This window comes from Podarcis erhardii, assembly GCF_964252035.2.
Source record: "Podarcis erhardii genome assembly, chromosome: 1".
In the NCBI taxonomy this organism is placed as follows: domain Eukaryota; kingdom Metazoa; phylum Chordata; class Lepidosauria; order Squamata; family Lacertidae; genus Podarcis; species Podarcis erhardii.
Genome location: NC_138497.1, coordinates 135639218 through 135710693, shown reverse-complemented (window position 1 = coordinate 135710693; position 71476 = coordinate 135639218). Strand labels below are relative to the sequence as shown.

At 43.6% G+C, this 71476-nt stretch overlaps 2 protein-coding genes across 3 annotated transcripts; both read right to left on the bottom strand.

The window, feature by feature from the left end:
* Nucleotides 1–6323: 6323 nt before the first annotated feature.
* On the bottom strand, nucleotides 6324–22275 carry ASB1 (ankyrin repeat and SOCS box containing 1). Its single transcript, XM_081849153.1, has 5 exons — nucleotides 22167–22275; nucleotides 19140–19281; nucleotides 17904–18206; nucleotides 11009–11394; nucleotides 6324–6800 (listed from the first exon to the last, which is right to left on the bottom strand). Exons 1-5 carry the CDS (start codon nucleotides 22225–22227, stop codon nucleotides 6670–6672), a joined length of 1023 nt encoding a protein of 340 aa, XP_081705279.1. The 5' UTR covers nucleotides 22228–22275; the 3' UTR covers nucleotides 6324–6669.
* Nucleotides 22276–36274: 13999 nt separating this feature from the next.
* Nucleotides 36275–57889, bottom strand: TRAF3IP1 (TRAF3 interacting protein 1). 2 transcript variants are annotated; one of them, XM_081878022.1, is made up of 17 exons: nucleotides 57539–57889; nucleotides 55116–55184; nucleotides 54817–54978; nucleotides 53598–53714; nucleotides 53006–53488; nucleotides 51988–52065; nucleotides 50459–50534; nucleotides 48962–49063; nucleotides 48123–48197; nucleotides 47477–47497; nucleotides 46995–47088; nucleotides 44574–44657; nucleotides 43489–43606; nucleotides 42813–42849; nucleotides 42260–42333; nucleotides 39095–39318; nucleotides 36275–36554 (listed from the first exon to the last, which is right to left on the bottom strand). In XM_081878022.1, exons 1-17 carry the CDS (start codon nucleotides 57872–57874, stop codon nucleotides 36395–36397), a joined length of 2310 nt encoding a protein of 769 aa, XP_081734148.1. In that variant the 5' UTR covers nucleotides 57875–57889; the 3' UTR covers nucleotides 36275–36394. The 2 variants fall into 2 exon arrangements, with proteins under 2 accessions (XP_081734148.1, XP_081734147.1); XM_081878021.1 differs by lacking the exons at nucleotides 36275–36554; nucleotides 39095–39318; nucleotides 42260–42333; nucleotides 47477–47497 and having other exon boundaries at nucleotides 42716–42849.
* Between the last annotated feature and the right edge of the window lie 13587 nt (nucleotides 57890–71476).

Here is a 71476-nt window from a genome sequence, read left to right as displayed (position 1 = left end):
TCCCCAGCCACTCTCGGCGCCTCCCAACAGAATATTAAAAACACAATACAGCATTAAACATTAAAAACTTCGCTAAACAGGGCTGCCTTCAGATGTTTTCTAAAAGTCAGATAGTTCTTTATTTCCTTGACATTTGATGGGAGGGCGCCACTACCGAGAAGGCCCTCTGCCTGCTTCCCGGTAACCTCACTTCTTGTAATGAGGGAACTGCCAGAAGGCCCTCAGAGCTGGAACTCAGTGTCCGGGCTGAACGATGGGGGTGGAGACGCTCCTTCAGGTATACTAGCCGTTTGGGGCTTTAGAGGTCAGCACCAACACTTTGAAGTGCGCTTGGAAACTTACTAGGAGGTGGTGGACTCTCCTTCCTTGGAGGTTTTTAAGCAGAGGTTGGGTGGCCATCTGTCATGGCTGCTTGAGTTCAGATTCCTGCATTGCTGGGGGTGGACTAGATGACCCTTGGGGTCCCTTCCATCTCTACAGTTCTATGATTCCATGTTGTAAGCCGCCTTAAGCATGGTTTGAACTGTGGGAAGGCGGCATACAAATAAAATGATGCATGTAAAAAGAGACTGATGTAGGTGGAGCATAGGTTGCGGCGACACACCCACTCTGGCAACTTTTGCTCAGGGTTCAGATTTACTTTTTCATGTACACAAATGTGAGTCAGTAACTCTATATTACAACGTAAAATAATTGTTTCTTTTTGGAATACTTGCAATTAGATATAGATTACTCATTCAATTTATTTGAGTTTTATTTTTATGTGGTGGTAATCTGGCAACAAATAACACAAAAAAAGATTGCCCCTTCTTTTCCCGTGAACTGGAAAAATGGCAACTTAGCTGACATTACCCAACTCATACAAGTAGGCTGTTGGTTTGAGAAGGGTTCCCTCCCCATCATTTATTTGAGCACATTGACCATCAGTGTTTTGTCAGAACTGATCCTCAGTGAGAAAATGATTTAGGAGTGCCTTGAAGTTGTACTGAAATGGTTAGCTAGTTGTGGGAATGTGGCCATTGTAGCTTCAAGGAAATCTTTATTTGATGTGCATGAAGTTGAGCATCAGTGCTAGGAGAGGCTTCCAGAAGGCTTCCAATTTACTCCATCTGATGAGGAAGAGCTGTCAGTAACGTCTCAGGGCAGCACTCACAAGACTTCCACTAATTGCCTTTGAAATGTAGCCTTACCTTTCACCTGGAATTCTAATTTATGGTCTGTATGGCATTAGCAAAGAAAATAAAAGATTTCCACCCTGGAAAAGGTGACAATTGACTGTCTGTTTCTGGGGGCTTTTCTCCACTAAAATAATTCCTCATTCTGTTGTAATGCAATAGTAACTTGCCAGACCTTCTAATGACTAGTGCTGTTTATTCCAAAAACAGTATGGCTTTTCCATTTATAATTCAAAAACCAGAGGGCACAACTTTCCTACGGTGCAATCACACCACTTGATGTTGAGCCAGGTTCACAGGATGAAAATAAAAGCAACTGGGTCCCAAAGGAAACCAGTGGGGGGAGGGGGGAGGCTCTGCAAGCTGGCCAGAACCCATGAAAAGTTAAGTGGTGATGGTCACGGAGCAATAAGTTCCACTGCTCCAAGAATCTCAAACTGAAATAAGTTTCTGGCCCTCATGGTTCCCAAGATCTCTGGTAAAATGCTGTGGCAAAAGATTTTTGATGGTTGGAAACAAAAAGAGGCACATGCAGAAAAGCCCAGGCCCAGCAAAAACGAGGCCTGGATTACATGCCTAGTTAAAATAAGACTAGAGCTCAGCATTCACACACCCCTTGATAATGAATAAAGGGCATGTTATAACCTTTCTATTCCTTCAACAACCCTTTAGAATAAGCCAATATTGTGGGGGGTTGGTTGGATTGCAAAGTTTATTATTATTATTTCATTTTATAATGTATGTAAACAGAGATAGCAATGTCATGAACAAGTTTCCTCCCCTCACCCATGACTTCCACCCAAGCAATACACAGGACAACATAGCTATTGGGTCAATTCAGGCCACAACTTTATTGATGACAGATGCAATGGTCTTTGGAAAGGCATTGGGTACGGCCACATGACCTCCAGCCTACCTGTTAGGGGTCAACCTGTTAGGGGCCAAGGGTTGCCGCCCTGAGGAGCACTATGGTCCCCGCTTGGGATTCTGGACAGAAGCAACTACTTCTGGATCCCCTTAGGACTGGAGAGGCAAAGGCTACAGTCTCCTCTCCACCAAAGACCAGGTCCAGCAATGATCAACAATGAGATCCCACAAGCAACCAAGGGAGGAGCTGGGCGCCAGCAGTGTTCCTGAGGTGGACTGAAGTGAGGGATGAGTGCCTAATCCAAGTTGCCCCAGGGATGGAGCCAGCGGAGAGGCTTGCCTGCCATTGGCCAGTCAGCCAGCAGCCTTTGATCCACTTCCCAGATCAGCACAAAGCCCACTTGTGCTGGGCCTGGGGGAAATCCCCATCCCTTGCCAGAGGCCCTGCCATGCAATGCTGCCTGACCAGTAAAGGTAAGCATAATGATAAAGACAAAAATGGAAACCAAAACTATAAAATAGGCATGCAGAATGAATAGTTGCACATGACTTAAAATGAAGTCCAAGTAGAGACTATCAGATCATCAAGTATAATTCCAGATTTGCCCGGCTTTTGACGAGGGTTGACTTGAAAATGAAGGTTTTGCTGTATATGTCATAAAGTAATGCCAAATCACATTAAAACTGTCTGGAGGTTCTAGTCCTTGCTGAAATCTCAAATTATACATTATTTTCTCCATTACAGCTATATTCCAGAGTGAGTGGTACCAAGCGTTCAGTGTAAGAGTTTGGGCTGTTTTGCATTGAGTTGCACTTCCAGTTTGTGCTGCCTATATCATATAGAAGACCAATTCTATTGGTATCATGAAAAATGTCCAGTAACATTAATTTTGGACAACAAACAATAGTTTCCTTAGCAGTATTTCACTCCCTTCAAGTGTCCCAGTTTTCTAGGGACAGTCCTGGAATTACAGAAGCCATCCTGGTTTCTGAATTGATCCTCGAATGTCCTGCTTTTCCCTTTTCCTCGCCTCCATGTCTCAGAGAACAATTAAAAGTGGGGGTGGGGGTGGTAGCTGCAAAAAACAGAGTCCTGTTTATACCGAAAAGAAGATTGTTGCACCAAGTGAAGGAAAAGGTGAAGCTAGCAAGCAAAGCCCTTCCTATAATTTTGAAGGAAAAGTTCACCAATCCACTTTAAATTCTTTATTTGCAATGCTTTCACAATCAGCCACTTTTAGGAAACACAGGGAGCCTTGATTTCTTTATTGTAAGTTGAGCCTTCCACTGTCTACTCACAAGTAAATCCCGCTATACTCAATGGCGCTGAAACCTGGGTGAAGACTGGGCAGCCTCACACTGCAACCCAAAGTGTGTTTACTCAGAACTAAGTCCCACTGAGTTCAATAGGATTTACTGTCTGGTGTGTTCCTGATCATTCTCATGGTTACTACTGTTACTACTACTACTACTACTACTAACAACAACAACAACCACCACCACCATTTCCCACCTTTTTCCCTGTCAGGGACTCAAGGCAGCTTACAGCTACAAGTTTATTTCATTGTTGTACACGATCCCTTTCCTCTCACATTTTTTCTTTGCAACAATTCTGCAAGGTAGGCTCAGTGGAGAGGTGGCAATTGGCTCCAAGTGACCCATGTAGATGTGTCTATGACGTCTATGTGTGTGGGAGATCAAACACGGGAGAAGCTTCCTGGTATAGAAAGAGATAGCCCTATTTTCATCAAAGAAATGTTGGTGGGTACGATACTTATCATCTTTGTCAAAATTAAATTCCAAAAATCTCGCGCCAACTAACATTCCCACCATAAAAGATAATACGTACCAAGTTTATTGTAACCCCTCCAACAATTAGGTGATATAGAATATTTTTTTTGACATTTGCAAAGGGGTGCGTTACCATCTGTGCAATAATTTCCTCATTTTTAAAAGGGGTTCCATAGATCCATAAGTTACATTGAGCAATATAGAGTACAATTTAGAATCTAATCCTTTTGCCCCTCTGCATTTAATAAATTTTCTAATTGTGTTAAGGGTTTCAGAGTTTGTGTTTTTACATGTTGTTTGATTAAAATAGATTCAGTTACTGTTAAGATCTGACAAAGGTATTTTTATTTGGTTAATATAGGTTGATTATTGCTATACAAATCTCATTATGTATATAATCCTATGGATTCCCAATGTTCAAATTGCTTCTCTCTCCCTTTGCTGGGTGGTGTGATATTGGGATTAATGAAATAACAGGTGTAAGTTTAGGTTGCTAGATTTTCTATACCCTAATAGTACAATTAGTAAATGGATTTGTTACAGTGTTCAATAGATTTGTTTTAAGATTCTTAAATGAATGAGCTCATAGAAAGTTTGGAAAGTTTGATTTCATTGCTGAATGGGAGTGAAAGGAGAGAGAAGAACCCTCCGCCACTGCAGTTTGGAGTTTTAATTATACCAGGTTTAATATTGTCAAGAATGATCCTGAATAATAAATTATTATTAGTAGTAGTAGTATTATAAATTATTATTACTAATGCCCCGCCCATCTGGCTGGGTTACCCTCTGGGGTGGCTTCCAACAAAATATTGATATTAGCTCTGATGAGGCACAGACACTGAAGATAAAGACAATAGCCTGAAAACAGTTGGAGATTGTGAAGAATGGGATGTGTGGGTAAAATGTCCTGGGATTCCCTTATAGTGGTTTTTAGAAAGCATTGATTCACAACAGCAGCGCACTGAATCAGCAAACTCTGGAGCCCCAGGCAGATGGCCATCCAGTATAAAGGACTGCATGGAGGGAGACCCAGGACTGCATTACCAGCCCACATTCAAGACCTCATTTGCATAGGAGCCTATACCCAATGCACAGCACATGTAGGATTCTCACATGCAACTTTGGCTTTGCAAAAAGGGAGGGTACAGGTCCTGCATAGAAAAGCTATTTATGCAGCCCCTTCTGCAAGCATGATCCCAGTCCGGCCCACACATATTTATTTGTATGTACAATTTCTGTTTACACACTGGGTTTGAGATATCTCTGTCTATATAAGGAAAACAATGATTTCCACCCTCCCTGTCCTTCAGTTTTCTCTTTGTGCAATGGCAGTGATCAATGCAGCTGATCAGACTCAAGTCCTGTTAACCAAGAAAAAGTCTGGTGGTAGATTGTAAACCTGTGGTCATGGACTATGGTTGTATCCAACAGTAAGAGGGCACCGGTGGAAGCGCCTTCTGTATGCACAACAAGACTCTCCCTTCCAGCCATCTTCAAATATCTCAAGGGCTCACATGAAAGACAGAGCAAGCTTGTTTTCTCCTGCTCTGGAGGGTAGGACTCGAACCCATGGCTTCAAGTTACAAGAAAGTAGAGTCCGACTAAACATCAGGAAGAACTTTCCAGCGGGAAGAGCTGTTCAACAGTGGAACAGACTCCCTCCGGTGGTGAAAGACTCTCCTTCCTTGGAGGTTTTTAAGCAAATGTTGGATGGCCATCTGTCATGGATGCTTTGGCTGAGATTCCTTCCAACTCTTCTATGATTCCTGCACCCTGTGCATTCCTCCACTCTGTGCATCCTCAAAATCTGCTCCAAAGCCTTGGGGTCCTCTTGTAGGAGGAACTCTGCTTGCACTACACTGGATACAACCAATATTTTAAATATTTTTACAGCACATAGAAAAATGCAGGTGCTTTGTGAATAATAAATACGAATAGCATTAGTAGTCAAAGGTACATATTTTGGACATCAGAAAACGCTGCATTCGCCTTACCTTGAAGATTTTTTGAAGCCAACATGATTTCTTAAACACATACACACAAGATAAAATGCTTCAGAACTGTGGTTACCTCATGCTACTGATGGACAAGATTTTTAGTATACTTTACACTGTGCTGAAAAGAAACTGGAATAAATTCCACAACAGCTAATCATCAAGACAGCAACAATAATTTACTGGTGATTATTTGAATAGCATGGAAAAATCAGATGAGTGCATTTTAAAACATATATGTAATTTGCATAGGGAAGGCACGACTGGGAATATGTAGGTTGTTGGAGTTGGCTGTATGGCGAGGGATGAGGCAAGTCTTGGAACCAAAACCATGTAGATTGCGACCCTGAACTACTTTCTGCTGCCTATGACTGCAGAACTCATCCTGAGCCCGCAGAAGAGCAGGACTGCTCACCTGGCCTCCCTCTGGCTGAGTTGCTGCCTCATCCCAGGATGGAGAAGGGCAGCCCCGAGGCACAGCCTTGCCACAATGCTGTGGAATAACAGCACATGCTTTAAATAAACACATCCGCACCACTAAAGACAAATACTGTCTGCACTAAAGCTATAGGACCATGTCCTATCTTTTCCATGATACGTGAAGCACTGTAACACATCAGATCAAATTCACCAGGAAGCAGCTTTGCTAAAACCCAAATTATAGAGAATAATTAACAGAAATAATATCATGAAAATAATTTTATAGCATTAAACAAACACAAACAGTTCTTCCTGTTTTCAATTGCTCACTCTTAAAAAAGCAAAATCCTCATTAAAGGGGGGGGGGGAGAGGAAACAATGAAGGAAGGGAATTGTCCTCTAAAACATCCAAGGATGTTTTACTACTGTTTATGGAGTAAAAAATTTATGATTTGGTCTGGCACTGGAAGAGTATGGATCAGGTGCAGACGACGTTTCCCGAGTGTCCTTCGCACTGCCACGCGGCACAAAGACATCAGACTCCTAGGGCAGCCTGTAATGCAACACACGAGAAAGAGACAAGGAGAGAAAAAGAAAAAACTGAATACCACAGCAGACCCACAACTCCTAGTCCCACAAACACCTATGCCTAGTTAATACCTTTAGGCTGCATGCAGAAGTGAGAGGTGCACCCAGCTCTAAGCAGAACTTAGGGCTCATCGCTTTCACCCAGGGAAAACCCACTCTGCAGTGCTGAACTGGAGAGAATGTCAATCGGGCTTCCCGCAAATTGGTGTTTGCTTCGATTCAGCACTAAAGAGTGGGTTTTCCTGGAAAGTGGAGTAGCAAACGCTCAGTCCCCTGCTTTCTAGGCACGAGGCAAGTGGAAGTGTGGAAAAGCCATAAGCAGGGAGAGAAAGAACTAAGCAGTGACTCTGCAGGAAGGAGCTGGTTGGATATCACTGCTGCTCACCAATCTGAACTAGCTGCCGATTTGTTACCAGGCCATATTTAAGGTGGTACTATTAGTATATAAAAAGCCCTCAGTAGCTTAGCTTCAAGTTTACTTGAAAGACTGCCTTACTTTGTATGTGCCTACACAACTGCTTTGATCTGAAGAACTGGCACTTTTACACATAGTTCATAAGGTTTGTTCTGGACTTGCAAGGAATTGATCATTCAGTGCAGCAGTACCTACAGCTGGAAGGCCCTACCCATTGATATTAGGCAGGCACCCTAAGGGAGCAGGTAGCACTGTGGTCTAAACCACCGAGCCTCTTGAGCTTGCTGATCAGAAGGTTGGCAGTTTGAATCCGCACAATGGGGTGAGCTCCTGTTGCTCTGTCCCAGCTCCTGCCAGCCTAGCAGTTCAAAAGCACACCAGTGCAAGTAGATAAATAGGTATCGCTGTGGCAGGAAGGTAAACAGTGTTTCCGTGCGCTCTGGTTTCCGTCACGGTGTCCCATTGCACCAGAAGCAGTTTAGTCCTGCTGGCCACATGACCTGGAAAGCTGTCTGTGGACAAACGCCGGCTCCCTTGGCCTGAAAAGCGAGATGAGCCCAGCATCCCAGAGTCGCCTTTGACTGGACTTAACTGTCCAGGTGTCCTTCACCTTTTTGCCTACCCTAATGCACTGTTTCAGACACCTGCTAAAAAACTTTTGTTTTAACAAGCATACCCAGGCATGTAATTTTTACCTGCAATTGTAATATGTAGTTTTATTGCAATTGTTTACATTTGCTTTTTATGTTAATTTTTAATGTTTACTCTGAGTAGCATTATTAAATGAATATTTTAGGTTTCTTGTTTGTAAACCACTTTGAGATGTTCAACAGAGTAAGCAGTATATACTTTTTATTAAATAGTATGTACTGACCTTTGTGATGTACGTTCTATTTGTTTTTTGGATGTAATTTTATTGTTTAATTTACCGCTGCTCAGTGCAGATATTTTTCTTAATTTTGGCAGTACAGAAATGTTGGTAAATTAGTGTCAAGTGTTGATAGCAACTTCTTAAAAAGGACTTCTTTCTCAGTAGGATTTATCTCTGAATAGGCATGCATAGTATTGTGCTGTTATTTTGCCAAGGGGGTGGGGTATTTCAAAAATATTGTAAGTACTCTAAAGTCTATGGCCTACAGTGAAGCTTCTGCTTAAAAAACCAAAGAATATACCAGCAGTGGATCAATCATCTCAGACAGTACATAGCTTCTAAGACATTCTGCAAAGAAAGAAGTCCTGGTTTTGATCATCCGTATTTGTCAGTCTGCTTCTGTGCATACTTACTCAGACACAAGTCCTGATGTGTAGAACAGAGATTGCCCCAAGAAAAATGTGAACTGAACAGCGCTGCAGCCTGCACCTACTTTACACCTCCCAGGGAGTCCTCAGATCTGATTCTTAGGCACAATCAGACATCCTTGGTAGGAATGGCCAACCTGAGGATGGGGTGGGGATGCAGGCTAGGGGGAAGTTCATGCATTTGTCCTAACAAGTCCACGGGCAGGCGGCATTGCGACTTGGCCATGGGCCGGAGGACTGCAGGCCTGTCTGCAGATTGGCCTATGGCAGGCGGGCCTGGGTTCAGGAATTCCCCAGGGGGTGGTCTCAACCAGCCAAGGGGCCTTGCTTGGGTCTGCCCCCTGGGGAAAAAACTGAGATGAGCCCAGCACTCCTCCTCAGTTTCAGCAAGGCAGGCAGGGGAGGAGTGTTGGAGAAGGCGGCCTCTTTGAGTTTCAGTCCCTCTGTTGCTGGCTAACATCAATATGGTCTTAAATATTTACTTAAGTGCCTCAAGCCTTCAGCAATTAATTGAGACAATTAATCATGTGGATTACTTATCTGTTTTTAATTGGAGCAGACTGATGAGAACTGCAGTTGAATGCAGCTTGTGTGTTTATGCTCAGTAAAATTACTTAAATTCATTTTCAAACTAACAGGCTGGCCTGTATTGCTTTCTTCCTAAACTGGATGAATAGATTTCAGTTCAATCAAGAACGTAGAATAGAATTAAATGGTTGGAAGGTACCCCCAAGGGTCATCTAGTCGAACCCCCTGCAATGCAGGAATCTCAGCTAAAGCGTCCATGGCAGATGGCCATCCAACCTGTTTAAATGCCTCCAAGGAAGGAGAGTCCACCACCTCCAGAGGGAGACCATTCCACTGTTGAACATGTCTTACTGTCAGAATTTTATTTTCATATGTTTGTCAGAATCTCCTTTATTGTAACTTGAAGCCTACCCTTTAGGGCAGGAGAAACAAGCTTGCTCCAACTTCCATTTGACAGCCCTTCAGGTATCTGAAGATGGCTATCATGTCTCCTCCTCAGTAAATCAGTTGGCTGGGGATTTGACTTTACTGGACAGGGTCACACTTGCCTATAAAGAGCAGGTTGCTGAAGTTCTACATCTGGTCCAGAACACATTTTATCAGCTTCAGGTGATATTTCACCCACATCTACTGCAGGAAGACAGGGACCATGGCAATGTGCTCCACATGTGGCAGCTGTTGAAGAACCTGGCTGCTAACAGGCATGAATCAATAGTCACATCCAGAGGCTGCTTGGCCCTTTTCAGTGACTGAGGAGAAATGGTGTTGTCTCCCCACTGCAGGCTTGCGAGGCTGCAGATTACAGCGAGATCTCGCAAGAGGCCCACAAGATTTTGCCGGAACCTGCCACTGCTTCTCCTCACTTCTCCGGCACTGGTGGGAGGGTCAGGTTGGCCCTGAATATATCTTCTTTGGAAATATCTGCAGCAGGCTTCTCGTTGGTTCCCAGACCCAACTCAAAGGGATGGTTCTTACTTGTAAAGACTAAAATAGGTTTTAGTGTAGTTGTATCTGTACTGCCTATCAAATTTAATACTATATGGTTTTATTATTATGTAGTATTCTGCACTCTTCTACTTTTAGTAGAAGAGCAGGGTATAAATAGATGATTTATGATGATTATTTAATCCTTATTATCTCAGGGAACAACGCCTCCTGCCTGACTTCCATGCACAGAGCTTTTTTTCAGCCGGAACTCACCAGAACTCAGTTCTGCCCCCCCCCCTCAGCTGGGTGCCATGGCCATTCTAAGAGTGAGGGAGGTGTTCACGGTGAGTTCCGGCACTTCTTTTAATAGAAAAATATGCCACACCCACCTCTGCAGCACTGATGAGCTCCTCCTCTGAATTCCATCTTATGAGGAGCCTAGATTTATTTGTCTGTTTACAGTAAACAAACTTTATGCACCAATTGACCAAAGTAAAATCTCTAAAACCTTGTTTGCAAGGAGTAGGGCTTCCTTGTAGGGACCCCAGTACTATGGGTCACAACAAGATTCCTACAGCTTCCTCCTTGCTAACTTACTGAAAATAGGCAAAAAGATTTCTGTCTCAGTTGGCCTTTGAAAATGAATTCATTAATTGTTCTGGCTCTAATGTGGATTGTAGCTGTGTTTCTTTTTTGTTTTTACTGTTTTAGTTAAATTATTTTATTTTATGGGTGTTTTATTAGCTTTTTGTTTGTGTGCTGCTTTTGAAAGTCATATGGAAAATTCTATATAAATTGCTATAATTATTTAAATGAAAATCATATTCAGATACTATTAAATTTCCATGTTATGTATTAAAAACATTTCCCCATTTTCATCAGTTAAAAAAATCCCCAATGAAAATTTAAACCAGCTGACAATCCTAATAGAGGTACTTTCAGTTCACTACGCACTCCTTTTGCAGGGATAGAATATGAATACCAAAATAACTTTTTCCACTCACTCCTGGCTTCTTTGAACACCTGCAAGGCTTCTGGGTTCACTTTGATCCTTCCTGTAGCTCCTTCTCCCAGAGTCTCCCATTTCACCAGATTCAAGTTGGCACCAAAGTCAATCAAGAGGTTGACAAAAGCCACATCACACCCATGTCTCAAGACTGCATCCATGACACACACCGCAGAGCCCCTGGAGAAGCCCTGGATGTTGACAGGGCCACAGGAGTTAAAATCTGGGTTGGCTCCCGCTTGCAGAATCAGCCGGAAGCACGGCAGGTTGTGATAGGCTGCGCTAATGTACAACGGGCAGACCACCAGGGATGTGAGCGGCCGGGAAGATGGGCTGGGGGTCCCAGAGATCGAATGGTGATTTACATCCACATCAGCGCCATACCTGAGGAAAGAAAATGAAATTCATTGGGAAAGACTATGGCAACCCTGCTTTCATTAAGCTCTTTTGTGGCGGCGAGATGGTGGCTAGGCAACCTGCAAAATCCTGCCCCGTTGGACTTTATGTGTCTTGGACCAAGCGGGATAGGAATAAAACCTTGTGAAGTCGAGCAGGAGATGGTCGTCCTCCACCAGATTATGTACCTCTAGCATTAGGTGAGAGCCAGTGGGGTGCAGGGTTTTCGGTGTCAGCCTTGGTCCTGGGGAGTCAAGGTTCAATTCCCCACTTGGATATGAAGCTTACTGGTTCAGCTTCACCTGCCTCACTGGGTTGTTGTGGGGAATAAAGGAGGAGGAGGAGGAAAACCAAGACCACCACCTTGAGCTCCTTGGAGAAAAAGGTAGGATATAAATGCAATAAATACATAACAGGTGCAATCCTCAGACAACAGATAAAGACAATTCCAACAAGAAAGAAAAGCATGAGGCACTAAAGAAACTGGTGTGGCTGCATAAGGAGCTTGGAGAAGAAATGGAAGAAAGGGGAAATCACAAAGGAGGAGTATACACAAGTAGCACAGTTGCCCAGGGAAGGTCAGGTGGGTCGAAGCTCAAAACGAGCTCAGGCTAGCAAGAGAGGTTAAAAATAATAATAAAAGGTTTCTTTGGCTTTGTCAAGCCAAAGATGACAAGATGAGAGTCAAGCAAGTGGTAGGTCCTCTCCATGGAGAAGACGGAGAAATGCTACTGGGTGGCAGAGTGAAGGCCTACTTTGCCTCTGTCTTCACCCAAAAGGAAAGCGATGCCCAACCTGGTGATAACAGAATAAATGATGTAAGGAGGGAGCTGCAGCCCAAGATAGGAAAAGAGGTAGTAAGGGAACACCAGGCTACTTTAAATGAACTTAAATCTCCAGGGCCTGAGGAGCTTCACTGAAGGGTATTAAAGGAGTTTGAGGATGTAATCTCAGAGCTTCTGTCTATAATCTTTGAGAATTCTTGGAGAACAGGTGAGGTCCCTGCAGACTGCAGGTGGGCACATGCTGTCCCCATCTTCAAAAGGGGGGCAGGGAGAGAAAAGATCCAGGTAGCTACCAACCAGTCAGCTTGACATCGATACCTGGAAGGTCCTAAAAAGCATAATTAAACATTTAATATGTTAGCACTCAGAAATGCAGGCTTTGATTACAAAGACCCAGCATGGGTTTCTCAAAAATAAGTTATGCCAGACAAATCTTTTTTTTTTTAACAATAGAGTTAGAAGCTTGGTGGGTCAGGGGAATGCTGTGGACATAGTGTGTCTTGATTTCAGTAAGGCTTTTGACAAAGTTCTTCATGATATTCTTGTGAAGAAGCTGGTAAAATGTGGGTTGAATAAGGTAACTGTTAGGTGAATTTGTAACTGGTTGACTGACTGATCCCAAGGAGCGCTCCTTAAAAGTTCCTCATCATCCTGGAAGAAAGTGACAAGTGGGGTGCCGCAGGGTTCTGTTCTGGGACTGTTGTTGTTCAATGTCTTTATAAACGACTTGGATAAAGGAATTGCGGGAGTGTTCATCAAATTTGCAGATGACACCAAACTGGGAGGGGTAGCTAATGCCACAGAAGAAAGAATCAGAATTCAAAGTGACCTTAACAGATTGGATAACTGAGCCCAAGCTAAAAAAATGAATTTCAATAGGGACAAACAATGGTTTATACACTTAGAACCAGCTGTACCAATATACGATGGGGAACACCCAGTGGATTCAAGTTACTGAAACATCAGGAAGAACTTTCAGACAGTAAGAGCTGTTTGGCAGTGGAACGGACTCCCTTGGTCAGTGGTGGACTCTCCTTCCTTGGAGATTTTTAAGCAGAGGTTGGATGGCCATCTGTCATGGATGCTTTAGCTGAGAATCCTGCATTGCAGGGAGTGGACTAGAGGACCCTTGGAGTCCCTTCCTACTCTAGTCCACTCCCTGCAATGCGGGATTCTCAGCTAAAGCATCCATGACAGATGGCCATCCAACCTCTGCTTAAAAATCTCCAAGGAAGGAGAGTCCACCACCTCTTGTGGGAATTCTCTGACTATAACTGCATCATCAAATGTTGCTCTCGCTTGCTATACTGGCTTCCTGTGCTGTCAGGTTCAGGCTGGGTTTTTCTTTGGTCGTCTGGCCACCTTGCCCTCTTTGCCTCTCACTGCACTGATGATTCCTCTCTCTCCCTCTTCAGTTTCAGAAGCTACAAGTTCACATGAGCATCAGGGTAAGGCAAAGAGGCTTTGGTAAATCCCTCTCTAAAGGTAGTGCCAATTAAATCTGCTTTTCACCGCATGTGGTTACAGACAAGAATATATATCTGCCAAGTAGCCAGCTTGCTAGTTGCTAGGATAGCTTTCACATGGCAAGACGGAAACAGAGAGTGTTTAGCAATATTCAGAATGTAAACTATGAAAGCCAAGACTCCAGCGATGTGCTGGTGCGAAAGAATTGTGCTGCCCCCTGTGGGAAAACTGGGGGAAAGCCCAGATTGAGCTCTCCCCGACTAAAATGAAAAATCACATATGCTATCCTGACTGTTTTGGGAAGCATAAGATTGAGGTTGTCTAAAATGTGGCGCAATAGAGGAGAGGGATGAAGGGACACAGATTCCTTAAAAGAGCCAGGCCACCCTGTTGGACTGCAGAAGCATAGAACCAGAAGTTACTAAAGGTATTCCAGCCAATCTCCTGCCTCAATTAAGTACAGTTCTCCCCATGCATAGATCACCCCCCTCAATGCAGGCCACAGTATGCCATATCCATAACTTAAGGGAGATTTCAGAAGAATTTAGGTTAAGTGTTGACAAAATCCTCCAGCATTTATTACTGGTAAGATCATGAGATTTGAGATTCTGCCCTGTATTGTACAGTGGTACCTCAGGTTAAGAACTTAATTCGTTCTGGAGGTCCGTTCTTAACCTGAAACTGTTCTTATCCTGAGGTACCACTTTAGCTAATGGGGCCTCCCACTGCTGCCGTGCAATTTCTGTTCTCATCCTGAAGCAAAGTTCTTAACCCGAGGTACTATTTCTGGGTTAGCAGAGTCTGTAACCTGAAGTGTCTGGGTTAGTGGAGTATGTAACCTGAAGCGCATGTAACCTGAAGCATATGTAATCCGAGGTACCACTGTATATGCAAATAATAATAACACCACTAGAGCACTGTTTTAGATAACGCATATATCCAATTTCGTTGCACTTGTGCAATGTTGCACTTGTGTAATGACAATAAAGAATCTATCTATCTATCTAAGTACTTTGAATATTAGAAGTACTCTATTAATATGAAGTAGTAGTATTACTGTGCTGATCTTCCTCCTCTATCCCATACCAACTCAAGGGGGGGGAGAGGGGGGAACTGGGGGTACCACTGAGGTAGCCCCATTTTTGGTCGCTTACCACTTGTCCTGCCTCTTTGGCCCTTTAATGTGACTGTTCCAGTGCTGTCAACTCACACAAACACCAACAGCATTTCCGAACTTGTTGCCTTCTAGAGATCTCCTCATATGACTTTCACTATTGACAGACACAAAGATGCACACACCTTCAGGAAACCAACCTTTTGTGATAATAACGGTTGGCAGAGTAGAAAAGCATGGAGGGCAGCAGAAAACAGGGAAGGCGGGAAATGGCAGCTCGTCAAATGAATGGCCAAGTATTCGTTTTCTGTTTATTGCTAGACAGAGCTCAAAGAGCTGAGCAGGATTTCAAAGCTATCACTGAGAGCAACATGTTTGTTTGAAATGTAAATCCTGCAGACTAGTTGCGCTTGCCAAGGCAGAAGTCACCAGAAGCAAAGCAGTTGTGTTTGGCTCTGCTGTAACCAGGAAGGGGATTCCACTCTAAGCAGAGTCTCCAAATGTCCCTATGGAGTAATTATGTGACTTAGGAATAACTTTCCCTTCCCATCCAAACAGTCTAAGAATGAGGTTCTGCTTTCCTAATTATATATTTCCATTCTACCTCCACTCCCTGGTTAATAAGGAAAGGGTGATATTATTCTGTGCCAGGTTTGTGGGGGAAAGTCCTGGTTATGTCTGTATGTAGAACTTACTAGTTATTGTGGAGCTGGAAAATACCACTTTGAAGAACACAGACAATTCCCTGTGAAGTCAGTCAGCACTATCTGCACGCTCAGAGACTAGTCAGGCTACACAAAATCATGGGGTGGCACATGCTCTGCTTACAGTTTTTGTTTTCTGATTTGGCCTTTCAGGAGAGGGAATTCTCCAGAACCCTTTCACATGATGAGGAAAGAGCCTCCTACTCATGAAAAGGCTGTTCTACCTGACAGAATCCTAGAACTGTGGAGTTGGAAGGGACCCCAGTCACCAAGCCCAACCCCATGCAATGCTGGAATCTTAGCTAAAGCATCCATGGCCTCTCATGCCAGAGTGTTGCCCATGAAAAGGCTGACAAGTGAAACTAAATCTGTAAGATGTTTTCTGTTTCTGTAAGAGTGTTTGAAACGATAAGAACTGCTGTAGAACTTATCAGTTTGAGCAACACTTGCCCAAGTAATTGCAAAACAGTGGTAGTGGCTATTTGCTTTCTGCTCATCCTGGTTTTTCAGCTCCAACTGTTTTTGTTTTGCATTTTAATTTTGAAAATATCCAAGAAAGGCCTACTGAATCATGCTGGGAACCTTATTTCTCACCACCCCAAATAAAAAATGGTGTCCTGCTTCTGAATGGCTGTCAGGAGACGAATCCGACGTGCACCTAGAAAGTTGTATTGCAGTCTAGTTGAGGGATGGGAAGCAGGAGCTCTCCTATTCACTTCTCAGACAGTCTAAAATTTCTTTTCCCGCACAGACACATGAAAAGCCATCTCAGATAAACCATGTACACTGTGAATTGGAAATGGGGACACAGGTGTGTTTTCAGTGTAGCTGCATGCACTGCTAAACTAGGGCATGTGTCAGATGGATGGTTTATCATGTACCCAGGTCAAAAATGTTGGAGAGATGTTCTAACATAGGACAGTCCCTTCCCCCCCAAAAGTATATTTACTTAGGTCATAATTCTTAGGGTCAAGCTAGACTGGATGTGGAATTTTGTTTGCTTGCTTTAGCAGCTGGGCATATGTATGTATCTGTATTTTATTGGATGAGTGCATTTTCCATAGTATGAGTGGCATAATTGATATTTTAAGCTTTCCACAAAGCAATTTAAACTGATTAATAGCTGCATTTCAACTTGACAATCTGGTATTAGCATAGTCATCTTGAAAGAGAAATTATTTAATGAGAAGATATTGGCTAGGGTCAGTTAATTTTAAACTTGAAAGCTTTCCAAAGTCTACATTTAATATTGCTGGCTAAGAGTCCTTGCAGCAGAAGTACAAATCTGCACACCATCACCTTACACCAAAATTCATATAGATCATAGAGATGCAAGAAACCCTGGATGTGGTTCTGACATGTGGGTCTGCCACCATCACATGTGGTTTGGCTCACAGAACTGAATGGCTCATCTGCCTCCACTGCGACATGACACTTCAAACATCAGCTTTTCAGATCTGTATACAGAAATTTTTTTGTGTACACCTAACTAAGTAAAGTGGTGTTTAATTAATGGGTGTTTAAGAATGTGTATCTATCTTATCTATTGTAGGCATTTATCTCCCACCCTTCAACAAGTTTAGCGGAAGGCACACCTATTAGAGACTTGGGACTGGTGGTGTGAGTGGCTATTGAGTATACGAGGTGGCAATCCAAGGGGTTATTTGTTTGTTTGTTTGTTTGTTTGTTTGGCTCTGGACATATTGGCCCTAGAATGCCAACTCTTTATCTGCCTTCAGATCCCAGGTTAAGGAAATGTGTTATTGGTGAAGGCTTTAATCTGTCTGGTTCCCATACCAGGGATTGTTTCTGGCTTTGTTGCTTCTCTCTTTGAATTTTGCTGGCTACAATTTCATTGTAGTGGTGAGACATATTTTTAACCATTTTTAATGTTTTTATGACTCATTCTTTACCAGCTGCCTTGAGGGTGGAGAGGTGGGGTCAAAATGGGACTTTAAATGTTTAACTTTGGCAAGAGAGAAGATGGAAAGCCAGACCTTCAAGAGGGGACATGAAGGTTTTTGACCTGCAATCCCTGTTCCACATGTCAGACATCAGCATGGGATGGTGAAGCTGCTGTGTGAATAACTCATATATGTTCTTATTCTCAGAATGGTCAGGAAGGGAAGAATAAAAGTGTGCCGTCTTGAGCACGTTTTTGTCAGAATGGTAACACATTAAATTTTGCAAAGAAGAAAAAGACAAAGTGTATATATTTGAAAGGATTTTGAATTTCTCCTACCCTAAAAATGGAAGTCTTTCCATTTTCTGAGGACCCTCCCCCAACTCTGCCTATCTTCTCTCACTGACAATTTCTGCCTGTTGGAATTGAACAACTGAGAATCCTTTCCATAGCAAACATACCCTATTTGGCTGACCGGCAATTGGCTCCTGGGCAAAGATGAAGCAAAATCACTCTGCACTTACCTGATCAGCTCTCTCAGGATGTCAGTGCTGCCTACCCGGGCAGCATGATACACGGGGGTGCTGCGGTGGTGACGGCTCCCATTGGGATCAGCTCCGGCTTGCAGAAGGATCTGTGCGCATTCCAGATGCCCATTCACAACAGCTACGTACAGGGCAGTTTGCCCTTTCACGTCCACAAGATCAATCTCTGCCCCTTTCTGAATCAGGAAATCCACACAATTTCCATGTCCTGCCGTGGCAGCAATCCGCAGCGGTGTACAAGGCAGCCAACCACAACACCACACGGATTTCTCATTGATGCGGCTGAAGAAAGCAAAAGCAGCACAACTAAGTAATCCATGAGCGTCCCTGGATCTTGCCTTGCTTCCCCCTGTGAGCATGCACTGTTCTCAGCAAGTGTGGGGCAAAAAATGAGAACAAACACCAACTTTCCTCTCCCTGGATTCTTTCCCTGGGTGTCCTATGTTATCCATAGCAACAATTTTCTGACAGCATGGGAATAAAATCACGTCTAAATAGATATATAAGGCACAAACACATGCAGCCTTTGCTAACCTGCCACTCTTCAGTTGTTTTGGACTACGATTCCAATCAGCCCCGTCCAGTATCCATTTGATGCAAACAGTCTGTCACTGACTGCACACATGCACACCCAAACCTACCGTATTTTTTGCTCTATAAGACTCACTTTTTCCCTCCTAAAAAGTAAGGGGAAATGTGTGTGCATCTTATGGAGCGAGTGCAGGCTGTGCTGCTATCCCAGAAGCCAGAACAGCAAGAGGGATTGCTGCTTTCACTGCGCAGCGATCCCTCTTGCTGTTCTGGCTTCTGAGATTCAGAATATTTTTTTTCTTGTTTTCCTCCTCCAAAAACTAGGTGTGTCTTATGGTCTGGTGCGTCTTATAGAGCGAAAAATACGGTATATGCAACCCCAGCTTAGATACATACACCCAGAATTACGTATGCCTGAATAATTCATAAGGAAGGCTACCCATAATCTGAAGTGTACAAAAATGGACAGAACAGATCTGATAGATGGAATAAATGTGCAGATGGAACCTGGAACATACAGAGCCCAGGAGGATGATCAGCAGGAGATCCCCATCTACATACATCCCTTTGAACCCTCAGTGTTCCTCAGTGACTATTTGCATGAGGCTAAAATGTACTCAGGGCTAAAGTGTTTGATTTATCACCTGAGAATCCATGCTCCATTTCAGTAAAATTGAGAGCTACCTTTGGAAGTTCTCTTCCTCCAACAGGTTTTTAATGGTTTGCAAGTCTCCCACATAAGCGGCATCATGCAGTCGGGTGTCCTCACAGTGCTCGATGGGGTGGTCACAGAATTGTTCCTTCAGCCACTCCTTCAGATTGCGACCTGTGCTGGAGAGATTGTTGCTGCTTTAGGTCATAAAACTCAGCAGGAGCTCAGCCCTGACCAGGAGGTTCTGCTATGGTCACTGGAGTAACCCACTGCGGATGAGAAAGAAGCAGGGCCACAAGAGAGGCCTTAACCACATTTACCTTTTGCTCAGGTCTGTGCTTTAAAGCTCCATATCCAACCGCTCTTTATTTCGCCCCAAAACATTCTCTGTAAAAACCCGCTCTTTAAAGCTGAAGCGCAACCAATGGCAATTCAGGTTTTCTGTGAATTGCTGTTTGCTCTGATTCAGTGGTAAAGTCACAGAGCTTTAAAGCACAGACCATGCCTGGAAAGCACAGAGGAGAGGTAAGTGTGGAGAAGCCCTGCATAAGAGGGTCAGGTGGGGCCTGAGATATTTTCAACCTCTTTGAGACCCTGTACAGACTGGTTGTTGCTTTTTCCAGATATTTGAAGGTCATGTGGCAGAACTATTTTGCCCTCAAGTATAAGATGTTCTTTTATAGGTTTTATAGGTTGGGAAGAAAACAGCTAAAACATCAGCAAAACCTATATGACAAGAGACCATTGTGGGACATAGCACTATCCTACTGTCTCCAAACATCTGAATAATTATTTTTTACAATCCAATATGTCCTAAAAACAAATGCCTTTGCATGCAGTGAATAGGTGTTTGAGCCACTTACCATCACATTTAAAAATATCAAAGATTTGTAAAGTTGCCTAACATGTTTCATAATATGGCTCCTCCATTATACTCAGCCAAATAGGCATGAGGCAAAATGTCCCTAGATATATTCTGAGCAGTCTCCTTTGCTCAAGGACTCCTAGCACAATGCAGACAAAAGATACTTGTAACATACAAAGTGCTTTGTGATGTTTAGAGTTGTTACCTAGCTTGGAGCTTCAGAACAAAAGTAAATGAACACAATCATCTGGCACTCCTTCCCTACAGCATCAAGATACAAATAAACATGTTCAACAAAACCAATTTTCAGTTGAATTATATTAGCAACTAGAGAAAACAGGGAAACTAACATAATTAGACATCAGCAATCGAGTCCTAATTCTCTCACTGATATTGTAAACCTATGTTTCGAGTGTTTTCCTTCAGGTCATACAAACTGCAATACAAAGACTTATCTATCACCACATCATCTAGAAAACAACATGAAAAATTAGTTTCGTAACTATGTATAAGAACCTGCGATGAAATCTGTTATTAACATTTTCTGGGAATCCCAGGAAGTAAGGCAAACATGAATTAAGAATAATTGCTTGCTGCATTAAAAGCCACAATCTTCAAACCCATTTGCTAGAATGACTGAGAACAACTGTGCGGCCTGGGAATCCATTAGCAGACAATTACATTTCTTCCCCAAACAAGTCGCTGTGATCTGATTAGGTGAAATGAAATTATAATTGCATGTGTAAGATTCAGAGATATTTGCCTGTTAAATATTCTGAAGGTATTCTGTAACATATCCTACTAATAATACAATGTTCGTTCTCTCTCTCTCTCTCTCTCTCTCTCTCTCTCTCTCTCTCTCGTGTGTGTGTGTGTGTGTGTGTGTGTGTGCTGGTGTTATAGAGGAGTGGCTGATGCCTTTTTCAAAAAAGGTAAATATCTGTAGATATTCAAGACAGTAAAGTGCTTTAAATTTGCTCATGAAATTTGCTCATTGCTTAAATTTGCTCATTTAAATTTGCTCATGAAAGTTAATCTCAGCAAAGCCCCAGATATACACAGAAATGCCTGTTTGAAGCATTTACACACACAAACGCACATCCAACATTCCTTGCTTCCTGTATTTGGGTGAGGAAGCAGATTCTATACTCACACTACTATGTCTCCCAATTTACCCTTTGAATATAAGAGTAAAGAAGTGTGCTTAGTTAATTTATTAAATTTGTATCTTTTCTTTCCACCACACTGAACACTATTGCAATGAGGGTAAAACCCAAGAAGAAGCGGCAAGGGCGTCTGTATTGCTGGTATATGCATTCAGCACTCAATGTTTATAGAAAATCAAAGCACCACTCATGGGTGTAGGCAGGAATTTTGTTAGCGGGGAACAGAGCCTTGGATTTATATTGATTTTTATTAATTTTGATTGATGGGGGGTGGGGAGCCTGGCCTTGCCCATGGCACCGCCATTATCCCTATTTTACCGAAACAAATAGCAGGGGACATGGAGCAACATTTCCCCCAGATTCATCGGGCAGCTGAGCTAAGAATACAGGTCACTGGATGTCCCAGCCCCAAAAGGGACCACAGTCCCCAGCCGAGGGTTTCCAAAAACAGAAAAGCACAAGCGTTTTTTGAAAGCACTGGCTTATTGCATACAATCTGCTTACTCTTATCAAATGCGGTCCAGTAGATCATGGTGAGGATAAAAGCCAACTAGTTACATTAGCAAGGCTATTTTCCAGTGAATAACTACTGAAAATCAGGCGCAAAGCACCCCTCCCTCCCTCCCTCCCTGAGCCTCAGAACAGACGCGTGAGGGAGCAGAAGTAACAGGTTGTAAATAGGAGCAAGGTGGGCACCGGATGCGTCTCAAGGGCCTCCAATGCCCGGGGAGGGAGCCGCTTAAGTGTCTTGAGGATGCTGGTAAATTTAAGCAGAAACCTGCTCGGTTTAGTTTGTTGAGCGTTTTCGAAGTCCACTCTGATGGGCGCCTGAGAGATACTCGGGTGGAAAATTCCGTATCGGAATAAATATGCACCACTTACTGGAAAGAAGCCTGAGGGGTCGGCAGCACCCGACTGACACGAAGGAACGAACGCATGCACACAAACACACACACACGCGTCAGACTCTCTTTAGCGTGTCAGATCCCCCCGAAGGGAAGACGGGTTCCCGGCGCCCCGCACGTTACCTGCCTGGCCCCGCGCGGGCCCCGGAGGAGCCCCTGCGGCTTCCCGGCTTCCCTCGGCCATCAGCCCCGCAGGGAGCGCGCCTGCCCGGCCTCTCCAGCCGCCGCCGCCGCCGCCGCCTCCTCCTCCCGGCGCCGCCTTCGCTCTCGCCCGATTGGCGGACAGGCCGCCACGCCAGGGCTTCCCGCTTCGCGTTAAGGTGGTTCGCGGAAGTCTTTCCCCTCTGGGTTTCGCGTGGGGGGGTCGGAGCATGAAAGGCTAAAGCGTTTGGGGGCTCGATAGGTTTTCGTTTTTAAAAGATGCCTGAGAGGAGACAGAGGCTGGTCAGGTTGTAAGAACTCTGCCTTTTGGCGGGGCTGCGCCTGCCCTGCGGAACTCCCTGCCTCGTGACACCAGGCAGGCGCCTTCACTGCGCTCTTTCCTGAGGGGCCTGCTTAAAAAAACATTCCTGATTAGAAAGCTGATGTGAATGTCAATCTGTTTCAGCTCCTGTGTTTTAAAGTTTGCTTGTAAATTTCTGACAATTTTATTGTTTTATCTTTTGGTGGGGGGAACGCTTTGAAGTTTTGTTTTGTTTTACAATCAAACAGTGTATAACTTTTGTTAAGTACTGAAGTTCTCACCCTGGGCCAGCAGGGGGATACTGTAGATGGTTATGCAAATAAGGGATCGAAAGTGACGTCCAGTGATTGGACAGTTTTAGAAAGTTGTTACAGTAACAAGGTACTGGAGCTCTATATAAGCAGGCTGGCTGAACCCTTCAGTTCAGTTCTGTTCTGGCCTCTGAATAAACAAGAGCTGTTTGAAGAATCGCTGTGTCGTCTGATATGTTCACCCACAACTTAACAACTTTTATGAAACAAACACTAATGGAGGATGGATGGCGGCTAACAGATTGAGGTTGAATCCTGACAAGACAGAAGTACTGTTTTGGGGGGACAGGAGGCGGGCAGGTGTGGAGGACTCCCTGGTCCTGAATGGGGTAACTGTGCCCCTGAAGGACCAGGTGTGCAGCCTGGGAGTCATTTGGACTCAAAGCTGTCCATGAAGGCGCAGGTCAATTCTGTGTCCAGGGCAGCTGTCTACCAGCTCCATCTGGTACATAGGCTGAGACCCTACCTGCCCGCGGACTGTCTCGCCAGAGTGGTGCATGCTCTAGTTATCTCCCGCTTGGACTACTGCAATGCACTCTACGTGGGGCTACCTTTGAAGGTGACTCGGAAACTACAACTAATCCAGAATGCGGCAGCTAGACTGGTGACTGGGGGCGGCCGCCGAGACCATATAACACCGGTCTTGAAAGACCTACATTGGCTCCCAGTTTGTTTCCTAGCACAGTTCAAAGCATTGGTGCTGACCTTTAAAGCCCTAAATGTCCTCGGCCCAGTATACCTGAAGGAGCATCTCCACCCCCATTGTTCGGCCCAGACACTGAGGTCCAGCTCTGAGGGCCTTCTGGCGGTTCCCTCATTGCGAGAAGCAAAGCTACAGGGAACCAGGCAGAGGGCCTTCTCGGTAGTGGCGCCCGCCCTGTGGAACGTCCTTCCAGCAGATGTCAAAGTGATAAACAAGTACCTGACATTCAGAAGACATCTGAAGGCAGCCCTGTTCAGGGAAGTTTTTAACGTGATATTTTAGTGTATTTTTGGTTTCTATGGAAGCCGCTCAGAGTGGCTGGGGAGGCCCAGCCAGATGGGCGGGGTATAAATAATAATAATAATAATAATTATTATTATTATTATTATTATTATTATTATAACGTGAATACAGAATCGTTTCTCTATCAGAACACTAGAAAGCCAGTGAGATTGATGGGCAGTAGATTCAGGACAGAGGTGCCAGCTCCCAGGAACCCTGCGTGCCCAAGCACCCACAAATTTGCCCGTGAAGGGGCTGGGCACCCACAGACTTTGGTGCCAGGGCCACTCAGGCTTCATGGCACCCAAAGCCCCAGGCGCCCACAGTCGCAGGGCAAAGTTGGCACTCCTGATTCAGGACAGGTAAAAAGAAACTTCTTCTTCCACACAGTCCATATGCATGGAATTCACTCGCACCTGATGTGACTACACAATTAAATGGTTCTAAAGGGGATTTGACAAATTTGTGAAGGTAAAGCCGATTGAAGGCAATTGGTTGCAGTAGCTAAATGGAACATTCATGTTCAGAAGCAGCACACCTCTGGCAGAATGCCAGTTGTGTGTGTGTGTGTGTGTGTCTGTCTTTGTCTCTGTCTGTCAAACAACAGGGTTAACAAACCTGACGGCCCTTCTGGTATTTGAAGGTGGCGGATCGCAGACTCTAGAACTCCTACCCTGGAGAAGCAAGACCGACTCCCTCTTTGCTTTCCTTCTGCCGGCAGATGAATATATTGTTTTTACTGTATTGTATTTTTATTATCAAACACTGCTGTGTAATCTGATGGATGAAAAGGAGTTTAATTTAAAAAAGAAAAAAGAAAAAAAGTGGGAACTCTGGTTATACTTTCCTGCACAGTAGGAAATCTGTATACATATGGGGTCTTATTACCTCAAGCCATGCTTTCAAAATATAATAAAATAAATGTGTTGTAAGTTGTTTGGAGAGCTCTGTGTAATAAATAATGAAGGAGTGAGGACCAGGGGTCCACCTGGGTCCACTTTGGAGAGCCAGGCTGGAGCCATTTTATAAGCTGAAAGCCATCTTAGAAAGCAAACTAAAAAGCTAAAAGCTATCTCTCTTCTGTTTGCAAAAGCATTCTTTGCAAATGCAGCAAATGTGGTCTGAGCACTTCACACCTGCTCTAGCTGCTGACCCAATTCCAGTAAACAGACCGAGAATAGAGCGAACAACAGGAAGATGTAGCCCACCACAAATGAGCAACAGGAGAAGGTAGCTCGCCACAAGTCTAACAGATGGTCAATGCGGCTTTACTAGGAAGGGTATGTAGGTCAAGAGGTTTATAAGCTTACAGCACCACCTTGCGGATAATGCAGCCTGGAACCGAAGGGCCACCATCAATTCTTTAATTGGTTGAGCAGGAATGTGTAAGGGGTGGGTCAAGGGCTGAACTGTGCTTTTGCCAAAAGGTATAAAAGTTGTCTGCCCCTGGTGTTCGTGGGCATTCTCTCATTTTTGCTGAATGTACCCACTTTGCTTTGCTTGTCTGACAAATAAACCAAAGTCAATAAAAAATATTGCTGCCTGGATTTTTCCATTCTGGTCTAGATTCTGAATTTACAGAATCTGAAGTCTCTAACATTTCTGGTGCCACAGGTGACTCGGATCGAGGACCTTAAGTCCTCAAAAAGACCAGAAGGCAGCTCCCTTGTCCTTTTCTAGGCAGGACGCAGGGGAAGGGCCAATAGGCCGCTTACTCCTGGCGCCACCGAGGTTTTTCTTCGGAGGAGGGCGAAGCCAATTTGACCCTTCTGCTGGATCCTGTGAGAGGAGACAACGGATTGAAGGACCGAGGTTGGGAGAACAGGGCAGAGACCAGCCGGCTGGGGTGAGTACATGGGCAAAGGGCCCTGAGGACATAGGAAACCTCCTTGGCTAAGGAGAAGGGACAGACTGATCACCTGTCCAGCGTGCTTGGTGGCAGTAAGGGTAGAGTTGGCCCCTGAAAACCACCCACGCTTAAGGATTTAAAGGTATAAGGAAGGCAGAAAGGAAAAAGGGGGGGAACCGGGAGGCTAGTGTGTGGTACAGCGTCCAGTGAAAGAGGCACTTGGTGCATGTGTGTGTGTAACCCCAGGGTATTCCCCTGGGGTAGAACCAATAAGTACTTTGTTTCCCAGCAGCGCGAGCTCGACTGGGCAAGGAAAATTGGGAACTGCATGTGTGTGTGTTTGGTGTTTGGGGACGCTGCACAAGGACCATATTAAATATGGGAGGGGGTGGCTCGAAAGGTCCAATAACTCCCCTACAGTGCATGCTGAACAATTTCAAGAAAGGATTCAGCGGAGTATCTGAAAAAATGGGGTCTGAAGCAAGCCAATGTAGTCCTTTTGAATGCTTTTGATTTGGCCCAAACTGCTTGCAATCAGAGAGAGGAGGCCTCAAAGGAATAACCACCCCCAAATTTTTCTGATGCCTGTTCCTCAGTCATCAGGCATCAAATCTTTCAGAAACATAGAGGCCCTAGCTGGGACAGGGCAACAAGGAGTATCTCTTTTGAGGCTGAGTATCTACTTAGGGAAGAGTTTCAGACTCAGATGCAGCTCTGGGAGCGATGGAGGGGATCGCTCCAGAGATCCCTTAGGTTATCCAAGTTAGTATATAGAACTAGAGTGTATATAAAACTTTCAGATCTCTGGACCTCAATGAAGGCAAGAGTTCAGCCAGGCAGAGTTGGAGAATTCTCTGCTGAGCTGTGGCTTTGGTAGTAAGGCAAGCCTCCTAGTTTCTCCAAAGCCCATTACTGAACTGGGAAGCACATGAGCCTTGCAGACCTCCAATAGTTTTGATCCCTATAGTAACTACAGCTTGACCAGGGAGGTCAACCCAAATCCCAGAACTTAGTTAGGGAAGAGCTGGGTACCTCTGTGACCAGCGGCAGTTTGGAATACATCAGGGAAACCACCAGCAGCCCCTAGCTTCTCTGATGACCAGTGAGAGGTGGTCTATGGCTAGGAAATACGAAATGCTTTCAGACCTATAGCAGTTACAGTTGAGACAGGGAGGACAATTTAATTGGTGTTCTTAATCAGGCACCAGCTGGATGGCTCAGAGCTCAGGTGTGTCTCAGAGAACACTGTAACAGACCCCTGGTTTGAGGCTTAGGCAGAGGAGCCTCAAGAGAAGACCTGCATCTTTGTGGCCACCACAGTTGACAAGTTAGTTGCCACAGAAAAAGGATGAGGGAACAGATGAAGAAGCAAGCCGGACACCTGAAGCTGACCACAGGGTGTGAGCAGCCAAGGTCAGGTGTCTGCTGGCAGAGCTACTAGAAGTTAAAAAAAAAAAACTGCATAAAACTAAAAAAAAAAAAAAAAAGAGGAAGAACTTTCTCCATTTAACTTGGATGAGTTTGTGAACATGGATGAAGTTCTAGAGGTTTACGTGATAATAGAGAACCCCCCCCACCCCCCTGGCTGAAGAAATATAAGACTGCTCAATGAAATTAAAGGAGCACAGGCAGGAAAACGCCTCAAGAAGCCCATTTACCAGGGATCCGAGGCAAAAGTGCCGTGGTGGCCCCCTTGGGAGGACAGGGACAGCCCCATATCCTCAAAGCTCCACCGCTGCCCCGATATGCGGCCCCAGGAGCCGAAGCAGGAAAGGGGGGGGGCTGCCAGCCAGCCCAGAAGTACACAAGGCAGAGCCCAGTGACCAGGTCCTGGATGAATTATACCCCAGTCTTACAGAATTGAGGAAAAAGATGAGCAAATACAGAAGTTCGACCACTATGTATCGAGATGCTGCAGACGCTTATCACAGGGGTCGAGAAAAAGCCTTTTGAAAGTACCTAAAACAGTGCAGATCCAATCAGCCCACGTCCAGTGTAGAGGCAGGGACAGCAGTCCTGACCCCCCTTCGCGTGGTTTTTGACAATCCACCACCTCCACCCCCTGCACCTCCGGCAGGGCAAGACGGTGCTCACAATGTCTCTGCCCCACCTGCCCCGCCACCGCAGCCTAGGACATTCACCCTTCAATATGTCCCCCTCACCACCACTGATTTGATGAATTGGAAGACCCACACCCCTGCGTTTGCTGAGAAGCCCCAGGCAATTGTGGACTTGCTATCCTCTATATTTGCAGCACATGAGCCTACCTGGACAGACTGTCAGCAATTGCTGAACACTCTCTTTACTTCAGAGGAAAGGAGGAGAATACACAGGCTTTAGAACACCTAAAAGAACAGCAGGTTCAGGAGGCAGAGTGGCCTCAACGATATCCCTTAACCAACCCACAGTGGGACCCAAATAATGTGGACAATCGCAATGCTCTAAGTACCTATCATAGGACAATGTGCAAAGGACATTAGAACCAAAATCCAAAAACAGCCTGAGTTCCAGGGCATGTGCAGATCTCAGATCATGGCCATCGCCCAGAAGGTGTTTGAACAAAGAGGAGAGACTGAGAAGAGGGAAAAAAAGCAGTGGAGGAAAGAAAAGGCAGCAGTGTTAGGCACGGCAATGGCTCACAGCACAGGGATCCGAGGGGTCCGCCGTAGCCATTCAGAGACCCGCAGCCAAGGGGGAGGAAGATGCCTGCTCAGCAACAGCAAGGCCATAAGAATTACCCCTGTAAAAGGCTGCATGGAGCCAATTGGGAAGTCTGGTCAAAATGCATGTATTACTGACTGGCAGAAAAGCAGCTATGGGAAAGTACACAGGCTGAAACAGGCTTTGCCCAGCCCATTAAGAAGTTTACAGGCGCAGTGGAGGCTTGTGAAGCAGACGTGGTTGATGCTCTTGAGCAGCCGTGGGTTGTGTGGCAAGCAGTGAAGACGGCATGTCAGGCCGCAGTAGAAGCCAGACCAGAGGGGCCTAGAGGATGCCCAGAAAGAGTACCAAGCCCAGAGGGGGCTGAGTACCAAGCCCAGAGGGGGCTGAGGTTGCTTTGGGAAGTTGTTTCTATGGTTCAATGCATCTGTGTGATGGACTGTGTGTTGGAGAAAGGCTGAAAAGGCAGTGGCAAGCTGTTCCTCAGGCAATAGAGCACCCAAAAGTGGGGGTGCAGGCCAGGCAAGCCATTCCAAGAGTTCTGAGGAGGCCAAAGTCTCCAAGAGTTATTTGTCCTTTGAGGTGAAGTCCAACAGCGAAAGGCATTGCCATGCAATTGGCAGCTGGATGCAAGGCTAACATCTATACTGATTCTAAATATGCCTTCTTAACCCTGCATGCGCATGGCGCCCTATGGAAAGAGCCGGGAAAGCTCTGAAATACGGTCCAGAAGTTGAGACGTTACTAGAAGCTGTATGGGCCCCCAAAGAGATTGATGTGATGCACTGCAAAGGCCATAGCAGAGGTCGGGACATGGTCACCACCGCCCTCAACCCAGCTACCCTGTTGCCGGTAGGAGAAGGTGAGGAGCAGACACACGATTGCATTGAGATTATGGACACAAGACTGGACCAGGAGAAGTGGCCAAGGGAAATCGATTGGCAGACAGAGTGGCCAAGGAAGCAGCCCTGGAACCAGCCCCAGCCTCAGTTATTGGAGCAGTGGTCCCAGAAGGGATCTTAAGCACTGCTAACAAACCAGATACTATGAGTCCACCCACATGAGGCCAGATGCCACAACCAAGCAGCTGGAAAAGTATGTCTATATAGCCAACCTTTATCAACTGGCAGCCCAGATTTCCAGGAAATGCCTGCTATGCCAAAAGAATAATCCCAGAACTCACTCCAGATGATGTGGAACCGCGTTACACCCTTGATGAACGGCAGTGGGCCAGCCAAGAAGGAGCAACGCTCCAGGAAGGACCAGACAGCCGTGTTTTTGGTGCCCCAGCATCTGGCCAGCGTGATTGTGAAGAATTACCACGAATCCACCCATTTGGGAAGCCCAGCTGCTAAAGCACACCTTGGGAGAATATTCTACATCACCAACCTATCTCAACTAACTGCTGCTACAACTAACTGTTGCTATAACTAACTGCTGCTATATCCCAAAACTGTGTCCTGTGCACCAACCAAGAGACTATCACCCTTTGAGCTTTTATATGGCAGGCCACCTCCTTTCGTCCGAGACATCCCCGCCAGTTTGGGGCAGATGAAAAAAATCACATCACCCAAGGACAAGTGCAATCCCTTTGTTTGTCGTGTGTGTGTTTGCTTCCTTTCCAGGTATTCCCTCGAGCGTACATCGTGCAGTCCCGCGGCAGTCTCACTGAGCCGGTTCACCAGTTCCTCTGGGTGACAGCGTCTGGCGACCCCCTCATCCCCAACTGCAGTGAAAGTAGCCGAGGTGATCCCCTGGGTACATCACACGCGTCTGAAATCCTGCTGACCCTCTGAAGCTGATCATCACCTTGTGTTTGACGCTACCGGGAATGCGTTGAGCCACGGGCAACGAGATCCTGCGACTACTCATCACAAGGACAGTCACAAAGACTTTATCTTTTCTCTCTTATTTTCTGTATTGATTTGCTCTATGTCTTATTGCCCTGACCCTACCGAACCATACCAACCCCATTTGATAAACCAGGCCAAAATCTTACTCCAGGTGTTGCATGGGAGGGTGTCTGAATCAGGTGCACATTAAAATTGCTGAACAGGTGTCTGTAAATTCTGCAGCCCCACCTGTGACTATCGTGGTGGCTCGAGTCTCCCAAAATCCCAGAATACTGCCTGAACTACTGGGCCTGGTAACTCCACACCTAATACCCTTGAATGTGGCAGGGTATTTTTGTGGCTGCATAAGGGTTGCCACCCAATAGACAGGGCACCTAGTTCCAGAAGAATTGGATGGGAGGGGTGCCCGAGGGCAGCATCCCCAGCGTAGAGACTTGCTCTCCAGCAAATTTAGAGGCACCACTAGGACTTTTGGTATTGGGACCAGAACCCCTTGATATAGTCACCCCGTGTGTCAGGCCATTGCAGGGGTGGATATATTCTTGTGGGTGCAACATCATTTACGTGGAAGAAGAAGCCCCTTTTGGATATAGTGCTCTCCCAGGAGACCACAGGGGTCTCCACCCACCGGGAATGGTTGGGAAGTTGATCCAAGTGGTAGGAGCTTCCGAAATAAGGTGGAGAGTCACCCCTGAGACCCAGCAAATAATTGAATATGAATATCAGTGGGCCCTTCAGCAGTAAAAGAATATTAGGAATGACCCCGAGTATTGGTGGGAGGAACTATGGAAATATTGAGGTTGGTGGGTAGGAGTGGTATGTACTGCCCTCTTTCTTTGGATGTTCATGTATTTTTGCTGGCATTGGCCAAAGCGGGAAAGAGTCCCCTGGCCTCCCATGCCAACTTTTCCCATCTGGCTCTCTATGATGTGGTACCTATTGATCCATCAAAACGAAAATGATGAACCGGAATTGGTCAGCATTTTCGTGATGGAAAGGGGGGAATGAAGGAGTGAGGACCAGGGGTCCACCTGGGTCCACTTTGGAGAGCCAGGCTGGAGCCATTTTATAAGCTGAAAGCCATCTTAGAAAGCAAACTAAAAAGCTAAAAGCTATCTCTCTTCTGTTTGCAAAAGCATTCTTTGCAAATGCAGCAAATGTGGTCTGAGCACTTCACACCTGCTCTAGCTGCTGACCCAATTCCAGTAAACAGACCGAGAATAGAGCGAACAACAGGAAGATGTAGCCCACCACAAATGAGCAACAGGAGAAGGTAGCTCGCCACAAGTCTAACAGATGGTCAATGCGGCTTTACTAGGAAGGGTATGTAGGTCAAGAGGTTTATAAGCTTACAGCACCACCTTGCGGATAATGCAGCCTGGAACCGAAGGGCCACCATCAATTCTTTAATTGGTTGAGCAGGAATGTGTAAGGGGTGGGTCAAGGGCTGAACTGTGCTTTTGCCAAAAGGTATAAAAGTTGTCTGCCCCTGGTGTTCGTGGGCATTCTCTCATTTTTGCTGAATGTACCCACTTTGCTTTGCTTGTCTGACAAATAAACCAAAGTCAATAAAAAATATTGCTGCCTGGATTTTTCCATTCTGGTCTAGATTCTGAATTTACAGAATCTGAAGTCTCTAACAATAATAAATTATGATAAACTTCCAACAACTAAAATGCTGTGTAAAAAATAAACCAGACAAATGGAAGAGAAATCTGCATGTTTTTGTAGCGCTGCAGCATTTATATTAGATTTTTTTTTTTTAAAAAAATAGACTAACAATTCTATAAGCATTTCTTAAGTTTTTGTTACCTGTTGTTTTGTACAAAATACACAGAACTTTAGAGAGAGTAAACACGGGATTATCCACAGCATCTTGTCATCTTTGCTTTCACTATGGTTGCTGGTCCTTTCCACAAGCCCATCAACAACACCTGGAAAATCTAGAGGGGTGTTTTAGACGGGGAACAGGCATTGTTCAGGTGTGGCAGATGGCCTGCCTGCTTTTTTCTGTCTCTCTGTGTGTGTTTGTGTAGGAGAATGCTTGCTTTGCTTTTACTTTTCTCTTCGCTTCAGAACAGCTGTTGAGCTTTTGTGTGAAAGAAAAGTTGGGCATAAAAAGTGGTGGGATGATTCCATTTCAAATTTAGACCAGGCTCAGTTATGCCCTCTGAAAAACCAACCAGTTTGAACAAAGAGCAGAGATGGATACAACACCAAAACGCTAACACAACAGAGTGTTTCCCAAACTTCCTTCTCACTAGATACAAATCTTGTTTTAAACTGCCACTTTCCTCCTCTCAACATCACCTCATTCATTGTAGTGGTTAAACTGCTTCTGGTTTAAAATGGTAATTCCCCCTTCAGTTGTTTAAAACCTGCTGCGTCGATTGTGATGTGACATTACAGATTCTCCAGTGAGGGCTGTGCGATGACCTCAAGTTTTTCCATAAATAGGAATAAATATATCCCAGCTTTCCTCCAAGGAGCTCAAAGTGGCACACACGATTCTCCTCTTTCCCCGTTTTCTCCTGCAAGGTATATGGTAGGTTGAGACAGTGACTGCCCCAGGTCACATAATGAACTTCACGGCTCAGCGGGGATTTGAACCCGGGTCTGTCAGGTCTCAGTCCAACATTCTGACCACTACACCACACTTGCAATGTGTGCTTGGTTGCAGCACACGAGGTGCTCATGAGTTTATTTGGCTTGTAAATGTGTCCATGGGCCTAGATAGCTTGGTAATGCCTGGTTGGAGGTGTGAGCGATGTTGGGAAGACCTCACACCATTCAGTGTGAGAGAGGGTAGGATCATGCCCCCTGGGCACTCCCCCCAAAAAACCAGGAAGCTGACTGGCCAGCCTTCAGTTTAGATGGAGGAGTGCCCCCCAGAAGCTGGAGTCTGGGCCTTGCCCTCCAGGCCAGGTGGAAAAGACTTTGCAGCAGGTAGCAAGTGCCCCTGCAGTCACCATGGACTGTTTATATAACATGCAACAAAACGACACCACCACAAACTGACTTATAAGTATAAAACCAAATTTACTAGAATAATAACTAGAATAGACTTGTAACCATTCGGGGGTAGCACGCTTCATCAGTCCAAAAAGCCAGTCATACAAAACGGCTTGCTCAGGATAAAGAAAGTATTCACAGGCACAGCGTGTAGCGAAACCTGTAATATATCCGGAGAACAGGTCTCCTTTTGCCCACTTGCTTTGTGTTTCCAACTCAAGACCTATTGAAGAACATCTCATCCAGTTCAATCTTTGAAAAACAGCTTTGAAAGTTTTTCATATTCTCCAGTGTGCTACTCTTGCCCTTGTGGCAGCACGGGGTTGCCGTTCTGTGATTGGACTTATGCTACTTGTTGAATGGTTCATTTATCCAGTCTGTACAGTGGAACCTCAGGTTACATACGCTTCAGGTTACATACGCTTCAGGTTATAGACTCCGCTAACCCAGAAATATTACCTCAGGTTAAGAACTTTGCTTCAGGATGAGAACAGAAATCGTGCTCCGGTAGCACGGCAGCAGCAGGAGGCCCCATTAGCTAAAGTGGTGCTTCAGGTTAAGAACAGTTTCAGGTTAAGAATAGACCTCCAGAAAGAATTAAGTTCTTAACCCGAGGTACCACTGTATAAAGTTTATTGCACATATAACTTGTTACGATACAGTTGTACATTTATCCACTCCATGTTTCCAGTATCTCTGCTTGAATGGTTACTAGTCTATCTCTATTCTAGTTATTATTCTAGTAAATTTGGTTTTATACTTATAAGCCAGTTCGTGGTGTTGTTGTTTTGTTGCATTATTATTATTGTCACCACATTTGATACTTTGTGTATATACTTTGTTTCTATAAACAGTCTTCTTTCTCATTTTATTGGCTTTCAAAAATAACTACAATCCAAACACCACTATTCATAGAAAAAATATGTCATTTAATTATTATATATAAAAAGAAAATAAATTTATAATACAAATTTTATATTTTAGGCTGTACATTTTTACTCACATACAGAAAATGCTGGATTCTTCTAACACAAACAGTTTTAACCATATATACAGATCCACACTTAAATGTGACGGGATTTTTTCAATGCTGAATTCAGTCCTATATACAATTATATGCATTTTGAAAAGACTGCAGCTGAAAACAGTTCAGCACTTCTGCTGATGCTTTTTAAGACATTTTCCCCAAATTAACTTCTAATATCCCTTTCCAAATATGACAATCATACCATACACTAAGGCTCTGTAGTTACTTTGAAATATATGCAAAAACATTTGTTGTTGTAATTTTGGGATGGCTTCTTTATAAAGGCAGCGGGAACCATTCAGTCAAAAACTCTACTAGACAGCACACAAATCATATACATTCCTCAGTAAGGGCTTACTTAGACTGTTATCCTAAGCTGTGTTATTTATTGGAAGTAAATGTCATTACTTCCAAATGTTTTGATCAGGGTGTCAGACTGATAAAGTGCACACAATTTATTAAATAGCTTGCTAAACTATTGCAACATGGCATTTTTCTCCAAGCCTTAAACATTTCTGAGACTTCTCAGTCAATAAGCACAAGGTTTCAAACCATATCCCACATTACGTTTCTCCTGTGCAACATCTAGCAAGCCATACTTAACCCATAAGAAATATAATTTTATGAGAAAATGGAGAGATGGTAGATACGCAAATGAAGAGACCATGAGATTTCTCAAATCCAATCCACCGGGGGGGGGGGGGGGAGGGGATGGAAACGTGAATCACATTCACTTAGATAATGGCGTAGTTTCAAAAGATTCAGATTATATGTAGTCTGTGCTTATATGACACAGGGACATCAATAAGCAATGGTCCACAAGCACACACAGCATGGTGTATCCTTACCCGCTTTTGCCAAGCATGACACGCCTCAGGTGTCCTTCCAAGCTTGAAGTTAAAGTGGGATGGGAAATCCATGCAGTTGTGCTGTTTCTAAGGCACTCTAAGCACTCTGCAAGTGCAATGCAACGTGAAGAAGTCCCAACCCTCTTCATAAATTTGAAGCTGGGAAATCATTACTATGAGGCAGCTGGGCTACACTTCAGAAAGGCTCAAATGCTCCAGAAGATCTGCACAAACACACTATCCCTTTCCTGAACTAAGAAACCAGAAGGAGGGATGGGCTTATATGTGTTGTGTTTGCTTCCAAGGTGCTTGGGACACCCCAGAAGCAGAGGACAACAGCAGGGATTCTTTTGTCTCAAGTGTTGGAGAAGAGCTGAGATTTGTTGCTTCAATATGCCTTGAAGGAGTTTCTAGCACCCTGGAAATGCAATGCAACAGTTAAGTTTCAGGCCTATTCCAGAGCTGCATTATTTTTGACTTTGCAATGAGAGGCACTTAAGAACGTCTCCACAACTCAGTATGACATCAGACAGTACTCCATTAGGCAAGGCTAGAAGCCACAAATATGGTTGATTACCAAGACCATCCAAATTTATGGGGTCTCCAAGTGCAAGTATTGCAGGTACTCTTAAAAAAAACTGAAATCCCCCCCCAAAAAAAACCTCCATGAAAAAATGCATACACCCCCTGCTCAAATTCTCTCAGAATGATTTAAAGTAAAAACATACATGACTGGCCATTTAGTTGGAGAAAAAGTATTTAACTAGGTAAATAAAGGCAAATATAATTAACGTGTTCAGATAAACTTATTTTGTTATCTTTCTTATTTGTATGACTTAAGAAAATACAGATAAACCCAATTTTGCTTCTTGATCTGCATGAATTTTTAAATAATTCTTCTTAAAGGGTTTGCCAACAAAAGGTCATATTTCAAGCTACTCCAACAGTAAATTCAAGCTACACCCAAAATTTCATACAATATATTTATATATTGCTCAAAATGCCACACATATGCCAGACATGAAGGGTACAAAACCTGATCAGAGTATATTGTTATTAAATAATCCAGGAAAGTGAGCTCTGCTGACAATAGAAAACCTATCACAATATAGGTTAAATATAGCGAATGTTTTGCATTGACTGTTTTTTAAAGCTTTTTACAAACATTGAATAAATGGCAAATTTCACCTACACAATATAAATCTCCCGAGGCCATACACCATCACGTGAATAAGTTTATTTGAAACTGTATTTGCTGCTGTATGCAACAGATTTCTTTCAACACAAAGATTTCTTTCTTCTATTTAGAAGAAAATCCATTCCAGCTCTCACGTTCCATTGTTCACCTCCTTGAGTTGATGTTATGAACCATCTTCTGAATTTTTTCATCATTCTTTAAAACATTGGCCATTTTAGCACAAATCTTATCTTGTTCGTCTTTGATCAACTGATCCAGCTCCGCAAGTTCTACTTTCAATGGTTCCACAACACTGTCTGTAATACTGTTGAGACAAACACGGAACTTACACAAAAATTCTTGGCTAGACAATTATGGCTAGACAAGCACATCTGAAGCAAAGAGAGCAAATGTAAGGGGAGAAACTAAAAGAAGTACATATTACAAACAAACAAACACACACACACACACACACACACACACACACACTCTAATGTTTGCCTATACAGTGGTACCTTGGGTTACATACGCTTCAGGTTACATACGCTTCAGGTTACAGACTCCGCTAACTCAGAAATAGTACCTTGGGTTAAGAACTTTGCTTCAGGATGAGAACAGAAATCGTGCTCCAGTGGTGCAGCAGCAGCAGGAGGCCCCATTAGCTAAAGTGGTGCTTCAGGTTAAGAACAGTTTCAGGTTAAGAACAGACCTCTGGGACGAATTAAGTACTTAACCCGAGGTACCACTGTAGTGGGTAGGGGAAGAGGAGGTCAAGCAGGAGGTTGGAATGAGCTCTGAGAGTTCTACACTCAAATCCCAGTTCAGAGGGGGGAAACCCTCAACTGCTTTTAGGCAATCATCTTACTCTGTTTACTATTCTGTAAAACAAGAACAGTTGCTATCTGCCTGACAAAGTTGATATAAATAGGAATGATAGCTATCTTAAGCCTTATCTTCAGCCTCATCACTAATCATAAAGATAGTGTTTTTATATAACTTAGCAGGGGTGAGAAACAGCTTCATAACTTTCTTTGTACTATCCACCTGTCATTAATACCAGCGGGAAGAGTCAGTGTTGCATTGCGAAAAGGGTGGGGGGGAGTAGTATTGGGGGCTTTAATACTCTTGCTATGAACAGCATTAGTTAAGTCACAATCTCTAATTAAAGGACTGTCCTGCAGATAAAACAAGATCATCCACATATGCTAACACCCTGAATTCCTTTGAAGGGCTGGGTATTCCCATGGAATGCAGAGTCAAGGACCCCCATCTTGGAGATATTCAGATCACCTCAGAATCTAAGACTGCTTTAGATATCAAACAGTCCAAGCTGATAAATGTCTCTGAGGCTTTGGAACCATTTTGTAGCCTCAGGAGGGCTTCTAAAGTTTGTTGGTCAGAGTTTTGTAAGAATGCAATAAAGGGAGCATGCTAGGCAGAGAGGAGGCAGAGAGCTACCTTTCCTCTGTTATATATGGGTAGTTCTCTAGCTACAAATGCTAGATTAGGGAGATTGGTAAGCATATTCAGTCTTTGCCCCCAAATCCTGATGGGTTTCTGCTCACCCACCTATGCCTAGTGCTAACCCACTGACTGCTTTATGGCCCACCTACTGGAATTTATTTATATATAAAGTTTCCAGTCCATCTTTCAGCAGTAACGTTCCGTTTGGACAACTGCAATGTATCGTTCATAGGGTTGCCAAAAACAACAGCTTAGAAACTCTAGCTAGTGGAGAATATGGTGATAAGATTGCTAACTGGGACAAGTGTTTTGAGTATATTACATCAATTCTTTCCTTCTTCCAGTGACTTCCAATTTATTTCCATGACCAATTCAAAGTGCTGGCTTTACCTTCTAAACCTCCACACCACTTGGGCCCCCAGCATATAATGGAACACCTTTTCTCATGTGAACCTACCCAAGCTCCAATAGGATCTATAGAGGCCCTCCTATGAATGTCATCTCATACTAAAGCAAGGAAGGTGGCAAAGAGAGGACCTTCTTGGTAGTGGCCCCTTCCCTGTATCTGGAAACCTCTCCTTAAAGAGATTTGCCTAACACCTATTTAAATGTCTTTTCAGCACCAAGCCTTCTTATGCTCCCAGGCCTGTTAACAATTTAATGTTATTTCAGCATCTCCAATTTTAGTTTCTAATCTGCTGGAAATTAGTTTTAGGGGTTTTCATTTTTATATGAGTGTGCCAGAGCAAATAACTTGTCCTTTATTGTTGATTGAGTGCAATCACCCAATTCTGAATTGTTTGTATTTTGGATGTTCCAATGTTTATATTGTATGTTACTTAGAGGATCACTGCATGAGATGACTTGACAAATATATATAATCAAACAAATGTCCTCTTCGTGTACTGGGCAGGTGGAAGGAACTTCCTCACAATTCCCAGTGGAGGCAGCAGCTAGGAAGCTCCTTGGCTCACAACTTTCAGGGGCGGTTGCTTTGAGCAGAGGGCAGGCAGTGCTGCTGTATTCCTTAAACCTCCCTGCCCAACCTCCTTGGAGCTAGAGCTTGGCTGGCTGCTCAGCTGGGTGCCGGTCAACACATAAGTGGTGGGAAGCCTTGTGTTAGGCTGCTGAGTTGCTCACTTTAGTGACATGACCCCAGAGGGAACAGCACCTGCGCATTTGCTTCTACTACCATGACGATATACTTAGCTCACACCATTTAAGTTTGTGGGATTGTTCTAACTCTGCCCATATTTTACTGCAGTAGAAGCCTTCACTGCTGGGATACACCTTCTCCCTCAGCTTGGCCCTCCTAGACCTGACTAGCATCACAAAACTCTATGCATGTTGTTTTGGATTAACCAATTGCGCGGCAACTGTGCAACTTCTCAGTATTCTCACCTTTGTTCTTTCTGTAGGGCCTCTTCAAGTTGTTTATTTTCATTCTGCCACATCTGGAGTTCATTCTTCATGGCATCCACATCTTCCTGAATATAGTCCATGATTTTCCCAAGGGGGAGAGCGCTCCGACAAAGGGCCTGAATGGATCCACGGAACTTCTCGATTTCCTTTGCTACTAGATCCTTCTCTTTTCTCCTTGCTGCTTCTGACAAAAGTGGTTTTTCCTAATTGTTAAAAAAAACACACACACAAATAGACTGAAGTGAATGAACGAGATTGTTGTTTATGGGGTGAATTAAATATATGGGATAGATTTGAAAACCAAAAGATAAAAATAGAAAATGGGTGTGTTCTGAGACACATCAATGAAACCAATACTAATTAATAATTAAAGATCGCTCACCTTAGCCCAATTCTGCCATTGGAAAATAGTGCAATGGTCAAGAATGATCACAAAGATAGCACACCTTCTGTTAAAGCAGAGAGATGCAAAAGGACACACAGCCAAAACTACATTATTTGCATTATTTACTGTATGCCCATTATTATCCAAGGCCAGTTTAAGATTCTGCTTTTGACTTGTTTGGCTTAGGATTTAATGTTCACTGCCTCTCTTACTATATGACTAAACACCTTACATGCGATCTCCACCAACTAAGTTCTCCAAGCAGAGAACTTCCTGCTCTGGACATGACAAAGGTGTAAGAGGGGTGAAACAGGTTTTTCCTCTGTAGCACTAGCTACTACTATCATTACAGGAAATCATTATGATCTACCAGGACCATTTAACACCGGTCTCAAAGAATCTACACTGGCTCCCAGTACGTTTCTGAGTGCAATTGTCCTAAACAGCCTTGGCCCAGTATAACTGAAGGAGCGTCTCCACTCCCATCATTCAGCCCAGACACTGAGGTCCAGCTCCGAGGGCCTTCTGGCGGTTCCCCCACTGTGAGAAGCGAAGCTACAGGGAACCAGGGAGAGGGCCTTCTCAGAAGTGGTGCCCATCCTGTGAAATGCCCTCCCATCAGCTGTTAAGAAAATTAAAATCTATCTGACTTTTAGAAGACATCTGAAGGCAGCCCTGTACAGGGAAGCTTTTAAGGATTGAGGTTTTTTGTGTTTGAATATTTTGTTGGAAGCTACACAGTGGCTGCGGCAACCCAGTCAGATGGATGGCATATACATATAATAATAATGATGATGATGATGATGATGATGATAATAATAATAATAATAATAATAATAATAATAATAGATTCTTATGCCATTCTTTCTTCAAGGAGTTAAGGACGGCATAAACTACTCTCCTCTCATCCATCCATTTTCTTCCCACAACATTCCTGTGAGGTACATCAGTCTGAGAAACAGACACCCAGTTAGCTTCACAGCAGAGAGGGATTTAAAAGCTCTGGTTTCCCCAGGTCATAATCCTGGGGAAAATCTATCCAAAATCTATCCACACCAGCACACAGGGAGATTCAGTGATGCAGCAATGAAGTACAGTTGTACCTTGGTTGTCGAACGGAATCCGCTCCGGAAGTCCGTTCAACTTCCAAAAACGTTCGACAACCAAGGTGCGGCTTCCGATTGGCTGCAGGAGCTTCCTGCACGCAATCAGAAGCCGCAGAAGGTGCGTCGGACATTCGGCTTCCAAAGAACGTTAGCAAACCAGAACACTCACTTCTGGGTTTGCGGCATTTGGGAGCCAAGACGTTCAAGTCGCAAGCCGTTTGGGATCCAAGTTACGACTGTGCTTATGTACACATTTCAACAAATAATAAAGATATAATGAATGTGGGTAAAAAAGAACAGGTTGTGGGGCATAAGTACGATGCAGCCTGCAACAGAAGGTATATGTCTGCAGACAGGATGCGTATGCAGTGAAGAGGGAGCTGGGCTTTTGAGGCTAGTTCTCTTGGACCTGCCTGAGGAAAGGATTGTGTCCAAAAGAACCATGATTGGTTCTCTCCCAGTATGACTTGCTGTGTTTGGGACCTGCCTTGTGGGTTAGGATGGATTCATTTGGGTCAATATGAAGGTTTCTAACTTGAGGCCACAGCATGTTCAGCAGCAGAGTTATGCATAACCAAAACTCAACAAAGAATATTGAAGTCACTTTGTCACCTGATGATAGCAATGATTGTTTGGCTATCAAACAGTAGCAACCAACAGGAGCTGCTGATCAGGCTTCTCAATGCTGCACATTGCTGCCAGTTACCAGGAGGGAGGGACAAGGCAGTAGGGACCTTAGCAGCGGCACAGCAACAGAGCCAATCTGACACCCCTGCTGCTGTGCCAAGCTCTCTGCGGCCTCGTCTCTCCCCTTCTCTGCAACACAGCAGCAACATGCGATGCTGGGAAAAGAGATCAGCAGTGCAGCCCAGCCCACACTGCCATTAACCCAACACCGCTGGTGGGGTTTCTTATGATCTTCTTATCGCAGGCTCAACAAGTCTGTTGTTAGGAAGCACAGGATAATGGGCAGATTCTTCCAAGAGCATAGCAGATGCACACATGACTTGTGCTAGAGGTTTGCTGGAGTGATGAGGGAAGTAAAGTGCTCCTGGTTTTATTGAACCAGACAGCCTTTAACATACATGCTTCATAAAACGTAACAGTGTCTGCTAGGTGTTTTTATTTTATAGTAAAGGTACCCCTGCCCGTACAGGCCAGTCGTGTCCGACTCTAGGGTTGCGTGCCCATCTCATTTAAGAGGCCGGGGGCACTTAAGTGGAGACACTTCCAGGTCACGTGGCCAGCGTGACGAAGCTGCTCTGGCGAGCCAGCGCAGCACACGGAAACGCCGTTTACCTTCCCGCTATAAAGCGGTACCTATTTATCTACTTGCACTTAAGAGTGCTTTCGAACTGCTAGGTGGGCAGGAGCTGGGACCGAACGACGGGAGCTCACCCCGCCACGGGGATTCGAACCGCCGACCATACGATCGGCAAGTCCTAGGCGCTGAGGTTTTACCCACAGCGCCACCCACTTTTATTTTATTTTATAAGAGGTTACTAAAAATGTTCCTTCTTTGGAAATCTGTTGACATTAGTTTAACTTTGTAGGATACAGAGCAATACAACGTTGAAAAAGAGGTTGGAATGAAAACACTGAAGAATTAGCAACTAAGAACACTCAATTCTTTGAGGTTCATTGCATGATTACCTTCTCAGCAGATTTTGGCAACTGGGACAATTCATAATCTTTCTTTGTTTCCAATATTCTTTTGACAAGCCCACCTGTTGAAGATAAAACAATATAGTTCTTAACTGCAAAAGACCTCTCTAAAAAGTGCTTATAGTGGCTCAGTTTTGGTTCATACACCCAACTAGTTTCTTCTGTATAGAACATTGAAATGAAACATTCTTTCTGAAACTCCTATAATGTACTTACGGCCACTAAGGTATAATAAAAGTCAGCAAGAGAAGGTATCATATTTTTAATTGGATTACAATCATTGGATCTATCGAAGACCTGACAAGTGTCAAAATCATTGTACTTGTGCCAAGTTTCATTAAGAACAAGGAACAAAAAGGATGGAAAGGGATCTTGAAGTTATCCCAAGTCAAAGCAAGTAGTTGACAAGAAAGCATGAATTGGACTGCATATGCATTGAATCTTGAAAGGAAGAACAAGGATATAGGAAGTGACAAGTTATGAGGGACTTAATCACAAACAAGCAAGTAAAGAAAAACCTTAAGAAAATAAAAAGACTTGCCATGTTTCTCATCTTCTTCCAACTCTACTGTTGCCTCCTGAACAACAGAAATCAAAGGGAAGTTAATAAATTAAAGCTAGACAAGTAAGGAGACAATAATACTTGAGAGCTGACCGTTCATTTTCTCTCTGTTCTAAGAATAGCGACTGCCTCCCTGCCACCTTACCACCCAAAAACACCCACTGATCTGCCAACTTGAGAACTGTATTTTACAATTCTATCATCCGTCCCTGTAAAATAAAAAGGGAGCTCAATTGTACAACTTGGAGCATGGACCAATCAAGATGACATGTGGTTTGACTATCAATGGGATTTGCGCCAGATGCTCATAATATAAAATACAGAGGGAGGGGGTCCCACAGCAGCCGTTCTAAGGTAATCAGGGGCACCTCATACTCTGGCAAAATTATGAAATGGAAGCAAGGGCTTTAGGCTTCTAGGCTGCCTGTAACTGTTAATTCACTGTTCCTCTCCTTAATCAGACACAATGACAACACAAACTTCCTAATGGGGCTGAAGGGTGCTTCCAGCTTAGACTCACTTCCATTCATCATGCTTCAATATCAAGCATAAAGCATACCACTGGAACTCTATTCAGAAAGAGACCAAAGGAAGCAGCAGACAACACAAAGTTAATGCTTGGTTCACATCTGTATGAGAAAATGTATTAACCAACCGTTGCCATTTCTGCCATTTCAGGCAGATGCAGTGCTGCCTCCACAACAAACTGATCGTCATCTTCCTCCTCCTCTTTGTCTATAATGACATTTGTCACTATTTTGGCACTGCCATTTCTAAAAGAAAGGAAGAACAGGACTATACTTCAGGCATGGTGTTGCAAGAGATCATTCAAGGCAGAAAATACTGTAGAATCCTTTCTTTAAAAGAAAAACGGGTATCCAGTCCTGTCTAAAGATAAAAAGGTTTTGGGAATTTTCAAGCTATTTACCCCATAAAGATGGCAAGTTGGGTGAGGAGTGGAACTGAAATGTACACAACATTTACTTTTAATTGGATCCACACCGAAAACTATGGGACCAGTAGGTAACGATTTACTTAAGTCTCATTTATTCTAATGTGACTAAAGCGTAACTCAAATCTGGATCCAACCTGTACCTACTTTAAGAACACAAGATGTATTATTTTTAACTTACCAGATCAGAAATTTGTACAGTTTAGTATTACATTTTTTAAAGTTCCACTGATTTATGAGCAGAGCAGTTGTGTGGGGGTGTAAAAGAATCTGTGGCACAAGAACTGCAAAACCCAAAGCCCTGCTCATCTGATGCTAGTCAGGGCAGAAAGCTGGGGAAGGGACACACAGAGAAAAGTCTACATTATCTTATGGCCACTTCCCCAAAAATGTGGAAAAATATGAAAATGAAAACTATTGACAATATTGTAAACAAAATAAAGGTTTTCTCCTCTGAGCTTAGAAACACTTATGTTTCTCAGCATTCTAATGCAGAAACAGGAGAGACTCAAGAGTATGCCATCATCATGGATGCTGTAGGACTGCAGTCTAATTTGCTGTAACTATCACATTACGTCAACCTTTTGAGGAATAACCGCATTTATGAATATACCACATCAATAGGAAAAATTGTGTTGAGGACAATCTTCTAGTCTTCTAGTCTTCTAAAGGCCTAGAAAGTTTAACACACACTTGATAATAAAACAAACTATAAAGTTTAACACACACTTGATAATAAAACGAACTATAGAACAATCTGACAGCAGAAATATAAAATATTTCCTGACCTCTCTGGTGCTAAAACCTCTGCACTTTCTTGGCGTTTTATCCGGGGTGGGGCTGGCCTTGCACTGCTGGGTCGTGGAAGTCTTCTGTAAAGGGAGGTAAAGAGCATTTCCTTTCTTAACACAAATTAGTGTGTGAGACCACTTATTTTGAGCAATTTGCAAAAATCTTAACAAGCACTGGCGTGCCTTCATTAAAAAAGAAAATACAATGCAATTAAAGAATTGTTTAATTCTTAATTCATTGTATTCTAATCAGAACACAAGGAGATTCAAAGCCAGACCCCCCTTCCCCCCAAAATTCAGCCAAAGTACAGTACAGTACCCTGATTTCAATCCCAAACAGTAAAACACATACTTCACTTCCACTGAAATCAACGGAATTGAAATATATTTCATTTTGATTGAACAATGCTGATTGGATGTACAATGCTGTAGATAAATGACTGAAGGGATATAACAAATTAACCCGAGGCTGATCTTTTCCTGCTGAATGCAACTTGCATAATTTAATAAGCTTAATATTAATAATGCAAATCAACATTTGCCCCAAGTAGTAGTGATGGCCATGAAATTGGACGGCTTCTAAAAAGGATGAAACAGACTTAGGGAGGATGAAGCAATCAATGGAGAAATCAATGGCTACAAGCCCCAATGGGTATGTTCTAGGCCCACATGCAGAAAAGGAAGAGTACAGTGGTGCCTCGCAAGACAAAAATAATCCGTTCCGCGAGTCTCTTCGTCTAGCGGTTTTTTCGTCTTGCGAAGCATCCCTATTAGCGGATTAGCGGTATTAGCGGCTATTAGCGGCTTAGAAAAAGGGGGGGGAGGGAAAAAACTCGCAAGACTCGCAAGACGTTTTCGTCTTGCGAAGCAAGCCCATAGGGAAATTCGTCTTGCGAAGCGCCTCGAAAAACGGAAAACCCTTTCGTCTAGCGGGTTTTTCGTCTTGCGAGGCATTCGTCTTGTGGGGCACCACTGTAAGTCTCTGAAGGCCAGTTGCCCTTGTGCCCTTTCAGGCTTTACAGGCATCTGGCTGGCCCTTCTGAGAACAGGGTGCTGTAACTAGATAGGTCACTGGGCTTATCCAGGAGGCTCTTCTTCCACTTAATATGAATGTTTGTTTCAGTTTGAGCATCCAAAATCAGATTCATCGTAAGAACTGTTTTTTTCCATAGCTCTGAGAATGCACTGACTTGGACGCAGGCTCTCCCGTTCATTACAACAAAGGACGCCATGCCAGAAGGTACTGCTATATTGGGGAAGACGACCTTTCAAATTGGATTACATCTAAAGAGGTAAGAGCTCAAATGTTTCTAATCTAAAATTTATGTATTACATTTAATTTTACTCTTTGTTGTTTCTATTCAGGCATAATAATGCATATTAGAATAAGTGCCACAAACATTAAAGGCAAAACAGTAGAAAACAACAAACTTAGGAGTAAGTCATATTTCAACAACATTGTGGTTCAGTGCAGGTGTTACGTTGATTCCTTGAAAACCATCGTTTGTAAATTAGGAGTTTTGGAGACATACATTCCCACTCCAGAGCAAATGTCCATTGTTGTGTGCTATTGGTCCTAACCACAGTTTACTCCTAAATTGGTTTTCTTGTAACTACAATCTAAAATTCAGAAGAATTCAAACATGGGTTCAAATTGTGGTTTATGATTAACAACAACCAAGGTTAGCAACGCTAAAGGGCTCTTGGGATCCCTTCCAACTCTACAATTCTATTATTCTCAGGCTAACATTTGTGCACTTGCAATTCTAAACCATGTTTAATGCCAACAAGGGCAGGGGGGAAATTATTCTGGGGGAAGGGGGGAAAGGAGCCGGGAACTCTTAGCTACCTCTTAATTAGCAAATCACAGTTTACTGAGTAATACAGTCATACCTCGAGTTGAATGTGCTTCGGGTTGAGCTCATTTGAATTGCGCTCCACGGCAACCCAGAAGTAACAGAGCGTGTTACTTCCGGGTTTCGCCGCTCGCGCATGCGCAGACACTCAAAATGACGTCACATGCATGCACAGAAGCGGCGAAACTCGACCCGTGAGTGCACAGACACGTCTTGCGTTCCATTTGGGATGCAAACGGGGCTCTGGAACGGATCCCATTCGTATCCTGAGGTACTACTATATTACAGTTTGATCTGAGCTTTTACAATTTTATAGGCTCTGATGAATTCCCTGATTATGGTCAATTTACTATCTACTGTAATGTGCCATAAAGCCATTGTCAGTTTAAATTCATGGGGTTACAATCCAAACCATAAGCAAGTTTACACACACTGACTTAAATTAATGAATTAATAATGTTCAAATCTTTCTAACGGAAATAAGTAGCATTTAAGTGCATAACATAAACTGGATTGTACCCCAAATTTTTAGTTTTTAATAAAAGGGAAGATACAGACATACCTTTGGGTGACTTGAGGTGGAATCTCATTAGTAATTTCACTATTTTCAGAAATAACAATTTTTTCAGGGGCAGCAGTGTTCAAAACATCTCCTTCTATGAAACAAAACAATCTGTCATTTTGAAAACTGTACAAATACCAAATGCTGGTAACATATATAAATTCAATAAATAATAATAATTTCTTTTCTAATACTGAAATAAGCAGAACCTCCCCTCCCAGCACACACAGATGTCATTATTATGCTGCAGAGATAAATTCAATATTGCATATGAAACCAAGGCCAATTGGCAATCTATTTCTCCTTTACTGCTTATGTGACATTTATTGTATTCCAATGTAAAAACAAATTAACATTAGATTAATAGCCATCTACCAATATGAAAAAGCTGTCTCTTTCTAAGCTCTACTTCACTATAGTTAAAATTCTCTTTAAAAATTTTAAAAAAATGATTATGTGTTAAAATTCAGCATAATTTTTACCTGCATCACTGGATGAGTCACCTGCAACATAAATACATACTAATTATTCCTCATGCTTAGGAGCAAAAAAATTGGATTAGACACTCCACTGTTTGTATGCAGGACAGCAACACAAAACACTCTTCTTGATTACTGGATTGTTGCCGTACATCTACTAGAAAGGTAGGCTCACATTCTGTGAGGTCAGGGTGTACGATTCGGGGAGTGGAGCAGGAAAATGCAAACACACATCAAACACAACATGTTTCCCTCAGTTTGTCCTGGGATGCCATATTTTCACCCTAGGGGAAAAACAGCAAAATTGCTCCAGGCAGCAAGCTATTAATTAGTAATAGCCGCTTTTGACCTTATCAGTCTCTATTTCTTCTTCAGAGAAAAAAAAACTATGTTGAAAAGAGTCTATTCTTTACAACAAATATGGCAGGGGAATCAAAAATTCCAAATCTATTATGATAATTATGTCTGGTAAGCTAATACTTTGACTATCAGTCTCTTCAAGTTACACCCTGGAAGGCATTGACATGGAAGGGAATTTTTAAAAAAGAGGTTAAAACAAAACATGAAGCTCTACAGTGCAAAGAAACAATGGCTCTGAAAAGATAACCTTCCAAAGAGGGCACAGAAAAGTGCCTACTGTTTTGCTTACCTCTCTGTTTTACTGCAATTTCTGGCTCAGCTTTTCCATGTAAAACAGTTGCCGGTTTTTCATCTGCAAGTGTAGCTGCAATGATATTAGCTCCCATTAATATTCCTAGCATAAAAGTTTGTGGTAGGAAGCCATTAAGCTGGTTAAAGAAACAACGTGCTGTGCTATATATTACTTCAGGTCATTGTTCAAGACAATACAAGTTTTCACCCTCCACTCTCTAAAAACTCTCTCCTAAACATGTTTGCCAAAAGTTCTGGAAACCCAAAAACTACAGTTTCAGTTTCTAGGCTGATAGTTCGGGACAGAATACCCTTCCCAATTCCCTCTCATCAGAGGCAGGAGAAGAAAATTTATTGGGATATTCAGGAAAGGAGCTGGCAAATTTTCCATTTAGCCATCATGTCTCTGCTACGGAAGGCAGTAGCATTTGGGGAGTCCCCAATGATTTGCCACTTACAAGGTTGGCAAACTCCTGCCCTAAACGTATTAGCAATTCTTGCCATTAAAGATTGGTAATAATACTTATCATCACTTCCAACATTGTAGGCCACGTCAGTATTATCATCTTATACTGAAGATAAGTGACTACATCTGAATGAGACTCACCCAGGGAGATCTAAATAGACACACGGTTTGCAATAGGGACTTTTTGATTTGTAGCACAATGTCTTAGTGACTAAAGTACATCAGCTCTCTTGGATTCAAAAGCACTTCATCAACACACTGTATGTTGATTTGATACGTGGTAAAACAAAAGCTGTAATTATAGCACTTATAAAAAACTGACATCTAGTTAGTGCTCAAAGACGAAGCAAGAGAGCTTTGCCTTTTCTTACCTGGCTCTTGTGCTGTAATAACTGGCTCAATTTTCTGTTTTAACATGTTAGCTGCTCTTTCAATTGCACCACTAGATACACTTTTACTAGTTTCCTTTCGCCCTGACATGAGAGAATTCACAGAGAAATGTGTACTATATGCTATTAAGATCATTTAAACATGTTTAGATTTGGCAGAGTTATGCAGATACTTCATCAAGATCTTCACCATAATGTTACCTAGCCGATTTATCAAATGGCTGTGCTACTACTTCTTCAAACTATCAAAGCTGTACACTGACAGATATCTCCTGCTACAACATTAGCAGCTAGTACTATAACCTTAGAAACACTAAAATATGCAGAGACCTGATAAAGACACGGGGGAAACCATTGTTTCCTGCTATGTGAATAAATCGGCTCCCTACTCCCCTATCCTTCTCTTTCACATACCAAAACAAAGATTGCAAATTTTCACTTCTTACTTTAAAGTACATGTCCCTGTGACGCATGACCTTTTCTGTTCATGTAGATTTCCCTTGCAATTAAGAACCTTGATCTTCCAGGGTCATAAATCACATGACAAGCTTCCCAGGTAGCAGTTCCTTGCTGTGGAAGTTACAGCTGAACTCAAGAACAGCTGACAAGAGCAGCATAAGGACTGGGATGGGGCCAAGAGAAAGGTCTTGCATCTCCTTTGCGCTCATGTTGTCCATTCAACTCACACAGGTGTGAAAATGAAATTGTACGCAGGCTGCTTAAGTAGTGTGGGCCATGGCTGCAAGTTCTGTGAAGTTTATTGTTGCTGTGGATCATTAACTCCTCGTGATTATTAGACTGTTATGGTTATGCAATTGTTCTAATTACGTTATATACATGTTAACTGAACAACATGCAGTTTTGTGTTTTAAAGTATGTGAGATCTCACACCCTTTCTTATACGTTTAAGTACTTTACCTCACGGGGTCCTACTGACCCCAAATGACTTCTCTGTAACCTAAAAGTACTTTACTTTTACAGCTTTTTATTTTATAGTACTTTATAATTCCAGCTTTCCTAGGGTACACTTGACCCCCAAACCAGACTGATACAGTTACAGTCGTACCTTGGAATTCGAACAGCTTAGTTGCCAAACGATTTGGTTCCCAAACGATCAAAAACTGGAAGTGATTGTTCCAGTTTTCAAACGTTCTTTTGGAAACTGAACTTCCTGCAGCCAATCGGAAGCCATGCCCTGGAAGCTGAACATTTTGGAAGTCAAACAGACTTCCGGAACAAATTCTATTCAACTTCCAAGGTACATATGTATTCATGTTGCAAAGAATTGTAGTTAGTTAAAAAGTAAAAGCAGAAGCTTCCAGCTCCTCTGGCACACAAAAGAGAAGCACTTGTTGATGTAGTGGGAAACTGTGGCTTCCTTTGTGCCTTACGTGGACCGTAGATTATGAAGTGCTACAAATTCAGGAATTCTCAGGAATTCTCAGGAAAGAATGAAACAAAAAGACTTGTTTTGGCTACCTTCACCAACAGGTTTGGCTCGTTGTCTTGGTCCCTTTGTTGAATGTTGCCTTGATAATCTTGCTGCATTTTCACTCTTGAAAAGATATACAAAGCACACAACTCACAATTTTTCAGTCTACTGAAGTTTTCCACACTTTCAGAGTAAGCAAGATTCACCACCAGGGCTGAAGGAGCCTGGCGCCTTTATCTTTTGTGGCAACCCACTTTGCTACTATTTTGGGAAGGAAGCAGGGTTGGGGGGTGTGGATTCCATAAATTCCCCTACCCCATTAATTTGAGCACTGGTGTAAACACTGTGGTCAGAGCAGCTGCTCCTCCCTATTGGTAAGGAAGGAGGTGATGAAGAGATGGCATATTTTATATTTATACATGTACACTTTTCCATAAAGAAGAAGAAGATAAATAGGAGAAGCTCCCAGAAGGAGTAATATAGCGAAAAAGGAGCACAAGGCATTTGTAACAGTTGTGTTTTGGCAGATACCGCTGGTTATTTGGCACTGAAATTTCCTCTCTTATGTAACTATTAAAAGTTTTGTCTTTACCTCTGGTCACCTCAGTAAAAGTGTAAGTATGGGAATTTATCTAGAACCCATTTTCTACCCATCTCTTCAACTATGCACCAAACAATGAACTGGAGTTGAGTCCCTTGTGACATTTCATCTGCACTACAAATTTCACTCAAGCCCAGAAGCCCATAAACTTGAGGGGAAGATGCATCACACAATTTTGGAATATGAAAAAACATTGGGAGCATTTTTCAGAAGTAAAATGATAATATTTAAGAAAAAAAATGGAACAAGCACCAGGTTTACTTAACCAATAACGCAATTCTAAAAAGGTTACGTTGTGATTTCTTTGTAATATGTTTTTCTCTGACCACAGCATGAATCATCAAAATCAGGAAGACTATTAGAAATAGTCAGGAATAGTTAAACAAGCTCCCTTTTCCCTTGAGTGGACATCTCACCCCCATCAAGGGTTTCTGACTGTAAAGCATCTTCCTTTGGATTCATTCACATGCCAAACCATCAACTGTGTCACCCAGCAGTAGCTATTGCATCAGGCTGCGGCAGAGGGAAGATGGGAAGAAGGACCCCTTCGTTTACTCTGGCCAGAGACCACTTTCTCTTCACTCTGTCTCTCACTGAACAGGTCCCATCTCAGCTGAACATTCTAAGAACCCTGTAAATAAGAACTGGGGCCTGAGTTTGGCTTTTTCCTTCTTCTCCCTTTTTCCTTTGGTACTGTGTCATTTAGTTGCAGGTCTAAGAGCAGGGATGGTCTTTTTTTACTGATCAGTAGTTTGCTCTGGGAGCCTTTTTGACAGAGGAGTGGGGTATAAATGCTGTACACAGATAAATAAAACAAGGTTTGTTCATGCAATGTCAAACCAAAAATGTTAATAAAATAAATAAGTTTTTAAATGGCTTTAATATTTTGAAATCACAAGCTGATTTTCACTTGTACTGAGTAAAGAAATGAATCATTTGAACTGCTTTGCAAAATGCGTATTTTTGATTACTTACTTCTTTATCTGGCTCAGCTTTATCTTTTACAGATCGTTCCAACGGTTTTTTAGTTACATTCTCCTCTGATCCTGTAAGCTACAGAAAAATATTTATACTGAACTTTTGCAATGGTTAGTAGGAGCTAATTATGCTAATTATGCTAAGCCAAATGAGAACATGAGGATTCCTAGACAGGAGACTGAGTGTGCTACTCTCTTCCCTTGGTCCTCCTGCTGCTGCGAGCTAGACCATGGTTTGGCTTTAGAGGTGGGGAACCTTTCTTCAATCTGAAGGTCACATTCTCCCATGAGCAACCTTTGGGGCTACATGCCACTGGTGGGTGGGGCCAGATGAAAAAGTGGATGGAGCATCTAAGATGGGTTCAGGACTGTTTCACACATTACTTCACTGGACATAGGTATTAGGCTATTATTGTAAAAAGCATTTGGGAACCTGGATTTCATTCCTCAAACACAGTTAACACATCTATTCCCATATACATTTTCCACACTTTTTCCACAATCAGGATGGGCACCCTATTAACCAAGAGACTATATACCATAGTATTCCCTTAATCAGTTCAGCAACTGAAGCATGCCCCTAGATTTTCCTGTGGTTTATTTCTGAAAATCCATCTCTAGCTTTGCTAATACGAAGATAACCATGTTTTTCCTGAGCTTTGTCTTACAAGGGAGCCACACGTTCTGATTAGTGCTACAGACAAACTTGTATAAATAGTTTTTGTGTTTTCAAAGAGAAAGCAGCCACTGCTTATTTTTCTCTCAGTAGCCTTTTGGTTTAACTAGCCACCCTCAAACCAGGTTACATTTGTATTCATTTGCTCTTCCCAGTGCAGGATTTTGATACCCACCCTAGCCCCGAGGTATTCATAACAAGCAAGCCTTATTCCACACAGAAGTCTCATGTGCAAAACCGAAAGAAAAACACAAAGAGATTGTTCAACAGATCTGCTAATTACAGTTCTCATCAATGGCTACTTTATGCCTTTTTTTTTTTAAAAAAAAAATCCGTTTACCTTTTTATCTGCCTTGTCCTTTCCTTGTTCACGTGACTGCTCCGTCTCTTTCACTCGTTCCCTTCGTTTATCTTTTTCTCGATCTTTTCCCCTTTCTCTGATCTTCTCATGTTCCTTGTCCTTGGCCCTCTCTTTGTCTTTTTCTCTTAATCTGTCTTTTTCTCTTCCACCCTCATGTTGTTTCCTTTCTCTGTCCCTTTCTTTATCATGCTCCTCTTTTTCTTCTTCCCCATCTCCTTTTTCTTTGTCTCTGATTTTCTCTGACTCTCTTCCCTGTTTGCTTGACCTATTCTTATTTCTCTCTCTTTCATGTTTCTCACCTTCTTTAAAATTGTCTTTATCAAGATTTTTGTGCCGGTTCTCATAATCCTTATGTTTGTCACTTTCTCTTTCTTTTCGCCTGCTCCCTTCCTCTTTTATCTCTTCTTTGGGTTTTTGGTCTTGAATTGAGTTTCGGTCTTTTATTTCTGAGTCACCTCTTCCCTATATAATAAAATGTAAAAATATTAAATTGTAACACAGTCTTCTCTCTAGTTGCTCAGGCAACAAGAATTATTTATACTCCCCTTAACCCAAAAGTTGTTCACAACACCTCTTTATGGGGTCTTTGATCTTCTGTTCTGTTTTGGGTTTTAGAAGATGATATCCCTCCTTTCATATCAGCCTTCTCCCCAGCAAGGACTCTTTGAACAGCTTCATCACTGGATAGCTACAAAGAGAGAACCTGTTAAACTGAGCATAATCTTGGCAGTAGTCATTTCTATCCTATACACAATGCTGATTTCTTTCTGTCTTAAAAGAAAAATATGTATACAATCTTAGTTATCATTCCTTTCAATTTTGAACAATTCCTTTTAGGGCAACAACCCTAATTATGCTTAATAAGGAGCATGTTCCACTGAATTCAGTACAGTTAGGTGGACGTCCAGCTTCTAAGTTTTGCCAGTGGAGAGGCTCTTAAACCAAAGTCTAAACCTGTAGCCATTTACCTGGAAGTAAACCCCATTAAGCACTAGGGCTGGGCGATACGTGGCTTTCAACATTGTGATATATCAGCAGCTAAATGTATCTCGGCTGCTTCTTTCTCCCCAGTTTAGAGGAAGAAGTAGCCAGAATACATTGCCCAGCCCTACTAAGCTCCAACATCGCACTGGCTCACACGAGCCGGAGGGGTATCAGGGCTTCATTGAACTGCTCAACTTGGGGGTGGGGAGTCTCCTGCCCACCAGCTAAGCTAGCCCCTGATACCGTGGCCGGCAGCTGGGCTGTGGAGGGAGGGACAGAGTGGGCGAGCGTCAGGCCTGATTGAAGTGTGCAATACTGGCTGCAAACAGGGCAATCAGGGATTTGCAATAGATTGCCTGATGGGAAATTCTGAAATTGCTCTTGCGATTTTAACTTTAAACCAGTTTCAGGCAATGTATTGATACATATTAAGCACAAGAGACTTCCTTTTGAGTAGAAGTGCATACCATTGTACTGTAAGTTAACTATACAGTGAATTCTTAATGAGTGCCTGATCTTCAGTAACAGGAGACTCGTTATGAGACCTGTTACTAGCCAACTCTTGTATACAAATGCCTGGTTGCTATGTATCTACAGTACTGCAAAGGGCACTGGGAGGATAAACTTCAAGAGGGAAGCACTGAGTTGGTGGTGGTGAGAGAGGCATGTAGCTTTTCCACAGCAACTGTCCCCAAGGTGCCGTTCCCTTGTGACTCCCCAACCTCGCTTTCCCCCCCAGCTCAAGTTCGGTATGGTGCTTGGGTAAGATTTAAGTCCACGGATAAAGCTCTGTGTGGAGATCCTACCTTATTAAGACAGCATTTGGCAATTGCCTGGAGTAGTTCATTGGTTCTTTCAGGTTCATGCCCAGCAACAATACGTGCAGGCTTCACTGCCAAAGGTTCCCCCGTCACCATGATGACAACATCAATTGCTTTCTGAAGGAAGCCGATTTTTGCATCTTTATCCTGGTAGGGCAAAGCAGTTAAATAAAATTATCCAGATTTCAACATAAACTGTGATCTTCCTGGCATATAATCAGATTAGTGTGCATGTGTGTTATACTCTCAATTTAAAAGTTTAAACAATTAAAGGGTTTGCATACCTTAACATTATCAGATTTCATCTCTGCTTCTGTGTACAGTCCTTTCATGAAACCAGTTGATCTAATTACCTTTATAAAAGAAAAGAATGTGTTTGTTTCTGGATTTGGCAGGCAGCTTGATTTACGATGTCTGATTTTCTATAGGATTTCTAATGTTTACAGATTTTATGACTTTTCAATGACACTTCACATATATTAGAATTCTATCAGGAGGGGGTGGGGGGTTGTGCCAAAGCATACACAATTGTTACTAGAGCACAGATAATGGTAGAGATGATCATGACAGTCCATGACAACCTCTGGAGAAATTCTGCTCTATGGTATTCTTACATTTTGTTTATAACAAAACAACTCTTCGGTTACAACTGTTATCTGTACAGAGATTAAGCATTTTTTTAGCAACTAATATTATAAGTACATGGATACGTATCTGTGCAGGTGGGATGGGTAGGTGAACGGAACTTGGATTCTTGTGAGACTCTGGATGGGCTTGAATTTTCAGTTCAGATAATATTATGATAGATAACTTCCAAAACAATGAGTAACTTTTCAGTGCTAGTTAGTTTTGAAGACGGTTATCTTCATTACCATTTCAAATGCAACTTGCAGTTAAGGCACTGACATAGTAAACTGGATGAGTAAAACAAAAGCATGAGTAAACCAGCTTTTAGTAAGTTACAAGACCAGGAAGGTATTGCTCAAATGTCAGGGGAGAAGCCACCAGTAGGTCATGGGAATATTATGGGTCAGTTGCTATGTTATCATTGGCTGGTAATATGTAAGAGCTCCAAAATTCTCTGTATGATACGTCATATGACTCTATGGCAACGAAGTGCAGGTTTGGGCAGGTGAAGCTTCTATCTGCATGGTGTTCTAGAGATGCCATTTTTGAAGCCTTCCTCAATAGAGAACTATAGAACAGTCCCAAATAAGTTGTCAGCATTTACAGTCTTAGGAAACTATTTGAGAACCACCACCAAGGGTAGGAAGATCTAACACAGAAAAATTAAGTCTGAATTTGGTAACTAATGAAGGCCAGGCAGTAATAAAAATAAAATGTGAAAGCATATAAAAGCCAACAGAAAAATAAGACTAATCAACCAGCAAACTGGACTCTTTCACTTTCAGTAAATGCTTAAAACTACTTAGATGTCTTTCTGAAGATTTTCAGTATGGGAACAAGCCAAAGTGAAGAATTTAACATCTAATTTATTTTGCGGAGAAAATTATGATACAATGAATCTGGTAGTTTTTTCAGTGTTAAAAGACTACAGTGGTACCTTGGGTTACGAACTTAATTTGTTCTGGAGGTCCATTCTTAACCCGAAACCGTTCTTAACCTGAGGTGCACTTTTGCTAATGGGGCCTCCCGCTGTTGGCGCACTACCGCCATGCAATTTTCGTTCTCATCCTGGGGCAAAGTTCTCAACCCAAGGTACTTCTTCCAGGTTAGCGGAGTTTGTAACCTGAAGTGTTTGTAACCCGAGGTACCACTGTACCTGCAATGAAGGGATAGCAGGGTGGATGCCATTCTTTCACCACACCACCTTCAATGCCCCTAGGGTCTCTCCCCTATCTCCCTCCATAGGCAACTTTAACTGCAACCTGACTTACAAAAATTCATAGGTAAAGCTATTTCATGGCATGTGGAAATCAAAAGAACAGTATTCCACCTACTATGCTAGCCTGCTAGACCTGGGATAACCCTGACTGCTACTATCAGATTTTTATTTTTATTTAAAAAGCCTAACAACTGAAAGGATGGCTTCATATGCCTGCTTATATGGGAGGGCTTTTCATCTGGGCGATTGTTAATTTTTTTAAAAAGATCAAAGGCTATATATACAATTTTGATGTTTTATAATACTGCGCCTCTTTTTACTGGCTTGGAACCTGTGGTCTGCTAAAAGGGGTAGGTAGCTGCACAGAAACTAGACAGGGAGTGGGCGACCTTGCTGAATTCTACAACTGGGAATGGTGATGGGGGCCGGGGGCGCGGGGCTGGGGGGATGGCCAAGTCCCACTTCTGAGGGACTTGGGAGCAGTTCACCTACGAAGCTGCTTTACCCGGCACGTGCCCACTGGGACCCCTCCCCTGCTGCAGGCGCCGCATGGATACCCGACTGCCCTCTGGAACTCCCTGCCTCATGAGAACAGCCTTGGCTGCGCTCTTTCCGCCGCCTGCCAAGAACAAGGGATGCCCAGCACCGCGGAGGCGAATTCTTATCATCTGCTTCAGCCTGTTAACCTTCGAGAATTCCTCTTTTGTAAACCGCTTAAGAAAAGAAATCCCGGCGCGCGGGGGGGGGGGGGAGCCCCATCCCTTCCTTCCCCGCTCGCTCGTCGCCTGGCAACCGGGGAGCGCAGGCCGCGCCATTTCGGCGGTCCCCTCCCCCCGCCCCCCGTTCTGGGCCCGGGCTGACCTCCAGGATCACGTCGTGCAGGTATCGGAAGGGGGGCTTGCTGAGAAGGCGCTCCGTGAGGGGCGGCTTCCGGATCACGCGCCCCAGCAGCTCCTGCGTGCGGCGGACCATGGAGCCCTGCATGGCCCCCGCAGCCCCGGCCAGGCCCGGCGCCCAGCGAGGAGGCCCCGGCACGCCGCTCCCGGCCCACCCGCGCTGCCTCCCTCGCTCGCTCCGCGGGGCGCGCGCCCTCCGGCCTCTCCTCGCCGTTGCTACCCGACTCCGCGGCCCTAGCAACAGAAGGCCGCTCCGGGGCGGGGCCTGCTTGCCCCGCCCCTCCGCATCCGGCGCCCGCATTGGGCGACGCGGGAAGGTGACGTCGGGAGGCCCCTCCGGGAGCCCGGCCGGAAGGCGGAGGAATTTTGTGCCGCCGGACCGCTTCCCCCGGAGGCGCTGACTTTCAGTTCCTGTCAAGGAAAAGGCCGGCAGATAAAAATATAAAACAAAACAGGGAACGTACTTTTTGCTGTTGTCCTTATGTTTTTATTGTAATTATGTATGTTATTACTATTTATTATATACAGCTCTTCATCTGGAGGCCTCGGGGCGGTTCACAGCCTATAAAGTCTATCCATATTCAATTCTTATTATTTTAAAAATTGTTTTCCTCCTATGTTTTGAGCTTGTTTTTCTCTGTAAGCTCCCTCGAGCTCGTCAGGGAAGCCCGCTTGCCCCCTCACTGCGCAGGCGCCGCTGTGACCTGGCCCCGCTCCCCGGAGGGCGATCTCCCTTCCTCCAAGTTGGGCTGCTGGCTGGTTCTTGGCCTGGCCGTGGATGTTGTCGTTGCCGTGTTCAGGGCCGGCCAGGAGTTTTTCTGCTTGGCAAACTGGCTCTGGCTGAGAGTGTATGTTAGTGGCGACTCCAGTAGGCCGCTTCCCCTTATCCTGTTCCCGCTGGAGCCTTCTTTGGCTTGCCAGGCCTGCGGGCTCTCTTCCGGCCAACGCTGCCAATGACCGATCTCAAAAACTTGGGGTCGGTGAGATTTGGCAATCGCGGCGCCTTGTGCCTGCTGGACCTCCTGAGCGGAGCGGGTTGTGTCTTGCTCCTCGTGAAGTAGGGGGAAATGTGAGGAGTGTTGCAAGCCGGTGCAGAGGCAGAAGGTCTGGCCAAGGTGCTAGAGCACGGCTTCTCTGTCTGGGGCTTCTTCTTAACCCAGTAGAACACCATTATCATACGCCTCTTAGATGGGTTGGACATGCTGAAGAAGCTGCTGGAGGCCCAAATGGTGGGAGGAACCTTTGCTGGAGGCCCAAATGGTGGGAGGAACCAGCTGGGGAAGCTCCAAGGAAAGAAGGCTCAGAGCCCAGGGAATAGTGATGGGACAACAATGAGTGGCCAAAGGGAGAAGAAGAAGAAGAAGAAGAAGAGGAGTTTGGAGGCAAGACCTACTGGGGATGAATTGTTGTGCTCATTAGGCCTGACATTCCCGTGTCCACCATCTTTCTGCTAATAAAGAGTTAACTCCAACTTTACTGCTGGGTCACTCCTGACATTCACACATTATGAATTAATAATTAATTAATTAATTGATTGAACTTTTTGGCTTAGAGTGCAATAAAAAGAGAACACAATAAATACTTTTTTTAGGTTTGGGGGTGGGGGTTGGCTGCTTTTGTTTAGCCCAAAGCATCACATATGAAGGAAACAGTTGCCTTCTTTTTGTTTATGACCTATATTCATGTATTTATAGTGTGATCTTAATATGATGTATTAAGTATTAATACTCACTTCAGTTGCAATAAAAAATGGCCACATTGAAAGTACTATGACACATTTATCCATATATGCCCTGCAGCTTCATGGAGAGAATTAAGTGAAATGCAGGCTCCATGTTCTCCCTTTTTTGCCACGCTAGTTATCACACCACACTGACTCAGCTTCCAGACCAGTAATCTCATTTGTCTCTTTATTAAGAACAACAAGCAGGAGTCTTGTGGCACTTTAAGGCTAACAGGTTTACCACAACTTTTGTTATACTGACTAGACTCTATCAGATAAATAAAATGTCTTTTCTTAGCTGGCAGGTATGGGGGGAAGAATTGGAAACAGTGGAGCCAAATGGCCTTGAAATGCAATCATACAGCCTGTGACAATTAATGTAATGTTAAATGTATCCCACAGTAACCAACATAGCAGCCATAATTGGGGAATTATGAAATGAGAATTTTATGTCTGAGAAGAAATTTGAACTAGGACTTCACAGCTAATTCTCCTATGATAAATAAAGTCATAGCCAGCTTGTTTTCAGTCATAGAGAAAATGAAATTTCCTCCCACATAAGTTGCTTTAAAGATAGATGGTTAAGGTGCTAAGGTACTAAGGCCAAATTATGTTTGTAATTTGCCTTAAATTTCAATTTCCATGCCCCGCAGAATGTAAGTGAACTTGTAAGTAGCTGAACTCTTCTCTTAACCTGAAGATTTAAAAATATGTATGCAGTGACTATTCATCATAAAGCTTTAACTGGAACAAGAGAGTCAGAAATTACTGCAGTTTATGAATCCATTTTGTGTTAACTTTAGGTATATTTCTGAGATAGCAGGGAAGTCAGTTGTTAATGTAAAAAATGTGGTTGAATATGAAACATTCCCTGGCCTTATTGGGACCTAGTTGTGACTTATTCAAGCTTTCCATAAGATAGAACCAGACTTTTATAGACTGTCTAGTTAAGATATGTAAACGACTGCTCTTAGGACAGTAAGAGTCACAGTTACAAGGGTGCCTTAGCAAGTGTTTCAGGGCCTTTGTGTTTTTAACACACATGATATAAAACATACTTGGTGTTTTACTGGTTTTGTTCCAAGTGAAATAAACATGCAGCTACTCTCTGCTTAGTTTTGCAGGAGCTCTGTCTGTGCAACCAGGAACAGGTTTCCTTGGCAATCCCAACCCTGCTAAGGCTCTTTCAAATCTTCCAATATTGTGAAGCCAGTAATTACCTCCTCCTTTTTCTGATTCCTTTTCCTCAGCAAACACCCTGCGGTGCTTTAAAAAACAGAATGTAGTATCAGAGCAGCTTGGTTAACAAATATCCTTTATTTTCTTTACTATTTGAATGCCCCCTTACGCAGAATTGGCAGATTTTGCCCCCTTTCTGCCCTAGTACAATGCACACATGCCATTTTGCTGATCTTAAAGATATTTGGCCCTATCTGCTCTTCCTGCACACCTCTCTTCCTCTCTTCCTCTGTGCAAATTGACTTCATTATCTTGATAGCAAAGTCCATGTGATATCCTTTCCCACAAACAATATATTCCTCTGCTTCATGAAATGCAGTTGATAATTCTTTTTAGAGAATTAGAAATATTAAGGAGGCAGACAGAGACCATCACCTTCCTTGTAAAATGACAATGAGCTTTGTGGATATTTTGATGCACAGTTTGAGAAGCTGGTGTATCCATCTCCACCAGTGAGCTTGGAGTGCTGTGTGGGTGAGGCTTCAGAACAGTCTTCAGAACAAGACTGATAAACTTCATGAGACAACTGGAAATCTATATAGAAAAGAGCAACCTCTCACCATGGCAGAATTACCAGGAGTGAAATCCCACATTATGTACTTTAGCTGCATTTGTTGTCAGATGTTGTCAGTGGAGCCTTCTTGGCTCTAGCCTAGCCCTCACCCCTTTTCCTGTTCCCGCTGGAGCCTTCTTTGGCTTGCCAGGCCTGCGGGCTCTCTTCCGGCCAACGCTGCCAATGACCGATCTCAAAAACTTGGGGTCGGTGAGATTCGGCAATCGCGGCACCTTGTGCCTGCTGGACCTCCTGAGCGGAGCGGGTTGTGTCTTGCTCCTCGTGAAGTAGGGTGAAGTGTGAGGAGTGTTGCAAGCCGGTGCAGAGGCAGAAGGTCTGGCCAAGGTGCTAGAGCACGGCTTCTCTGTCTGGGGCTGCTTCTTAACCCAGTAGAACACCATTATCATACGCCTCTTAGATGGGTTGGACATGCTGAAGAAGCTGCTGGAGGCCCAAAGACCAGGGTGACTTCAAAGCGGAGGACGCAGCAGGCAGTTCCCTATCAATGGTGCCAAATCCAAGCAGATGTTAGCTCCAGTCCTGTTAGATCGATCCAGCAATTCTGAACGTTCAATAAGGGATTAATTCCTCAGGCAGTACGAAAAGACTTCCTGTGGCTGGGAGCTCCCAACTACTGCCACTGTTGACAGCCTGTTGCCCCTTATATCTGCTTGAATGGGTTATGTCACAATGGTTCCTTCATCAGGTGTTTGTGAGCACGAAAATGCTGTTAGGAGTTTCAGCAATGAAGCCTCAGGCATAACACACTGTTTGAAAGTCTGAACATTTCCTCTTTTTTATTTAACACAATTTATATACCACTTTTATAATTTATATACAAATTATTAGGAGAGTAAGATAAAAATATACTGTAGTATATTCACTTCTAGGCTAGTTTACATACAATTTTATTCCTTCTTACACTTCTATCCCACCTTTCCTCCACAGAGCATACACACTTCAGCCTCCACCTTCTCCATTTTATCCTGACAGCAATATTGTGAGCTAGGGCCATAGCTCAGTGGTAGAACAGCTGCTTAGCATGCAGAAGGCATTAGGTTCAGTCCCCAGCATCTCCTGGTGGGACTGGGAGAGATCGTGCCTGAAATCTTGGAGGGCTGCTGCCAATCAGCGCAAACCAAGTATCTTCAGCCTTTGAAGACCCAGGACCTACTTTGAATCATACATGCATTTGGGGACCCATTTCTTAATCTTTCCTCATATATTGGCAGGGTGGTAGCTCTCTTGTTGCAACCCACCTTGGATCGGGCTGCAGCATGTTAGTGGGTGCCAACCCACCAGCTGAAGACCGGTGGTGTAGACAATACTGAACTGAATGGACCGGTTTCATGTGTTACTGTGTGTTGGGCTGAGAGAAAGAGAGGAACTGGCCCAAGCTCACCCAGTGGACTTCATGGCTGAGTTGGGATTTGAACCCTGCTTTGGCAGGTCCTAGTCTAACACATCCAAAATATCTGGAGCATTGGGAAATTTCCCAATAGTGTCTTCCTACATGCATCCCTTCCTCATCCCCTTTAAAAATAAAATAAAATTCTTCAGCATACTGAGTTTTCAGAATGAAATTTAAAATGTGGTACGCCAGCCTAGTTAACTGGGGGGGGGGGGTCTGGTCATTGTGCCAAGTGGGGCCTGTTAAGTTGTGGGTGAACATATCAGACGACACAGCGATTCTTCAAACAGCTCTTGTTTATTCACAGGCCAGGACAGAACTGAACTGAAGGGTTCAGTCAGCCTGCTTATATAGAGCTCCAGTACTACATAACTGTAACAACTTTCTAAAACTATCCAATCACTGAACGTCACTTTCGATCCCTTATTTGCATAACTATCTACAGTATCCCCCTGCTGGCCCAGGGTGAGAACTTCAGTACATAACACAAATGGCTGCAGAAAGTGAATGTATGATGCCTACTACTGACTCCACTAAACATTTTGTGAGATGCAGATGCCTCTGCTGGCTGCCAGCATTAGAGGAATGGTGGAATTTGAACCCTTGGTCTGCTTGGATGTAATCTGAGAGTGAAGGACTGACACAACTAAACTACTGAGTCACAATAGCTATTCAATCAAAGTTTTGGGTTGTGTTTGTATGCTTTAAAATACGTTATTGCCCTGAGCTGCGACAGGATAGATAATAAGTTAGTTAACATAGAGCCTAACAGAACAATTGTGTGTGTGTGTGTGTGTGTGTGTGTGTGTGTATAAGTGGGTGTTGAGCAGTTCTGCTTTCTCTATGTCACCCAGTAGCATTTCTCTATCTTCTCCATGCAGAGGACCTACTATTTGCTTGTTCTTCTTGCTTTGAACATAGCTGAATAAATCTTTATTATTATTTTTAAGCCTTGCAATTCTGAGTTCGTTCTGAGGTTTGGCCAGCCTGACCTTCTTCCGGCAACTGTTGGCTACTCAGGTTTACTCTTTCTTCAGTCATGAGTCTCATCCCACCAGGTTTCAGTGATGCAGCGAAGGCAGCATTTTCCTCTCTCTTTGGAGTAACTCCCCTTCCCCATTTGGAAAAAAAATGCTTCAGTTTAAAGAGAAGATTAAGCCCATTTGATGGACTGTTTGCACACAGAGAATGGTGGGAGGAACCAGCTGGGGAAGCTCCAAGGAAAGAAGGCTCAGAGCCCAGGGAATAGTGATGGGACAACAATGAGTGGCCAAAGGGAGAAGAAGAAGAAGAAGAAGAGGAGGAGTTTGGAGGCAAGACCTACTGGGGATGAATTGTTGTGCTCATTAGGCCTGACATTCCCGTGTCCACCATCTTTCTGCTAATAAAGAGTTAACTCCAACTTTACTGCTGGGTCACTCCTGACATTCACACATTATGAATTAATAATTAATTAATTAATTGATTGAACTTTTTGGCTTAGAGTGCAATAAAAAGAGAACACAATAAATACTTTTTTTAGGTTTGGGGGTGGGGGTTGGCTGCTTTTGTTTAGCCCAAAGCATCACATATGAAGGAAACAGTTGCCTTCTTTTTGTTTATGACCTATATTCATGTATTTATAGTGTGATCTTAATATGATGTATTAAGTATTAATACTCACTTCAGTTGCAATAAAAAATGGCCACATTGAAAGTACTATGACACATTTATCCATATATGCCCTGCAGCTTCATGGAGAGAATTAAGTGAAATGCAGGCTCCATGTTCTCCCTTTTTTGCCACGCTAGTTATCACACCACACTGACTCAGCTTCCAGACCAGTAATCTCATTTGTCTCTTTATTAAGAACAACAAGCAGGAGTCTTGTGGCACTTTAAGGCTAACAGGTTTACCACAACTTTTGTTATACTGACTAGACTCTATCAGATAAATAAAATGTCTTTTCTTAGCTGGCAGGTTATGGGGGGAAGAATTGGAAACAGTGGAGCCAAATGGCCTTGAAATGCAATCATACAGCCTGTGACAATTAATGTAATGTTAAATGTATCCCACAGTAACCAACATAGCAGCCATAATTGGGGAATTATGAAATGAGAATTTTATGTCTGAGAAGAAATTTGAACTAGGACTTCACAGCTAATTCTCCTATGATAAATAAAGTCATAGCCAGCTTGTTTTCAGTCATAGAGAAAATGAAATTTCCTCCCACATAAGTTGCTTTAAAGATAGATGGTTAAGGTGCTAAGGTACTAAGGCCAAATTATGTTTGTAATTTGCCTTAAATTTCAATTTCCATGCCCCGCAGAATGTAAGTGAACTTGTAAGTAGCTGAACTCTTCTCTTAACCTGAAGATTTAAAAATATGTATGCAGTGACTATTCATCATAAAGCTTTAACTGGAACAAGAGAGTCAGAAATTACTGCAGTTTATGAATCCATTTTGTGTTAACTTTAGGTATATTTCTGAGATAGCAGGGAAGTCAGTTGTTAATGTAAAAAATGTGGTTGAATATGAAACATTCCCTGGCCTTATTGGGACCTAGTTGTGACTTATTCAAGCTTTCCATAAGATAGAACCAGACTTTTATAGACTGTCTAGTTAAGATATGTAAACGACTGCTCTTAGGACAGTAAGAGTCACAGTTACAAGGGTGCCTTAGCAAGTGTTTCAGGGCCTTTGTGTTTTTAACACACATGATATAAAACATACTTGGTGTTTTACTGGTTTTGTTCCAAGTGAAATAAACATGCAGCTACTCTCTGCTTAGTTTTGCAGGAGCTCTGTCTGTGCAACCAGGAACAGGTTTCCTTGGCAATCCCAACCCTGCTAAGGCTCTTTCAAATCTTCCAATATTGTGAAGCCAGTAATTACCTCCTCCTTTTTCTGATTCCTTTTCCTCAGCAAACACCCTGCGGTGCTTTAAAAAACAGAATGTAGTATCAGAGCAGCTTGGTTAACAAATATCCTTTATTTTCTTTACTATTTGAATGCCCCCTTACGCAGAATTGGCAGATTTTGCCCCCTTTCTGCCCTAGTACAATGCACACATGCCATTTTGCTGATCTTAAAGATATTTGGCCCTATCTGCTCTTCCTGCACACCTCTCTTCCTCTCTTCCTCTGTGCAAATTGACTTCATTATCTTGATAGCAAAGTCCATGTGATATCCTTTCCCACAAACAATATATTCCTCTGCTTCATGAAATGCAGTTGATAATTCTTTTTAGAGAATTAGAAATATTAAGGAGGCAGACAGAGACCATCACCTTCCTTGTAAAATGACAATGAGCTTTGTGGATATTTTGATGCACAGTTTGAGAAGCTGGTGTATCCATCTCCACCAGTGAGCTTGGAGTGCTGTGTGGGTGAGGCTTCAGAACAGTCTTCAGAACAAGACTGATAAACTTCATGAGACAACTGGAAATCTATATAGAAAAGAGCAACCTCTCACCATGGCAGAATTACCAGGAGTGAAATCCCACATTATGTACTTTAGCTGCATTTGTTGTCAGATGTTGTCAGTGGAGCCTTCTTGGCTCTAGCCTAGCCCTCACCCCTTTTCCTGTTCCCGCTGGAGCCTTCTTTGGCTTGCCAGGCCTGCGGGCTCTCTTCCGGCCAACGCTGCCAATGACCGATCTCAAAAACTTGGGGTCGGTGAGATTCGGCAATCGCGGCACCTTGTGCCTGCTGGACCTCCTGAGCGGAGCGGGTTGTGTCTTGCTCCTCGTGAAGTAGGGTGAAGTGTGAGGAGTGTTGCAAGCCGGTGCAGAGGCAGAAGGTCTGGCCAAGGTGCTAGAGCACGGCTTCTCTGTCTGGGGCTGCTTCTTAACCCAGTAGAACACCATTATCATACGCCTCTTAGATGGGTTGGACATGCTGAAGAAGCTGCTGGAGGCCCAAAGACCAGGGTGACTTCAAAGCGGAGGACGCAGCAGGCAGTTCCCTATCAATGGTGCCAAATCCAAGCAGATGTTAGCTCCAGTCCGTTAAATCGATCCAGCAATTCTGAACGTTCAATAAGGGATTAATTCCTCAGGCAGTACGAAAAGACTTCCTGTGGCTTTTTAATAGCTGGGAGCTCCCAACTACTGCCACTGTTGACAGCCTGTTGCCCCTTATATCCGCTTGAAGGGGTTATGTCACAATGGTTCCTTCATCAGGTGTTTGTGAGCACGAAAATGCTGTTGGGAGTTTCAGCAATGAAGGCTCAGGCATAACACACTGTTTGAAAGTCTGAACATTTCCTCTTTTTTTATTTAACACAATTTATATACCACTTTTATAATTTATATACAAATTATTAGGAGAGTAAGATAAAAATATACTGTAGTTTATTTAATCACTTCTAGGCTAGTTTACATACAATTTTATTCCTTCTTACACTTCTATCCCACCTTTCCTCCACAGAGCATACACACTTCAGCCTCCACCTTCTCCATTTTATCCTGACAGCAATATTGTGAGCTAGGGCCATAGCTCAGTGGTAGAACAGCTGCTTAGCATGCAGAAGGCATTAGGTTCAGTCCCCAGCATCTCCTGGTGGGGCTGGGAGAGATCCTGCCTGAAATCTTGGAGGTTTGCTGCCAATCAGCGCAAACCAAGTATCTTCAGCCTTTGAAGACCCAGGACCTGCCCTGATGGCTCCACTGCCTGAGAGGACCGTCAGATCCCGGAGCTGGCCTGGCCCCACAAGAACCCTTAACGTTCCCTCGAGCTCATCAGGGAAGCTCGCTTGCCCCCTCACTGCGCAGGCGCCGCTGTGACCTGGCCCCGCTCCCCACCCCGTCGCAGTCCCGCAGTGGGCTGCAGCCCCCGTGCAAGTGGGCCAATGGCAGGCGGGCTCCTGCGCAGCCCTCTCCCTTCCTCCAAAATGGGCTGCTGGCTGGTTCTTGGCCTGGCCGTGGACGTTGTCGGGGCAACAACTGGCAACAACTGGCAAACTGGTAAGGCGGTTGGGCATTGGGTCAGCCTTAGTCTTTAAACGGAGGGCAGGTTGTAGCCTCCGCCTGCCCCTACTTGGTTAAGGGTATCCCATTCAAGGGATCTGTGAGCAGTTGCTTCTTTGGATGCCCCGGTGGGGCCTAGAGCCATAGCACACCTAAAACAGGGACACTTTGGGGGGAAGGGATACCTCTATTTGATGTGGGTCATTGGACACTCGCCCCCCCCCCCGCCCCCGTTGGGTTTACCCAAGAATACACACCCAGCAGTCGGACTGGAATTCAAATGTTATGCCCAACGACCTAAGGCAAAACCTTCACTTCTGCAATCAATAAAGTTGTGGCCTATTTGGCCCACTCTTCACTTACACTCCTTGTCCTGTCTGGTTGTTCCCCTCTATTGGGGGTGAGGGGGCCTGGCATGCAAGGGAGTATTAAAAAAGAACAATAGCACTGCTGCCCCCTGAGAATTAGCCAACAGGTTAAATGGATCACACGCGTTTTGACCCTATTGTGCATGCACCAGGACCTGCAATTCAGTGAGGTTTAGATTGCCTGAGAATCCTCAATTTCTAGCCCCAAGAGGAGCGCGGGGAGCATTTGTACAGCATACCTACACACCGCTGCTGACACACGAATGTGTTGTGTCACACAGTTTGAAAAGAGCTGGTTTAATGGAAATGCGCTGTCTGCTGAAGATTCAGCAAATGAGGGGTTAATGAGCTGGAGTGCTGGAATTAGATGAGCAATTAGAGGCCACTTGCTTTGTTTCTTGGTCTGCCCTACAGTTGTGAGGGTCAAGGGAATGGTGTGTGTGTGTGTGTGTGTGTGTGTGTGGAGAGAGACATACCATACTTTTCCATGTAGAAGACTAGCTTTTTAACTGGAAAACAGTGTTCAAAATTGGGGCTTGTCTTATACTCAGATAGCGCAGAAGGGAGATGGGTGATATCAGTCTCTAGAGACGCAGCCGACGCTGTAAATCTCAAACAGTTTGACTTCATCCCCAAAAGTGCACTCTTCCAGTTTCCCAAGACAGATGGATTCCAACCAAAGGAAGGAATCCCAATTCCAGCCAAAACCCACCATGGCTATTACCGTATTTTTTGCTCTATAAGACTCACTTTTTCCCCTCCTAAAAAGTAAGGGGAAATGTGTGTGCGTCTTATGGAGCGAATGCAGGCTGCGCAGCTATCCCAGAAGCCAGAACAGCAAGAGGGATTGCTGCTTTCGCTGCGCAGCGATCCCTCTTGCTGTTCTGGCTTCTGGGATTCAGAATATTTTTTTTCTTGTTTTCCTCCTCCAAAAACTAGGTGCGTCTTATGGTCTGGTGCGTCTTATAGACCGAAAAATATGGTATATGCTCCTAACAAGCAGAAAGCTGAATTCTTCAAAACTATAGAAGAGAAACTGTTTGATATTTGATGGCAAATTAATAATGATGGGTGACTTTAATGGTGTGGTGTCCCTAGATTTCGACTGATCTATAAAAAAATCAGACTCTAAATAAGGGAAACTACCTAATGCTTTCTTCAACATGGTGGCCAACATGGATCTAACTGATCTTTGGTGTCTCAGGCACCCTCTGCTCCGGGAATCTACTTATTTTCCTCAAACGCAACAATTCTTCAAGTAGAAAAGAATTGTTATGGGCTTTGAAAGACCTGACAACTAGAGTAATAAGGCTGAGATCCAACCAAGCACGTTATCAGATCACAATGGTATTCTTATGACCATGGCAGGCTAAATGATGCAATACTTACATCATAAAGAAATTGTTAATAAGGGAATATGTTCCCTACAAGAATTTTTCAACCTCAACCTTAACAAAGGAACAGATCTAAATATGGTTTGGGATGCCATTAAGGCAGTGATGAGAGGCTTTTTAATCAAACAAAGTGCATGCATATACACCCACCCCCACCTCCACACACCCCGGAAGCTCGAATTTTGCCAGCCCAAAGATGGAAAATGAGCGAGATCCCTGGTAAGGAAGACTGACAACTTAAGATGATAGAATTTGCAGAAGCAGCAGGTTTAACATAGAATAAGAGGGCAGAAGAATATTTATTCAAAGAGGAGTAGAAAAAATTTACTGAATATTTAGAAAACAATTGTGTACAATTGAAAACGCTGGTAGTGTTTAGATAAATTCAACAGTATGGTAAATATCTGAAGGATATCAAATGGAGAAATGATAAGATTTGCTATAGTAAAATATGCAGGAATGTTGATAAGTAAAATGAACCATGAAAGGGGAAGGAGGGAAGTCAATTGTTACATCATATTATGCAAAAAAATTATTTTGAGATGTATAAACTGAAAAATTAATAAAAATTGTTTTGTTAAAAAATGCTAAACAATTTTATTTCATTTTTAATGGGGATGTGGAAGGGGTTTATGTAGGAAGACACTCTCGGGAGATTTATGCCTTTACAAAATGAAAAACATGCATTTGTGGGAGGTTTTTTAACAAACCAATTCAACATATTCCACAGGTGAGAGCAGTGCCAACTTGGCAGGAGTGTCCAGCTCTTCTGCCCCTCATGCCGCTGGCACCCAAAGCTCATCAGGTGTCCATCTCCTCGTCCCACTTGGCGGCGTCAGACAGCTTCATGTTTTGCCATATGAAATCGAGGAACATGGAGGCCTGCAGTAACCGGCCCAGCCTCTGGAAGTGCCGTGTATGGTAGGAGAGACTCCACAGCTGCTTTGATCCCTTCGTATTGCAAGAGGCTCTCTGGCATCTCATGCTTGAGGAGGGTTTCCACCACTGCCTGAGCCTCGAGGTAGTTCCGCGAGTTTGTGTTCCACGTGATGGAAATCTTCAGCACAGCCTCTGGAAGAAGGGGTTTGGGGAAGACATGTCAGGAAGGAGTGGAAGTTGCAGGCAGCGTGGCCACCTTGAACCAACACACCTCTCATGCGAAGCGTGGCCAGGTCTGGGCACACATCTGACCTGTGCCTTTCTTCAAGGCAGGGGAGAAGTTGAAACACCCCTCCCCACCCTAGAAGAAAAGCAGCCTGCGGTGTTGGTGGGAGGTTTTGAATCAGAAAAATGCCAGGAGGGCGCAGGGTCAAGCAACCTCTCCTCTCACCCTCACCCGTCTTTCTTCTTAAAGTCGCAACTTTCCCATGGCTGTTGTTCAAAAGAACAAAAAAAGACTTTGCGAAAGGGCACCTGCTGGGTAATTAAGTTCAGTACACACACACACCTTTAGAGGTCGTCCCTGCAGCATACCAACTAACCTTTCTGGTCTTTCCAAAGCTTCAGGAGGTTCTTTTCCAAGTTGTTATTAGTTATTATTAATGAACTCCATTTGCATGTAGGAACTCCTATGACTACAATTAATGATGGGAGAGGTGACTGAGTGTATTCCAGACTACATTGCTTGAAGGAATGGGTTTTATAATATTTATAAAAGTACAACAACAATATGCATTATAATCTTTGCTCTAGTATTACAGAGCTGGCGTAGCTAATTTGAGGCTGTGTACACACCATACATTAAAAGCAGCATCGCTTGTCCCCTGTAAGAATCCTGGGAACTGTAGATTACCCTTCTACCGCATAGCTGCAATTTGTAGCACCCTTTACAAACTGCAATTCCCAGGATTCTTTGGGAGAAATGTGCTTTTAATTCCTGTTTTTGCTGCAGCAGGCATGCTCAGCTACCCCTCTGGAAGCTCAATCCCACAGAAAGCTGTGACAGCCACCAACTTGGATGGTTTTATGCAGGAGAAGGCTATCAACGGCCACTAGGCACAATGGCTATGCTCTACCTCCTAAGTCAGTGGCAGTAATATTTGTGAATAGTTGATGGAAATTATAGGAATACAGAATGCTCTTGTTTCCACAGGCCTCTGGTTGGCCACTGTGAGAACAGGATGCTGGACTAGACAGGCCAATGTGGCCTCATCCAGCAGGCACTTCTTATGTCCTTACGTGGTTCAAGGGTAGAGATTGTGAGAAGGCATCTTCCAAAGCAATCCCACCCCGCAAATAGCTTTGGAGCCTCCATGCCTCTAGCCTA

Bases quoted from the DNA above. Each gene is read 5' to 3' on its own strand.
- TRAF3IP1 (XM_081878022.1), bottom strand. From the start codon at position 57,874: ATGCGGGCGCCGGATGCGGAGGGGCGGGGCAAGCAGGCCCCGCCCCGG. The intron at 44,658-46,994 runs GTATGTCTGTAT...CTCCCTTTACAG, and splicing joins CCACCTCAAGTCACCCAAAG to AAGACTTCCACGACCCAGCA. The intron at 42,850-43,488 runs GTTGGTTAATAC...TCTGTTGTTCAG, and splicing joins AAATGGCAGAAATGGCAACG to GAGGCAACAGTAGAGTTGGA.
- ASB1 (XM_081849153.1), bottom strand. From the start codon at position 22,227: ATGGCCGAGGGAAGCCGGGAAGCCGCAGGGGCTCCTCCGGGGCCCGCG. The intron at 19,282-22,166 runs GTAACGTGCGGG...TCTCCAGCACAG, and splicing joins GCCCGCGCGGGGCCAGGCAG to GTCGCAATCTGAAGGAGTGG. The intron at 11,395-17,903 runs GTAAGTGCAGAG...TTCTTTCCTCAG, and splicing joins ATCCTGAGAGAGCTGATCAG to GTATGGCGCTGATGTGGATG.